The following is a 72089-nucleotide window of genomic DNA, read 5'->3' as shown; positions in this document are numbered from 1 at the left end:
TACTATTACCAGCAGAACAATGGCCACTACCTGCGGGCCTACGACCACATCCAGGAACAGAACACACCTCCAACAGTCGACTATCCCTCTCAGAGACCTCTGCAGCATATCCAGGAGTGACATGCACACACAGACACACACACACACGTGCAAGATGGAATAAATGTGAATGTAAAACCACTGCCCGTATGACTGCAGTGCTGTGTACTGTAAATGATAGAAGCAGCTGTCATGGTTCTGAGGGGTAGAGATGGGGAAGACCCTGTTGTTTTCACTCGCACACCTATGTGTCGTAGTCTTTGTGTCTGTGACTGTGGAGGAATGTGTGTGTATGTGTGTGTGTGTGTTTGTGTGTTTTTTTTTTCTTCTTCACTCTACAAGTATTATTGTGACAGTGTGAAGGATGCGGTTTGAGGGTGGGGGGATGAGGGGAGCGGAGGGCGACTGAGACAGGAAGTACTAGCACAGGTGCACAGGAAGAATGGCCCCTAAGACAAACACTGATATGTAAAAAGGGACAAAACACACCATGAATGAATAGTTGCTGTAATTGTATTTATTGTATTGTACCGGATACTTAACTTTCACTTAGATGAGCAAGTGAACAGTCAACAGTGTCATTCGTCATCTATTATAGACAACAATTCTGGGTTTTTTAAAAACAAACCAAAAAAAAAAAAAACGGAGAAACTGATGTTATCACTGGTCTGGTGGTGTCGTAGAGGAAGCTGTTATCATACATCGCTTACCTCGGGGCTGCTACACGTATTGCAGGGCACACTTCTACTAAATCTGTTTTCTACTAAATCTGATCAGCCTAAATGTATCTGATTCCTTTTAATTATATCAAACTGATCAAACCAAAAATAACAAAGCGGCGGTTTGCAGGCGATGATCGAGATGATTGATTTTGCTTGCAGTCCATCGTATGTACAGTTTTGAGTATTGATGGTGATTTTAAGCCAGTACAGGTTTGTCTTTATATGTATTTAGTGGTTGTTGGCACTGTAAATAAAAACTGTGTATTAGGCTTTAAGTGGAAACATTTTCTTTCTTAACTTTTATTTTCTAATGTACAGAAAAATGCAAATCATAGAATACAACAGTGTTTTCCAGCCTGGCGCTTGGGACCTCATGTAAGAATATCTTTAAAGTCACCAGATGATTACGGAGATAGTACAAATATATATATTTTTTTGCTACATGAAATTATCTTTGATTCTGCTTTTTTCTTGCTTTGTCTTATAAAATACTGTACAGCTTTATGTTTTCAAGTTTCTGAAAATTATTTAAATGAAACATCACTTTTTAGAATAAGTTCTCGATAACTTTGCCAGCTGGCAGCCAGATTTTGTAATCTTGACAACTGCAGTTAAGAGAATGAAGAGTTAGTCAGTTCTGTGAGCTAGTTTATAAATACGGGACCGGCTCTACATGGTGTCGGTTTGCGGTTTTGGTGAGAGTTAAACAAAAAGATGTCACAAACTCAACTTGCGTTTTCTAATTACGCATTTACGCAGCGTTATATTTCATTTGTTTTATGACAAATTGTGACTGTCCTGAGTGAAAACAAACATTTAAATGTGATATAAATGTATTTGATGGCCCAATTCAAACAGGATCAAAAAATTGATTTGTCTCTTGCCATTCACGACCATAAATGGTTCGAGAGAAGGGGCGCAACATTGCCTCCCTACGAGGAACTACTGGCAGCCACGGCCTTGTTTCGGGTGTAATGACCAGCAAGTAATGGGGCTGTTTATTTGAAAACAACAGTGGTAGCTCCTAGAGAGGATAGCATAGATGCTGCCATAGTATGGGCTATATCAGAACTGGAGAATATAGTTCTTTGAAAAAAGGAGCAAAGAATGGTGATGAAGGCTTTTGTCATTGGAGAAGATATATTTGCTCTTCTTCTGATTGGTGTCATTAAGCCTTGACCTGACTTAACTGAAGAGGGCTGACGGGAAAAGTCACACTCATTCCGTAACTTGCGAGGAATCAGTAGCTGTTCCTCTTCACCTGAAACTAGTGGCCTCACAAATGAGAAGAAAAACTACCTGCAGCATTTGGCCAGCGAGGAGATTTTTGGTTCCCATGCCAGAAGAGCTGCTGAAGGTTCACACACTGGATGTAACATTCGCACGAAAACTGTCCTAGAGGACCTGAAAACCCACTTAGGAATGTGTTTTTATCATAATACATCCAAATCTGATCAGTCAGAAAAAATTCCTTGTGCTGGTTAGCTGTTAATGGCTGTTAATGATGCAGTACGAGGGATGAAGGTTTTGTTATGTTTTTCATCTGTGGTCCAGAGTTTCGATCTGTGCGTTTACTTCCTTCACACCTAAACCACATCACTTTCACAATGGCTTCAAAAAAGTCTGACCAAAATCTCAGACAGGAATGTTTTTCTGTTTCTCTGACTGCGCGTGTGTGTGTGTGAACCAAAAATCCTTTTCCCCTCCCTCAAACATCTCGTCAGTCCCAATAATTATGTGCGGGGCGAAATTTTGTTTCACATTATATCACAGTCAGACATTTGACTCATTCAAATGTAAATTAAATCATGAAAACGTTACCAGCTCCATTTACAGTGTGCTATTTTGGTGAGAAGTGTGTGTGTGTGTGTGTGTGTGTGTGTGTGTGTATGTCTGTGTGTGTGTGTGTGTGTGTGTGTGTGTGTGGTAAAGGGCCATGTGTGTGGGTGGGTACAGGCTATGTGTCACACTGTTGCACTATTACTGTTATCAGGAATTGACATTTGTGGACTCAGGATAAAGCATGTGACTCCCCCACCTACAGCATCAGTGACTCAAACACAGACACGCACACCCATTTCACATCACTTGTTAGTTACAGTTACAGTAAAACATTCAGAAGAAGGTACAGAGGAAATCTCAATGTAAGTGTGAAATACTGAACACAATTTGTAATTGTACAATAAAGCAGAATAATGCCAAGGACTGGAGATCAAAAAGAGATTGATTAATATAAAATCACCTTGTAGGTAAATGATTTATTTTGAAATAAAGCTGTCAGTCTTCAATCACTCCTGTCTGCTGTGCTGTTTCATCTTTGAACTCTTTTTTGATTTTCAGTCGAAGGGAGGGAGAATGAGAGACTCATATTGGTAAGAAAAGGACAAAAAAAGGGGGGAAAAAAAGAAAAGCGCATTCACACATTTGCCATGGTGTTTCCCCCTCTGCAGGAAGCCACATCATTTGTAGTCAGGCTTCAGTTTTTCCGCCCCATGTGAGCCGTTACTCCAGGCGACGTCGCCTTAGCCCTTCACTCGAAATCTTTGGACCGGATAGTTTACTCAGCCGATGCCCCGAAGGTCACACAGAACAACTTTTTTTTCTGAGAAATGAAACTAACACTTTTTTTCTTTAAAAGAAAGTGATGTTGGTTCCGTTTTGACTCAGCGACTATGATTAATCAGACCAACCATCAGGCCAAAATGGATCAACCATTATCATGATACTGTGTCAGTCTTTATGCTTATTTATTCCTCCTAAAAAAACAAGAAGATCATTATCATAAAGATCATTATACGCTGATCCTGTTCTTGCCTGTTCTTTGATTCGATTACATCGATCACACTTACTATAAAACTCACTTAGACTTTTGAGCTGACATTCTCTGATGCTACAGTTTGTGTCATAAGCAGTATGATTTAATCACATATTAATGTATCACCACCATACACGCCGAGTCTCTGTGGCAAGAAACAAATGAGGGTTGAATCACAAGAACACAGAAGCAATATTCTGCTGACATCTGCTGGTTAAACAAAAAGAAAGCTGTGGCTCTCGAGGACGAATCTGATCTGAAGAACAAAAAGTTAGAAAAAGAAGAACAACATTTCCCTGCTTTTACTTTTGTTCACGATACCAAAGATTTACTTCTTCTTCCTTTTTTTTTCTCTTTTGAAATACTTGTCCTTTTAAATAGTTGTACCTGTTCAGACCTCTGTAAATTATTTAACAATTGGAAACGATAACAATGGCTCAGAGTTCATAGAAATATGAAATATATGTAGAAAAAAAATATTTGATTTATGTGTAATTTGTATTATCTTTTGTAAATTAATTCAAGGTAACGGTACGTTTCATTTGGTTGCATGTTGATATAGCTTTAGGGAGAGAGTCACAGACTGTGGAAGTTACATTACATTACTTTTAATACAACGCATTACCTTGTCCGTGAACATGCCTGCCTGAGTCCCGTAGATCCATTTCCATCGGCAAAGGCTGTTTCACAGTGAAGAAAACAACTCCCATGATCCCATGCTGCTTACGTGTTTTGTTTTGTTTTGACTGAAGTAAAACTACAAAAATCCTAGCATCAAAATATACGTAAAGTACCAAAAGTAAAAGCAATCATCATCATCTAAGAACAAATGTACAATATTAGTGAACAGAAATTATGAATGCATTATACATGCCACTTTAATGTTGCAGCAGAATAGAGCAGAACAGAGCTAATATTAATTACTTTATATACTGACGGGTAGCTTAATCATTTAATAGTTGATTTACTTGTATTTATTAGTCTGAATCTGCAAAGTAACTAGTAACTTATGAAGTACAAAATACAATAATTGGCTAAAAGTATAAAGGAGCATACCACCATTTGTCAAACATCATTCTTAGTCTTGGAGTGAAAAGCAAGTCCGTATCAAGACGAGACAACCAACAAGTATCAAAAATAACCCTTTTCTGCACACTGTATAGACATTGCATTCTTGCAATCACTCAACTCAACTTACAGATTGGAGTGCCGGGTCTGATCTCCTTCCTTTTTTAAACCCTCCTCCCTGAGAACATACCTGTGGTAACTCTACACTAGACTCAGAGTTCCCGACCCCATAATGTTTAGGGTCAGACCCCTGCCAGGGAGTTGATGACAGTCCTGTTTAACCCTGTCGACTCTGGCTGATCCCACTGTTTACGAAGGTGATGACCTCATTCTCCTTTTTTTTTGTTTTTTTTACAAAGTTTGACCCTCAAAAAGTCTCGACAAATCTACCAGTCACCACTCACAGGCCTGCACCGTTAATGCTGCGTAGCAACTCATGGGAGCACCGTTGACGAATGATCATGTCAAGACTTTTTCTAATAAAAACACACACATTTCATCCTGTTATTAGAATGCAAGACATTATCACTTCATTATTATCACAATAGCTTACCTCACTGACCCGCACGAGGCATGAGAGTTCCTCTCCATCGCCAGTAAATAAAAATGTCATTGGCACAATTAACCGTCGTGAATTGTTTTCAGATGTCTGTGTTTATCTGAGGCTCTTCAGATAACAATGCACTTGACCCGGTACGTTGTGATGGCAGGAAAGCAATAACAGTTGTCGGATAAGGAGACGCAAAGTAATGGAAAACAATCGGATGACCTGGGACACGAGTGTAAACAGATAAGGCTCGATAAGCCGAACAATATGGTGGTCTGCCTGGCACCAATGTGATGGGTCGGGCTGCCTGTTTAGTTTGGCGGGCAACTAGCAGAAGTTTTGGAGATAGGGGATGTTGTGAAATCATTAGACAAAGTAGGAAATGATGCATTTTTGCCATAATCTAGATTTCCTCCAGAGAGACACAACAAACGGAGAATCATTTCTACCAAACCAACAGGAAGGAAAATATGACTGCGATGCAGTAAATGTAAATGACCAGCAGGGAGTGATGTGACCTTGGCTGGTTGCTGCACTTTAAGAAGTGGATTGAGTGGAGTGAGTTCTTGTCATGTTCACACATTTGGGGGGTCAGACTGCAGTAATCGGTGCATTCACAGACCCCTTTGATCCCTCTTAATGGCCCAGAGACGTGACTCCCTGTAACACCCCTGCTTTAACATGCGAGCACGCATCCACACGTGCAGAAATTCACATACACACATGCACACACAGACACAAACACAATTTTATAACTTATTTCCCTCCTCTTAACATAATCAAATCCTGCATTTTTATGTTTTATGTTGTGGGACTTCCCTTCACCAGTTTTTCAGATAAACTTGTGACACGCGGAACCAGCGCTGACAGAGAGACGGAGGCGGTCAGAGTGACAGCTCGTGGGCTGAGTTGCGTGAGAGTGACTCGGGCTGTTCTCAGACTCTGTGTGGTCTGGGTGTGTGGTCTGCAGCTGACGGGCAGGGAGGAGGACAGGAGAGCCCTGTGAGTGCATGAGTGTGAGTGCATGTGTGTGTTTGTGTGTGTGTGTGTGTGCTCATGTGTTTACTTTATCCAGAGTCAGGTCCAGGCTCTCTGAAGCCATGTCCTGACTAGAAAGCTCTGCCTTCCGCCACTCAACAGCCCCGGTTCTGGAAGATAAACACACACTGCCACCACTTCTGACATGGCTCATCTAAGGGATCATTCTTATCCATGTGTACTTACAGGACCTGAGAGACCTTCAGGTCTGAGGGTCTTAGGCGAGTGTGTAATTTCTGAAACTACAGCCTTGTAAAGTCATTTTCCTAACAGTGGTAGATTAGACATGACACAGTTCTTTAATCTTGTTAGACATTTTGCACTAAACACAGTTCTGATGCATTTTTGTCTTTTTTAATTCATATTCTTGAGCCCGGCGGATACTGGACTTTTGGGGCGATACAATTATCTCTCCAATGTCGTTTGTTAAACTCGTCTCACAAAGATGTGTGTATAATGTAGGCAGGATATTTAGAAGTTTACCAGTTAAAAGACATTGGTGCACTGACACAGGGAATTTAACAATTATACTTTATTTCAAGCATCTTTTTCTGCATTATCAAAGTCTTTCTATTGAAGCATAGTGGAAAAAAAAAACTGATACCAAAATACCTGTGATTGGCCAGCCTAATTTACTCATAATTTCTTATCTTGACATCTTATTCTGCACATTTTTTTTTTCTTCTGCTAATTCATAGATTTCCAGCAGTATTGATGTGAATTCCGGCTCTTTGTAGGGATCCAGATGTTGATTTGACTCAGTTTAGCTCAGCATAAAGGACCGGCGATTTCAGCTCCCACAAAGCTCTTAATTTAGTGCCACTCCTGGTTTTTACAATTCAGTCAAATGTATCAAAATTTGGACCTATGATGGGTATGTATACTCAATATATCTGTTGACTTATTCAATATAATCATACAAAACCTTTCCAGAGTACCACCATTCCACATTATGTTTGGTATAAATACTTTAACCTCCAGAGACCCAGAAGAAATAGAAGTTTTGATATTTAGATTTTTTTTTTCAGATAATAAAGTGCATTGTGGTAGAAAGAAAGACATCAAAAGAATAACAAATAAAAAAATGTTATTTATAGATCTTTTATCAGGTCTTATTTGATCACACAATCTAATGATGTAATTTTGCATTCATTTTCCTGTGGATTGCTGTTAACATTTCTTTATCATTTCATGAACATTAAAACAGGTTTGATGTAGGAAACATATCAGAACACAAAGCATCATTTTAACAAACACCTCATGTGCTGCCTTCTGATTGAGCTGCATTCTGCACACTTGACAGTCACTTAAAGCTGTTGGATGTTAATGTAATGTAAAAACTGCAAACGCTATATTATGTTTATTGAACATTTTATTAATATCGAACTGTGTTTTATAGGATGACAGCAAACAAAAGTCTCACCATGCCTGGGTTGTAATTTTACCAGAGTCAGACATTTCTGGACGTTATTTAAAAAAATAAAAAATAGTAATCATTCTGTCTTGTATTAATTTATTTAAAAAACAAACAAACAAACAAAGTTTTTTGACAGACACATCATGTTTATCACGGCATTAAGAGAATGACATTCAGCATTACACCTCACTTATTAGTTGAATATATGATGTCTCAACTTTTGAATCTGTGAGCAGTGGATGACCAGAAAAGTTTTTTCATTAATGCCCTGCATGACATGAATAAACGATGGTTCTCTGCACCATGAAAAGTGTGATCAAATACTTGTGAAATACTTAATGGTTATAGGATTTCTGATGCTCTAAAAGGGAAAAGCTCGGTTTTACAGTCAATTCATTATTTTTTATTGAGCCTCAAATATTTGTCCCATGTTGGAGGTTGAATCAGTTTTTTTATCTTTTGTTTTTTGCAAATATTGGCGTGGAGTCTATTACATGTAAGTTGTTTGTTTGTGAATTTACCATTCAAGTTTGATTTTATGATATTGTTTTGTAGTGTCTTGTTCCTTTTGATTTAGTCTGCAGATTAGACCCAAATTAAAACAATAAAGTCAACAGAGATAATTCAAAGGTCTTACCTTAATATCATTAAATGCAGATTCACAGCAAAGAAAATCAGACTTCAAACATTCAACCTTCACCACGCTCCCCTCCTGCACACACACACACACACACACACACACACACACACACACACACACACACACACACACACACACACACACACACACACACTCTTAACCACTGGACTTCTCTCCCTCTCCCACAGCGATCTCAGGGGAAGGCTATGTAATGCAGCACTGCTGAGAACGCGCCATGAAAATATAAATACAACCTCGCTGCATTTCAACCATGTAAATAAACAGGGCCACCCAAATTTCCAATTAGAGCTGGTGTGGAAGGCAGGAAATGGGGTAGACAAGAGGAGACCACACCCCCTTTCTCTGTTCTCCATTCCCGCAAAGAGTCCGGGTCCGGATCCAGGTCCAGGTCCAGGTCCAGGTCAGGAATAGCAGTAGAGAAAGGGATCACAGCACTGAGCTGCAAACATAAGGCTGTTTTTGCACCACCTCCTCCTGCTCCACTGTGCTCCTCCTCCCATTGTTACCTCTCAAGGATGGGTCTCACACAAGCTTCCAGTTTCAGATATGGGCATGGAACGAATGCCTGGGATTTGATACTTGGACCTATGATATCACTATGATCTTGGTAATAATACATACAAAAGATATGTTTTTTTTTTTTTTGTGGTTCTCCACCTCCCCAACATTTAATTTACTTCACTCTGAGAAACCAAGCCTTACACCAGCTTGCCTTATCAGTCCAATCAAGGTTATCAGGTGATTCCTATCCAGCTGAAATGAAGCATTCTCGCTGTATTCCCCGTCTTCTTGGAACAGCTAGGCACCTTTATTACGCAGCTTAGCCCTGAGACCACCCAGGAGCCGGGGTCCAGTTGTGCGAAGCAGAGGCAGGGTCCTTGTTGTGATAAGAAAGACAAGCCTTCTCTGAGTGGAGATGGTGCTTTGATAAGAGTTGCGAGGTTTGCCTGATAGCTGCCTGATCAAAGTCCGATAGGCTCGCCTGGCATCCGCCGGGTCGAGCTCATGTGCCTGATGGTCGATCAGTGCGTCAGCTGCGGTCAGTCAGCAAACATCATGGGGCTTATTAGTGAACATAAACATACAACTTAGTGTAATTGCCCCAGAGAGTCAAAGAGCTGTGTCATTAAAGTCACTTTCACTCCAGATATGACTATAACTCATCCGGAGAGGGCAGAGCTCATTAAGATTGAGTCTGAGAGAAGAGTCTGAGGTATGATCTGCCCTCACTGTAAATATGTATGTATGGACAAAATTTGTCCTCGGATGGCACCATCACCGATACCCCGAAAACTTTGTCTTTAGAGCAAATCTTCCTCCGTCCATCATCCATTGTTCAATGTTTATGTCTGATTGGTCTGTGACTGCAGTGTCCTCTCCCCCCACAGGCTCCCAAACAGCCATACAGGAAACAGACAGTGTAAACATTAGGGCTCGGGAGATCCTCGCTTGCCTTGTCTCTGAGCTGCAGAACCTCAGCGTAAACACCCAGAGACACTGGCTACTCATTTGGAGAAAGTTTGTAAAACTATCAGCTATCACTTAAGTAGAATTTTGACTTTTTGTGGGCTGGAGACCATGTGTTCCCTCTTTTACCTTATAATCAAATATGACACATTTCACTGACATGGAAATGTTTAACAGGCAATTATGTAAGCTGAGCCAGAACAAGACCGACTCCCCATTAGCTCCTGGTATTACAACGGGATACGTTTTCAAGATAGTGAACGTTCTGATCTGTCCTTCGCGTTTTGCACCTGGTATTTTTAACACATTCATGTTATCCTCGCTGAAATCGGATCTCTTCCCTCCAGTGCAAAACCTGAGCATGAGTAATTGAGGTTAGGGCAAATCAGGCCCAGACTCCCTTAGAAATCAGTCTAGCACATTGTTGTGTTCGTGGAAACTTTAAAAACACATGAAAAGCTGTTTTCTTTCCCCTCCTTGTGAATTATTGCGCTATGAATTTGAACAGATAGATATCTTTATCAATGTTATGTTGTGAAATGATGTAAGGTCATTGCACAGGTTGCGTTTACACCTACCAGATTGAAACACAATGTCAGCATCCAGATGTGGTCTGGCAGATCCAGTCAACATGCTCAGCATGCTAACAGGCTCAAGGTGACAATGCTTTCTGAAGTTATGTTAAATGTTCACCATGTTCACCATTTTATTTTAGGTTATTCCAGCGCTTACATTTTCTTATTAGCTCTGTAAACATCCGTTTGATCGTGAACCAATGTATCCAGTGAGCTGTTGAAATACTGCACTCAAGGCCACATCTCTGCTCCTACCATAGCTAAAAAGCTAAATAAGATGAGGATAATCGCATGAACGTTAAAACAAACAGAACAGCGGTTCTCATAGATTGGGGAAATTGTCTGTGTATTTATTGTGGGCTAAAACGCACACGTTTCAGCAAGGAGCCATCATTGGCATCAGTGCTGATGATCTTAGCAGGAATTAGCAATCTTAGCAAAGAAATTATTTTTCCAAAAACGATAGCAGTGATCTTGGCCAAAATGAACAAGTTTCAGCTAAAATCCATTCTAGAAATACGTGTTTGTTTTTGCCCACAATAAATAAAAAGACTACATCTGTGAGCGCTAGTGTGCTAATTGTTTTGATCCTCGCTAACCGACACAGTGTGAAAGATTCGGAGGTGTGCGTGCCGCTCCTTTTCACATGAGAAGTTAGCCATGGAGTTAATTAAGAATCAGAAAACTGTGAATCATCTCTGAATGCACGAAGTAAACCACAGTTCAGAGCTTCCATGACTCATGCAGCAGGCAAAGCCCGGAGACCTACAGTCCATTAGGCCTCTCACTTGCTATGTTCCACAGTTCAGGATTCACACTGCCAGACTGGATCTGGAAGATGTGAAAACACAATAACGCTGCATTAATTCTTAAGTGCGCCGCCGCAATTACATTCTTCGAGGTGTAAAAATGAAAACGAACATATTGCGAACTTTACACTAATATTGACCTTCCATTAAGTGAGACTTAAAGCTTTCTGTCCTGCTTAAATGTTAAGACCTCTGCGAGCCCTCTGGGGAATGTATTTTTAACAGCAGCGTGGTGGTTTTAACAACCTCGGTTAGAACAACACGCCGCAGACCGGTATAGCAGGGAAACACCCCGGCGCTGGATTAAATGGCCTGCGGAACATCAGTGGGAACAACATCAAGGTGTTTTTGCCAAGAGAATATTCATTTGCTGTGTGATAATAAAGATTAGCGACAAGCTGGTCTGTCAATAGAAAATGAATGGAGCTCTTGTGTGCTACAGCTTTGATATTATTTCAGTCAATCTAGTCCAAGTTATGACTTTGTCTCTCAGAGCATGTTGGAAATATGCAGTCTACTGTTGTCGTGACCATAGAAGGCAATCATTTAATTTAATATATTTTAACTGAGTGTTACGTTTTCTAAATATGAAAAACTTATTTTATTTTTATTTTTTCAAACTTTCAGTTTATACATCAACTTTAGCACTGAACACATTTTAAATTCTATGTGGTTTGAAAATAGAAATGAATCACAATTTCTGCCACCATTTTTCTGTAAATGCTGCTTTAATTGTTTTTTTTTTTATTCAGATCTATTCTCAAAGTATATGTAAATAGTCTTTGTAAATAATGTAAATAATAACTTCTCATTTTTTGTTGTATTATGTTTGGAGATGGAGGGAAAATTGCAATCGTAACTACATTTATCTCAAGAAAATAAATTACCGACAAAACACTTTAAGGCAATTAAAACAAAATTGTTCCGACACTATTTGGTGTGTCATCTTTTTTTTTATTTGTGGTCTGATTTTGTGATACCATCTGTATATGTATATGTGTGTGTGTGTGTGTGTGTGTGTGTGTGTGTGTGTTTCTTATTGTTTTAGACAACTAGTTTCCACTGGAAATGCGCCAAACTTGCAGTATGGTACAATCTAACTCAAAGCAATACACACTAAATTTCTTGATGTGAACCCAAATGCATTTTCTTTTCCTTTTTTAAAAAAAAAAAAAAATATCTAGCTTGGAGGCCAAACACAAAGAGTATGTTTTTTTTTTTTAAATAACTATGAAAAGTCCATTACAGCTTCCGCATTATCCAGGTGATTTCTAAATGTAACTTGCTGTAGATGTTCTTAATGCTGATTAATGTTCTGATATTTTACGACTCATTTTACTTGTAATTCGTTCTTTGTCTTTGCTTTAATTGTTCTGTTTGTTTTTATGTTTGTAACCGTCCGTGCTGCTGCCTGTCTTGACCAGAACTCCCTTAAAAAAAGAGATGTTTCATCTCAGTAATAGTTCAATGCTGATTTAATACAAGTTAAACAGAAAAATAAATACATGTACAACATTCTGTATAGAAATCTGACTTTATTAATGTAAAAATGCTCCTTAGATTTTATTTCTGCCATGCCATTATCCCCCCTATTTTTTGCACACTGATGTTTTGAAATCGTCCATCAGTGATCAAGTACTGTAGTATGAATCTTTAATGTACATTAAACTGTAATATATTACTCCACTCGGTTTGACACTTTTAGTAACATGAATACAAATTTCTGTACTATTTTACATATCAGATTTCAGGACTTCTCACCAACACATGCTGTAAGCCAACATTGGACAAACACACTGGTTTGGTTTGAATAAAAGCAATAAGAAAGTGATTTTCAGTCGATACTTTGCTTTGCTTTCAGGTTTATTATTATAAAAACTACTTCACAAAAAACACATATTTGAACATCAGTAGTTCTGCTACATATTACATATTAGTCAGCTGTCATTTAAATAATATTGCAGTGTGAGGAGTATTATTTTAAAACTTAATCACTGGAATCACTTCAGAGTGTTTGACAACAGTTAAGTGTGTGTTCTGCTTTATTTTTCCAAGTCGGTTTACACATTATGTAGATTCAGCGGGTCACTGGATCTGTCCGGCTGAGGCTCATGGGGTCATCCTGTCTCTTCTGCCCAGCAGGGGGCATGGTTGAACTCACCTCTGTGACCATTTTTTAAAATGACATTTGGCTTACTGTATGCTCATTACTGTAGCATACTAAAAAGGGTGATTGTAGATTAGCAGATGCATGATACAACAATAAATCAGACTGGTCACATTACATATGATATGTCAATAAAAGCTAATGGATCCCAGAAGAGCGCATGAATGTTATCATTGGCAGTTGATTAGGAATTTGAATGAGCTGCCCTCTGTACACTGAACCACCCACTTGATGTTCGGTGTGTGTGCGTGCTGTGGCATTTTGGACAGCATCAGACCTTTGATCCTCCCACTGTCTGCCTCTCTGTGGCACAAACAAAGCTTATCTCTTCGTAGTGCCACATTGCTGCTCCTTCCTTAAGCACTCTCATGGGATTTCTCTTCACGGGAGCTCATTTGCATCGCCTGCACAATCAGATGTGACCTTGCGAGCTCATTTACAACGTTTGCCCATTTCCCAAATACTCACCCGACACTCAATCATTATTCAAATGCTTTACGAAGGATTCTCTTTCAGGAAGTAATAAACATTTGTCAAGTGGTTGTTAATCAGGCTTTGTTTAAGTCAGCCCCGCCTGATGCAAATTAAATTACGGCTGGGCCCAGCAGGATTTCATAAGCATAAAACACTCGAGCAAATGTGCATAGAGACATTATGATATAAACTACTATAGGATAATGTACAGTGCACTGATTCTGGAGAAATACGCTGCTGTTGAATGTGTAAATATCATTTTTCAGTGCTGTAAGCTGTAAAAAAAAATCAGTTTACCTTCACGTGATATGGATCGAGAAATCTCAGACAAAGTGACTTGAAAACCTCCTGAAATGAGGTCAACACCATCGTGAGACTGGACACTAACCAGCGACGAGTGAGAAACACTTTGTTTTAACAAGCGTGTGACGCCTCTGCCTGACTCTGGATTTTAATTAATAACACAAACTCGAGTTTAGAAAGATAAATATCTTGAAATGAGTTCAATTTAAACAGTTCAGGAGTGCCAGTAGTTTCAACTCTCCGTGGTGCTTATTGTAAACATTATGTCATGCGGAAGTATATCTTTACAGGCACTTAGCTGTTCCTGTAATCGACCAGCTGACTATAACAAAACAATTGCAGCGCAAACACAATTATTCCTATAAGAGGGGTTTTTGAGGGGAGTGCCGTTTATCCAAATCGGCTGTCTCATAATAGCGGGCGAATTATCTTGGACAGATTGTAAAATTTGTGATTTTGTGCTATACCAATGAAAAATAAATAAAACAATTTGACTTGACTACTGCATCTTTTCACCACATTATTTTTATAAAGCACTAATGCTGCATTTAACTTAATATAAAACCTTTACGTTGCGTGTCAAAGCTGCACCCTCTCAGGTGAATATACCACTAATTGGTCATTAAATGGTCTTAAATTAATGTCTTGCCAACGCAAAAATATGACAAATGCCTTCCTGATCTTATAAGTCGTTAGACCCAGTGAAGACCTATCACCGGCCCTGCTCCCCTTCTTCTTCACCTGCTGATTTCAGTTTATCAGGTGCACACATGTGATGAATAACCTCATCTACTGTTGGGTGTCAGTAGTTTTGGCCCTATTACAGGCATTTCTCTTCATACATGTTCAGTATGTAACTCTAGCTACACCCCTTTGGATGAGTTCAGTGCAAAAAGAATCATTTTCTGAGGTTGTCTTCCAATCCTAGATGTTTCTCTGTTAAAGGGGATGTTTTCCTTCTTGTGTGATTTTTTTCGCTCTTTGAGATTGTCGTTGTCGTGCATACATGTTCAATTTTCGAGCTAAGATGGTAAGAAGAAAAAATCAATTGATAAGTAGGGTAAGTTGATTTTTTTTGTGCTTATTTAACCTATTATTTTACTTTCGTTTCATTTATACGCAGGTTTGCTCTCTCTGCCTCTCTTCATTCTCTCTCTGACTGTTCTTTATAACTTGATCCTACAAACAATAGCTTGTTTGTAGAGAGATTACTGGCTGATTGTTGGTAATTTATCATGCAGCCAACGCAGCCATGTGGGGACAATGGAGCAGTCCTGGGTTAAACCAGGAAACATGGATTATATTAGTCACATTATCAAAGTCATTGTTTGAAAGAGTAGGAGTGTCACTTTGGCACTAAATACCTTGTTGCAATGTTGTTACATCGATAGCTTAGATGTCTGCTCATTGCCTTTTTAATCAAATGACTGTGGTTTAGGTATTACATAGTACATTTTAGTCTGGCATGGTGTCACTTGTTCAGGTGGTGAATTCCTCGTCTGAGAGCGCGACTCTTTATTTGTGAGCCCCAACTGTAGAGGGCCCTGTAGTTGGAGGTGGAGACCACTGCTGTGCCTCTGTAGTATAGCGTGACTGGGCAGAACACAGCTGTCAAGAGGTGTGGAAAGGCCTCTCTGCTGCTCTCAGCTGTGAAAACAGTTAACAAGAAGCCTATCTCACACACATGAACACCCGCACAAACAAACGCAGACACAGAGAGATTTGTTGATGTATGATACCTTGTGACCGATGAATAAATCTTGATTATGTCAATATAATAATATATAATATATCAATATTCTCGAAAGGCCTTTGTGCATTGTAAAAAGAGAAATTACTGTAGATTAAAGTTCAGTCTGACTAAGTCTTTTAATACAGTAGGTCGACGTCCGGAGCTGATAATTTTCTTTATCAGTTGGCCACATAAACATTTATTCACATTGTTGTAAATATCACACCAGCTCAACAGTAGCTATATGGCATAAACCTTGTTAGAATAGGTTAAACCACAGTGCTGAGGCAGTGAGTTGATCAAATACAGTAGTCACATGTATAGCATAATATGGCAGTTCACAGGTAAAGCACCCAAAAATAGTTCGAAGTGCTGCAGCTGAAATTCAAATGTAGTATAATATGATACAATTTTATAGACTGATTTCACAGCAACAACACAACAAACAATCTGCGCTTTCTAATCTACGGTACACATTATCTTTGCTGATACGGGTCGTCTCCAGCCTCTTAAAAAGAAGGTGACATATTTCACATAATGAAAGAGGTGTAACTGGGAAAGGCCGTCATTTGGGCTGTAAAGCGGAAATTGTTTCACCATTTATTGTTCAGGGCAGTACACTTGCTCCGCAATTACTTAATAGTATCAAATAAACTCTGCTTAAAGTTTAACTAAGGCACAGTCTGTAAGACAAGTCATTTGAACAGGTAAGAAAAGGCTCCCTGACAGGGAAAGGAAGAAGGAGAGAAAAAACAGGTATCATTTAATGTCATCTTATGTCTTGTTACAGAGCAAGGGTAATCCAAATCTTGAGATGCTCATCCAATATGCTGGCACACTTTTGATGCACATTTAAAAATATGAGACCTCCTGCAGAGCAAGGATTTGAATTTGAATAAATATCATTTATGTCATGTCACTTCTTGATTTTTGGACACTTGTAGACTGCAGAACACTAAACATTGACATATTATCTCATTATATAAGTGATATCCAGAATGTGTTTGCAAATATTTTTCTAGAACTTAAAATTACTAAAAGGAAATTCCTGAGTGTCACAAACACTGTATAAGGAGGTTGGAGGTTATGTTTGGATGGGTAATCCACAGGACTTTCACCCAGGAGACAGCGTTTGCATCGTGTGAAGCCATTAGTCCCTGGTGATTGTTACAAAGAAGTGGTTATTTTAAGTGAAACCATGATGTTTATTTTTTGGTGCTGAAACTGTCTTTGGTGCCTTAATTGGGAGAGTGTAATCCAATATTGCATATTTATAATTGCTGACTTGACCATGAAATGAGACTGTGTTGTTTTTATGCAGGTAAACAGATAACATATAGCCTTTTTTTGAGAACGGCTGTCTGGTGCTAATGGCAATAAGGGTTATAAAAGCAGTGAGGCTAAACTGAAACTGTTTAGTTTACAAAATCAAGACAATGAGCTGAAAGACGCTCAAACGCTCCATATTTGAGTGGGATTGCAGTTGGACAAAAGGCTAAATCCTCTGTGGGTTTGACACTATTTTTGCCAACAGGATAGATCAGAGTATTGTAAGTTTTAGTTTCAGTCTTAAAGTATTTTTAGACCTGGATTTTCCCCAAAAAGGATCTAAGTCATTAACAAGTGGATGTACTGTGACGGTGTGCCATTACTCGCCTACATTGCAGCCCGTTTTGAAGTTACTTGACCGCTTCAAAAAACTGCTGTGCCCATTAATCATTCAGACCCAACGACATGGGAAAAAAGGGTCCGGCCTAAAAAAACATACCGGAGTTCCATTCAACATGAATTCTCTGTTAATAGTTGAGTTTATTCACAGAATCCATCAGGATTATTTTCTAATGAGACAGAGTCCTTGTTTTTTTTGGTCTCTGATAGCTCATACTACATGGGACCAGTCCCCACATGAACACATTGGTACCTTCCTGTATCAGAACAGTTGTGCTCCCGATCATGGGGCGGAGTCAGACACAGGTTTGTTTATGTCCTTAAGCCCACATCGCGTGCCAGACGGGAGTCACACATGTCAACACAGATCCCAAAGCATAGAATTCGCTTCCATAGAGACATTAGTCATTACTGTTTACTATGGGCACTGTCATTACTTTGTGTCTTAGTCATCAGTTAGCTTATTAAGTAAGCTTCAAAATTCCCCAAAAGAATAACACAGAGGAATGTCAGTGCTGTTTGTTAGTGTGTGCTTCGCTGCTTCTCCTGTGATTGTTTAGATATGGGCCTCACCCCAACTGACAGCTTTCATTCAACTAATGCTGCTTTTACCATGGAACTAACTCAGTTGCCACCAAAAGCTTATCTGTATCCAGGTGTGAGACAGGTTTAGTGTTCTTATCTGACATGCAAACTTCATGTGAGACATTTAAAATCCTCCAAAATACACACAGAAAGATTTTATGGGGCACTTATTTCCCCTTTTTCTCAGGTTATAAATGAAGATAAAACTGGCAACAATGACACGCTAAATACAGCTTTGCATGTTTCAAAGGTGGGTTTACAGGTGTCAACCTTTTGCCAAAAATCATAATGAGAAGGTGTTCATGACTACAGATAACTTAACATCTTTTCAGTTCGAGTAAGTGCTGTTGCCAAGCAGCATGTGTATCGACGCTGCGCTGGTGAAAAACAGCAGTAAAACATAATTTAGTGCTCATGGACAGCAATGATTAAAGTTTCCAAAGAGAGATTATTACATAGACAGAGACGCTGTACAATTACAAGCGTCATTCTTAAACTGAAAGAAAAAAAAACACTGAGAACTTTTCCCCTACTGTTCAAAGGCTAAGCATCAACTTGTACAAATCTCTGAGTGTGTGTGTATGTGTGTGTGTCTGTGTGTCTGTGTGTGTGTGTGTAATCACAGCAAATTGTGGTCCAGTTGTAGCAGGACCTACCACAGAGCGAAGCAAGCTTAAATACTTTGCCAGGTGTTCATATGTTGCAATAATGACACCCCACTATCTAACCCCCCTGATTGACATCATTTTCATGCAGTCACGATGCTTTATTGGTGTGTAGTTGAGATCAAAATTAAGTTGGGTGTAGTCCGACCAATTACCATTAAACACCTCTGTAATAATATAATAATGACTTCTGAGTACTCACGAGTCGCAACATCAACATGTTGACAGCTGTTCCCGATGCTAGATGGTTCCTCTTTCGTTGGAAGTCAAACTGACATCTTATGACAATAAGATGCAAGTTGTGATAAACTAAAATTATCCTCAAAAGACATATTCCCTCTAACTGAGAGCTCCGTTTACTCATGTGGCCTAACCACCCATTCAAAAACATTCTTAAGAAGTTGTTTTTATCTCCTCCGTTCTTGCAATTGTAATCTAATGACCATATTTGTATTTAGGGCTAGGTTAGGGTTAGGTAAAGTTAGGCAATTAGTCAAGTCTTAAAACACTCGTGGTCGAATAAAACAACAAAGCTGGTTTTACTTTGTAATCAACCCTGTTGTTCATCCTGGCCGCTAAGAGATCCGTTCCTTGCATGCTTCCAGTTAAAGGGATGATGGCACCAATCTGTTTGTCGTTGTGGTCAAAAGCGTAATCTTTTAAGATATTTGATGCTTATTTTTCCGAGTATATTTCTGGTGCTGTGACGTATTGTGTCAGGATAGTGATTGTTAAGGTGCTACAACAAAGGACAACCTGTTGTTACATGATAGCAGCGAAAAACAACGTCTGTTCGTCACAATGCGCCCTATGTTCCTGCCTTCTTTAGTCGGAACACGTTAACCTTTACCATTATATCTGCATGGCTTGCTTACTAAAGGGGAACCACCGAGGAGGATTTACAAAACTGTTTTTCTAAAGTGGGCATGATGTGTCATGATGAATCATGTTGTGTTTAAGGCTTTCTCAATGGACTTCACGACCTGACACATGCTCGTTGGTTTTTCCCCAACACATACGTCAACAAATCAGAACTGACACACTTTAAGTATATTAACGTCAACATATTTTGCAGGACGATGTAAAGACAGAAATCCTTTAGAATCTGAGGTTTTTCACCCACTTTCACTTTAGTTATTTGCACCTGCACTGTGATGAATTTCAGCAATTCCAGCACTCTTATGCTCTAGCTGTCTTGAAAGTTGATGTGTTCATATTGACTCTTTTTAAGTGTTAGAGGGATCAACAATTACGTCCTTTCTGTGTGACAAAATCGACTTTGTGTTTACGTATCAAACCTGTGAGCCTTAAAAAAAAAGAATGAATCTTAAAAAGTCGTGTCCAACTGAGAAAAACAGACAAAATGCCAGTCTCCCATGTCTCTTTCCACATTTACAATGGCATTGTGTTACGGCTCTACTATGGCTGGACTATTTTCGTGCCCTTTTACCTCATCGTTTGTTGTTTTGTTGGTAGTGGGTTGTTTGATGCTGAATGTGGATCAGATTACAAAGGCTTTGTTTTGATCTCGCTCCATAACACGGCGCGCTTGGAATGACAAGAGGTCAATGGACGGGAAATGCTTTCATCGTGCCTGACTCTTTGACTCTGGCCCTCCATTGTGTTTGCGGGCCAAGTTCACGCTTCTTAATGGAGTTCCCAGGTCATCATTAGGTACCAAAGCACTGTATCATTTTGAGAGACATCTACCTATCACTGTTTGTTGAAGTAAGTCACAGGTATACCGATTAATGTGTTTTTAAATGTTGATAATAATAAGGGTGATAATAAGTGTATCTATTATAAAGGCAGACCTGGAGTGTAAATTTTACTTAATTATTTCTGTTAATATAAAATATGAAGATATTACAATGAGTTCTTGCATCACAAAACGGCTTCCTTTCAACGTTGCTGACCCGTTCTGATTCTCTTCTTCTCTCATGTCACAGTCTGGGTTAACGGTAAGAGACGGACCGCTGACCCCCAACGGATGGACGTCCCTGTCCTTTAAAGAGACTGAAATAGACATTACAGTTCACCCAAGTTTCTCCTTCGACCTCGCCATAACCCACCTTTCCTCCTCAGACCTGACAAACACTGGGTGTTGTAAAGAAAACATCCTTTCACGAGTTGTCCCACTGCCAGCTTCCTGACAAAAGGTATACCCAGTCTCGTGTCTCAGAACCTGAATTTCCCTGTTTAGCAACAACAGCCGGTGACTCATCGCAGGCGACACACTGGGAATAACACATTTGACCAAACAATAGTGTTTCACGTTTTTTGGGATGCAGTTGTGTCTGTAAAACACATTTACTTTCTTAAGACTCAAGATTTCCCAAGAGTTTTTTTTTTGCACAAGTTTAGATTTTAGTTTAACATAAAGTCAGTGGCACTTTCAAGATTATCCAATTGATAGAGACTTGATGTACCGTCAATACTTGCAGAGCTAGGTTGTTAACTTCTGTAGCTAGCATGCTAGCTGCTATTCATCGAGCCAGCCAGTAGCCTATACTAGCGATTGTCTCTCACTACAAATTTGAAAAATATCAACTTATCAATGCAAATCTATCGGCAACGGACAAGGTTTCGGTATGGGAAGCTTTCTGGTTATTATAATATTACCTACTACATGACTAATCAGTGACAGGGGTGTCACAGATCACGCACGCGAGATGTAACACGGAAATGATACCGTTTCAACAATCCAAGCAGTTCTTGTGCAGATGATTGGATGCACTAGGATGCTCGGCAGCAAGGATTACTTCTGTCCGTGGTTGCCCTTGCTGAAACACATTGCAAGAAACTGTCTGTGACTCAACCAGATATTTAGCCTGCTTGATATCCAGCATGCACTGACAACACTTCAGCATCTGGTCAGTGAGCTAAAGTCTTTGAACATTTCAAATATGCCAATCTTTCTTTTACGGGAGCGAGTGCCAATCTGTCTATGATCACAGGCTTTTTGTCGGCAATATCCAGAAACTGTCGGTGGGTGAAAGATCAGGGCTAAAATCGTGTACCCTGAACTTTGCTTAATCAGACCATAAACAATGACATGTACACTGAAGAGGATGTCTTGGCCTGTATATCCATTATCAGGATATCTGCTGGCCTGGCCGAAATAACAGAGGTTAATCCTTCACCAGATGATAACCGATGGGTTCCGGGATTCAACGAGAAAGATCTGGACAGATTTCCTTTCTGTTCCCGAGTGAGTCCACTGATTCCACTGAACTGAACTTATTTGCTGGCAAATGTTACCATTAATAATGTGACCAAGCCTTCGGATTTGACAGGTCTTTGATTCAAGGTAACAATGTGGTGAGTGAACGCTTCAGTAGTGCTTTTGAGAATATCATGCAAATTAGTCACTCTCAGTAGGGGAGCCAGCACAAGCCTTTGTTGTGAAACCTCGCTTCTCCAGAACCACCGCAGCCCCGAGGAGATCTGACAAGGTCACAAGAGACTTCACATTTGTATTTACACTAGTTGGATTCCAGCTCACCAGATTCTCGGTGCAATTCAAATTATTCTGTCATCTGGTTTGAGCCATACCCACATGAATCATGCACAGACTTGGCTCATTTTCAGTCTTGCATGTTCACCAGTCATAATCAGGAATGTTTATATAGACAACTGATTTGTTTCTTTATCTGATGTTGCTGATCAGACAGATGAGCAATGATTCATGAAATGGGGTGGAGCCGAGTCTCTCACGCACCTTTACTGGCTTGGGCTGATCGGACGATTGTGCAAATTTGTCCTTGAAGATTTTTTTTTTTTTTTTTAATAGCCGTATTGCCCAAATGGCACAATTAAAGCCCTGACCTGAATTTGCTGTCGTATGCAACTTCTACTCAGCTGGAGGAAACAAAACAACTACAAAAAACACAAGCTGTTGCCATAGCCTCAGCCATAACACAGATGAAACTGAGGGAATTAATAATCAAGAGTCATAACTATATATACAGCATAGGGTGAAACCTGCTTTTAAAGGGAACGATCACTGCTGAAGAGTTCAAACACATTGCAAGCAGCTTACATCTCTCTCAAAACCTGGGAAGATTACAAGAGGGGAGATCACATTTCAAGCACAGTTTACATTCTCCTCATTGTAGACATACCACACACGGAGACACGTAAGTGCTCCGCTGAAGTGTGAAAATGGCCACGGCTCGGAAAGAATTCATTTCTTGGTAAACAGAGACATGTGGTCCTCAAAGATCAATCATATCCTGCTCTGCGGAAGTCATTAGTTAAATCAGTTATTCCTCATTACCTTAGAATAGTTAAGGCGGTTAACAAAGCCATTTTTTTATTCACCGCCTTCTCACCAGAAACAAAACAACAGCATTAATTGATTATTTAAGGTTGGCAAAATGACCTTTGTCATTTGTTTTGTTGAGTTGCGTACTTGACATTAATCAAACCCAGATTAATCCAAGTTTCATTTGGTCGCTGGGATAGAGTCAGAGGGTGAGGAAGGAAGTTGTGAATGAGACTGAATGTAACGTGAATTAAACATCACAAGATAAACCCACACTTTGGGAGTCATTGTGACATATTCCGTCCTTTAGTCATGAGAATGTGTTGTGTTTCTTTTGGATCATGCTACCACAGGGTGTGAAGGCGCTGCATTGACAATTTTAAAATACGTCGCCTAACATGAGTGACTTCTCTTCTGTCTGGCAGCTCCTACTACGCACATTAATGCTAAAAATGGGAGAGACATCTGGACCGACGACATTCTTTTTAATGACATCTACAAAGACATCTGGCTAACGCCTGGCAGACAAACATGACTTTGCAAAAGGAAGGAAAAGGTGTGGGAAGATTCTTTCATCGAAGGCTGTGTAAAGAAGCTGGTTGAAGTCTAAACAATATTAAGAAGTCTGCTCAGGTGACACGTGAGGGAAACTTGACACGATCACTTCGATTCCTCTCTCTTTCTCTGTTATGTTCATATAAACCTGTGAATCATTACTCTCTTGCAAATTCAATACAATGCAAAGTTCAAATAACTTGTAAAGGCTCACTATGACAACATTTTCATGTGAATCTTTTTGTGACTTCTATAGCAAACCCAGGTACGTGGAGACTCTTGTTGTGCACTAAAGCGTGAGCCTTTTTCCCAGAAGACTTTTTGATGCGTCAAAGGTGAAAAAATTATAATATTATTATTATTGACTGAATTCCATTTAGTAGCATTAGTTTGAAGACACCAGTATGCTTGTCTATTAGCTGTGTAGCTTCGGAAACCCCCACCTGCACTTTTCCGACGTCATATTAGAAGGAGCTGTGTTGTGTGTACAGAAAGAAACTCAATGAATTCCTTTCAGGAGAGACTATCTGAAAGTGAACGCAGTTATCCCTCATACTTAACGATTATTATGTCTCCACCCTCTCTACAACAGCTGGCATTGCACCCTTTAACAGTTATAAACAGTCTTGTTTTCCGACGCGTTCGGTTGTGACAATACCTCGTACGAACCTGTACTTTTCTAGCATAACCCGACCATTAGGGTCCTGTAATATCTTTGCTGGCTCACTGTCAAGATGTCATGGTGATGTAAGTGTTATTAGTGATGCCTGTGCTTTTACTATTACAAGTCAAAATGTCTGTTGTGTAAAAGGCCTATGTATATAATAATATAATTATATATAATCGGTCCATGATGTTTAATTACTAAAGTAATACTGAATGAGCATGAGGAATCATATGACACAGCTTGTATACCACACTGGCAGTTTTGCAAACATCATCATTTGTCAAAATTAAGATATTTTTCCTAAACAGTTGAAACTTGGGTATAAAGACAGCAATGGTGCTGTCAATCATTGTCTCTCGCTGTGGACATAGCTGCACCTTAGCACCGGATTTGTGCAGTAAAACAATAATTCTTGTGCTATAAAGAAATCCTGGGAAAGTCTAGAAAACAACATGGTGACAATAAACCACATTGCATCATGTGTTTCTGACATGACAACTCATTGTGGCTCTCAGTTATGACATATTTTGGCGAGGCAGTGCTAACATTTTATGAAAATAAAAGTCAAACTTGTAAAAACAATAAAATGCACTTCATATCAAGGCAACAACGCAACACCGACACCCATATTTTATTGTTTTATATGCAATGACACAAATTATGATTGTCTACAATTGTGTATAAACCTGCACCTGGAAATTAAGATCATAAAATGCTGAACTTGAGTCACCGTGTGCCGGTTTACTGCGGCTGATGTAGGTCAGCAATATTTATACCCATTTCCAATCTCAATGGAAATGCCAAGTTAAGATGGCTCTGCCAAAATAGAGTGTTCTTTGCATTGTTTGATTGATTGCATTCATCCCTGTGGTTATGACTCAACAATGTATGACTCAAATGCTGGTTCACTTTGATCGGCTCGTACAAAAAATGTAAACCGCAAGTGTTTGTGTGCTGCAGTTTCCACTGACAATCACTTTTCCAGAGGGATGATTTTCAGATTTGGAAAAATAAGTTGTTCATTTAGGAGCAAAAAAAACCCACTGCAATCAAGCTAACAGCTCTGAGGCTTACTTTAGGCACCAGTGCTTTGAGCTAAATGTTAATATCAGCACGCTCCAATACTTACAATGTTAACATGCTGATGTCCTGCAGGCATAATCTTTACAACAGTCAATTAGCATGCCAACAACACTAAAAGAAAGTGAGGCTTATGTCAATGTCATGTCATGTAAAAACAAAGTCAAGAGATAGCTTACAATCCATACCGAGGAGGATGTGAATGTCTGAACCAAATGTCATCGCAATCCTTCCAATAATCGCTTACCATTTCAATTACAAGCACACATGTCAGCTCCATGGTGGCATTAGGGACTCATCATCTCTGGAACCAAGAAAACTTCAGTTATCCAATCACTGTTGAGATGCTGGTGGCTTAACATAAACAATTGGGGTAGCATCGAAGTCTCTGAGGTTCATCCTCTTGTAGTGTTTTATGAATTAATGGCAAACTATGTGATGGCTATCAAGACATTTCACTGAAAAAACATTAACCTCATGTTGGTTATATAGATAAAAGCTCACTCATCCTCTGGGAACAGCAAATGTCCCTACAATATATTAATAACGAACCACTTCTGTTGTTATTTTTTCCAGCAGTTGTTGAAATAGGGTCCGATTTGTAAGATAGCTGATTGTTGAGTCTCATTCCCAATTTGTCAAGTACTGATAATATGGGTTGGTGGCTGGCCCTGCCTACCAACCAACACAAAGTCTCAATATCTGAAGACTTGGCAAACCCAAAGTTTCAGCTTTTTGGGGGGGAGACTCTTCTATCTATTTCACAAATTGGACTTTTAATCTGGATTAAAATGGTGGACCACGAGAATGACCAGCATCGCCATCCCTGGAGCCGTGCAGCTTGCATGAAAAATTATGGCTGATGTTGCAACTTCAGTCTGTCAGACATTGAACAGAGCGCTGACCTGATGTAGCTCTGCGGTGGGGCTGAAGGAACGGGGACGTGTGGACTACAGCTGAGTTGAACTGTTTGGATGGCAGGTAGCAGCAGGCCAATTCACCTTCAGGAGAGTTTATGTGTATCCAAACTGTCATAAAAGATCCATTGCTGCTGCCAGCATGTGCGCAATCAAACTCTTGTAAGACAGCACGAGGACTTGGTACACATGCCGACGGCAATGTGTGCCCCCTCGCTGCTTCATACACACACTCATCAAACATGCTCTAAACATTCCCCATTCACAGACGTTATGGGTAAACTCACAGCAGGCTTGGAGCGTTGTGCTGAGCTGAGGAGAACAGATCCAGAACAGGTCTGGAAGCGTGTGGCTTGGAAATAAATATCATTAAACTCAGCTGTCAAATTGCATTTGGCTCTGCTGAGCACGCCGCCATCCATAAGAGCTTGGCCGTCCTCCACGCAAGTGCTGTTTTTTTTCTCTCTTTCTTCCCTCTTAAACACACACACACATGCATAGGCTAAAACCACTACTCGCAGAGAAACAGACACAAACACATGTAGGGACAAATACACACATACACACACACACACACACACACACACACACTCAGACCACCTGGGAGATCTGTTTATGGAATCCGACAGAGACCACACGGGAAACAGACGTTGCTTTTATTTCGCCTTTAAGCACAAAAGATCTAAATAGCCTCATTCATTTACATCCAAAATGTCGTTTTTGTCATTGGGGAACGAGGATTAAAAAGTTATGCTGTGATCACAGACAAAAGACGTGCTGTTGTAAACAATCACAAACACATAATGGAGTGGGGTTACCGGTCTGTAGCTTAAAGCACAACAGTTCATATTTTTAAACTTTTTTTTATAGAGAAGGGGCAACTCAATTAGAAAAGACAACCCTGGCAACAAAAGCAACACATGTGTAATGTGGCAACCAAACACTAAAAATAAATGAGATGATAAAGATCATGATTACCCTGGTTCCACAGCACATTAAATCTTCTTGACAAGATGGCATTTGCCCTCTGATTGACTCCTATCTGAGTAGGTGTAAATAAGGTGTGTGCTGGTAAAACCTGCGTAGGTTTCGTGCAAAGCCAACGCTTTACAAGCGCTCACCTAAAGGGAGTTCCTCCGCCCATTTGCACGCAGGTCCCTTTTGTTGTCTGTCTTTTTTTCCCCCCCGTCTTCTTTTCTCTCATTTGAAAATAACCCAAACAGGTCCTGTAGACGTAGTAACGGAGATATTATCTGAGCATACTTCACCTGAAGGGGATCCCATCATGCAGATTTTTTTCTCCTGAATGCACGAACGAGGCCCGGAGGCCTGAAGGCAGTAAAACAAGTTGAGCATGGTTGGGGCAAGCAAAGCCCTGTGAACAGCATTTACTAACAGGTTGCTTTAAATATTAATTTGTCCTGGTTAATACATGCAAATTGTCTGGACATTTTCATTCGTAAACTCTAAATAGATATCAGGTCATGTTGGAATTTTTCACAACTCTTATGATTTAACATGATTTTAGAATATTTGAATCCAAGTGTTGTGTCACTATAAGCTTGAGCTTGTTGTCATAAGACCACTAAAGTATGCAATTGTGTAAAACTTGAGTGTGAAAGACAGTGACTTCAAATAAAGCAGGATTAAAACGTCGATCGTATCAGAACTCCCATCAAGATCCCACATGTCGATGTACGAATGAGATGTTTAGGCACAGCGCAGCGGAGCGTGGCCTCACGCAACTGTTGTTCTTGCAGACTTGTTTGTAACAAGGAGACAAATTTGCACTCACGCCAATACCCCTTTCACACTGGACACGAAAAAAAATCAAAACATCAACATCTGGCTTTTGTCTTAAGTGGGAAAGGGTACAGTCAGCATCCATTTCATGATCAAATGACTCTGCAGTAGTCGTGGGTGTTTATCGGCTCCAGTGATGGAAACATTACACTTGTGCTGCTATGTTAATTTTCGTCATTTTTTTCTGACATGACACCCTCACGCGCATTGAAGTGAAGGACATGGGCATCTAAATACTTTTCATTCATATGCATTCAAGCATCTTTAGTAGGCGTTGGGTTTGAAAGAGAGACTGACGTAAAAAGATATAAAAACTTAACCAACCGTGACATTGTCACTGGCTCACTGCTGCTTTATACTGTTCCCTGTTTCCCAGCAGTTAACGACATCAAATGTGACACAATAACAGAAAGGCAATGAAATTTGCAATGGAAAAGAGTCATTTTTAGTAGTCTTTCCATGTTAAAAACCATACATGTTTGCACAAATTTTGGTGTAAAATGATAAAAAATGCATTTTAGCTACTGTTATACAAATAAAACTGGAAATTCCTCTGCTACCATTCGGAGATAATGGACAAGTGAAACAAACACATGTTATCAGAACCTAAATTTTGAGCCAGAGGCATCACAGTTATTACTCAGATGCATTTAGTGGCGTTTAAATATACATCACTGCTACTTGTGATCCTGTAATGGTTAGAGATTATTATAGTATGAGTCTGTATGTTTTGCTTTGGTGTCACTTTGGTGTCACATTGCCAACGCTACTCTCATAAGCATATTTATTTGGAGGGGTTTTCAATATGTTATGTCGTGTAGTAATATTGTTCTAAAAAATAATAAATGTGGAGCTAATCTAAGAAGCATGCTTTGGTTTCCCCAAAAATAAAACTAGGGTGACGTGCAGGAAAACAAAGCATCACAGAATGAAATGCATCAACATCTGCGATCCTGGTGTGCACGCACGTTGCAAAAGCGTCTTTACCAATTGAGGACAAATGCATGGATCATGTAGAATTGTATAAATCGCAGCAATGGCGGCCACAGATAAAAGAAATCCAACTGCGCAGGTCTGTTTATTTCCAGTCATTATGAAAATGTCATAATGTTTACACCGTCTGATTTACATTTTGTTCCCTCGGGTAGCTGCGGTGTCAGATGAAATATATTACCAGCTTTGTATAAGTCACCATCATTATAGAGGGAAATAAGGGCAACTTGTTCCGCTGTTTCAGATGTTTGAGAGTGGTTCAACATCCTGCCGAATCGCCGTTACTGCTGACATGGCAGCGTCAACGTCTGACCAGTAACATGCAAACAGGGGAGAACAAACAGAAGAGCGAGAGCAGCCACTGATGTCTTCAACAGCACAGCGTGTGAAGCAAACCAACGACAAAGAGAGGCAGTTTAATTTGGATGAACATTCATAAATACTGTCTGTCAGTTTCCATGAGGTGCTGACTCAGTGTATAGATCAGTCCGGTTACCTTCGTATTTTGTTTCTAAACTTCAGTCTTTTGTCCTGTAGCCGTGCTTTAACCGCTGCGGTCGCATATGGCTTCAGCCTCCTTTCTGAACCTTCGTATTTCATGTGATTGAATCTGACAGAATTTGCCTGTTGTGATGGAAACATCAGTTATGCACATGAGAGGAGGGAGGAGAAAAAAGAGAGGAGAAGAGAAAAGAGAGCATGCCTTTGTTCGTTTGCGTCTTTGAATTGTTTTAGTTTTAATTGTGTGGTGCTGCCATCTGAAGCTTTGGGCACGAAGAGAGATGACAAGAAAAAGTCTGTTGGACACACTGAGGTTATCTGCAAGTGATGGTGAACCGGATGGCGACTGTGCATGGGCACAGAGCAGTGGATGATAAAATCAAAATCAATCAGCAATGTGATTCAATTTGTTTTGGTGACATTACAGTCATTTATAAGGGTTCAAACATGTAGACTATACATGTTTACTGATCAAGTATTTGAAAGATAGTAATATAATTGAGTTTTGTGCAATACTGTAAAGTTTCTTAGTATAAACTTCCCCTTTTGTTGAACTTCCTCCTCTTGATTTACAGAAATAACAGAATCTCTTTTAGTAAATTGTTGTATTTCTTTCAAGAGCAGAATCATCAGATTCCATGGCTTAAAATCGTGTCTTCTCGAATTGCTCAGAAGCGCAGATTTGTATACATAAAAGTGATGAGGTTGTAAGAACTCCACTGAAATCAAGTTATCACACAGATTTCACTTTATGTCTCTCCCCGGGAGACTCTGTAAACTGTGAGGTCGGGGCAGATGATGAATGCACAGCAGCTGTTGAATCGGTCATGTGTTGTTGCACAAGATTAAAATTGCAAAACTGGACGTTGTAAAACACATCTTTGGCGATCGTCACCTGGTAAGTCTCTCAAATGCCTTCCGTACGTACTCAGACCAGAATATTTATCTGGCCTCTCTCTCTACCATTGTGTGATCATGTTAACTGTTTAGTAGCGCTGCTGCTCGTCAGTAACAGCTTATGAAACTCTGTTCGCCTACGCGCTAGGCCTCAACACAGACTTCGGTACCCAGAACCCCCGGAGAGAATAAATAGAGAAATGATCGGCTCCCTTTTCTTGGAGCTTTCACTGTCATCACTCACACTGTTATGACGTCAAAAGCCCCGTTCAGTGTGGAAACTGTTTCCCCCTACGTCCCTATCTCGGCCCCACCCTGGGTGCTGCGCTGTTTACCCCCCCTTCCCCTCCTTTTCGTCTAAACACGAGACAGGAGTTAAGTGGTGCACTCACGCAGATGGCCCGCATGATGTACACATCTCTGCTTTCACACCAGACCAGTCTCCAGTACCTGGCCTTTCAAACCCAGAGTGGCTGTAACGGTATTAACTGAAACGGTTGCTGATGCAAATGTGAAAACAAAACAGGAACCACATCAGTCGGTTTTCAAACTTATCCATCTGTGTAATTATCTGTTACTCACCACTCCCCTGTCTAGTTAGATGGTCTGCCTCTGACTGTTACCTCCTGACAGCAGCTGGCCCCTTCAACAACGCCCGGGACCCCAACCGACACCAACTCAAACCTCCCTCCTCAGTTGCTGCATATTTCTTTCTGAAAAAAAAATATATCTACTTTTCTTCTTTTTTCTATTCAGAATGTTTTGTCACCATGTGGCGTCTTAAGTTGTTCGGCTTCATGCTGTCAGAACACAATATTTTCAGACACACAACACACTGTGGTTTTTCTTGATTACCCACCACCAAGGGCGTGATATGCCTCCTCGTGTTTTCTTTGTTTATGGTAGTTGTCACGTTTGGTGTAGATTCATCATCAGCTTTATATGTTCATGGAGAGTCCCGTCACCAGCTTGTCCATGCTTTGCTAGTGGTGCACGTTACACGTTGGAATCAGTCTTTATGCTTTGTACTGTAAACTGCACATTCTTACACAAAGTGGCGCAGCTCTTTCATTTAAGTAACAATCATATGTTATGTATTTATAACATGTTTTCAGATTTTGTTTTAAATTTAAATCATGCTTTTTTCACTTACTATTTTAATTGTTACACACCCAAAACACTAAGGGAAATGTGAAATTGGCAGTAGTAGCAGTAGTAGATTGGCAATATAAAAGGTGCCACACAGGCCTAACAGTTTATTCAAATGTAGAGAGGCTGAGTGGGCATAACTAGGCGCAATACTAGGACATATGTAAAAAAAAGATCATTCAGCATTGAAAAATATGAAAATACAGACAGGATATGCAAAAACAATAGCTGAACAACTCAGATAAGGTGAAAACTATTCATGACGCATGAAGCCGAATGAAGAATCACACAAAGTTGTTGTTTGATGAGTGAGAAATTAAAAAGTTAATCAAGATAAAATTCCATCTTATCCCGTGCTCATCTACAGACAGAAGATATGACTGTGTCGTATCAGAAGAATCTCTCTTTGTTTCGAGTCGTTCACAAGAACACAAGTTCAACAGGAAACAAAGAGATCACATTTCAATCCTCCACCTGTGGATAACCCCTTGAAACCACTTGAAATCTTAATTGCTTCTTTGATACATTTCTTTTTTTTTTCTCCTCCCAGTTGTTTGGCAGCTCATTTACTTTATCTCTGAAGTGACAAGACCAAAATAAAAATGTTCCAAAACAGCAACAGGCAGGGGCCTGCTTTCATTCCTGCATCTCCTATTAGGAGGCGCGAGGGAACTTGAACTTTGTTTACTGTCGTCTTTAAATTTGCAACTCACAGGTGACCTTTTTTTTTTAAGCTTATCGAAGGGCGAAGAAGTACGTACTCACAGGTGGATGGATGGAGTGTGTGCATTTAGAGGGGCGTGACCAGATATACCCGAAGAAACAGACTTATGGTGACTAACAACACATGTTTGTGCAAAAAAAGCCACAATGCTCCAGTTAAACACCAAGACGCCGGTTACACGACTTCAAAACAGAGCTGCAGAATACTATAATTAGTGGCTGATGAAATATTTTGAGGCGGGATGTATTGTACGACGACAATCAACACACACGGCTGCCATAAATAGTGTGGGGTAATGCCTGGAATCAACCTGGAGGCTCTGTTTCTATTTTGATCCCGTGAACACCATCCCCGGCTCTGCGGGCCACGAGGTGATCCTTAGCGAACGCTCTCGGCAAACGTAGTCTTTTGCAAAACATCTGAACGTCTCAAATCGTCTGACTGCCTCGCACGCAAAGAAGCGTTTTGTTTGCATAGAGAGGTGGAGAGAAGAGAGGGAGACGGAGAAGCCTTGGGCGGGAGTTATGCAAACTAAAGCCCTTCAGGTTGACATCTTCACAGGGTTATTTTTAGACGTCTTGAGGAATTCACTGCAACAGTTTACATTACTGAAATACTTTGCAGCCTTTGAATACAATATACATACTCATGAATACGGCTTGTAAAAAGATGTTGCATGAATTGAAATAAACATGTATGAATCTAATGCAAAAGTGAAAAAAAAAATAGAGACATAAAGATCTTATAATGTTTATGATTATTATTGCGAAAAAAACTAAAACAATGCTTAGCCAGCTTGCAGCGAGCAGCTGGTTCCGGGGGTGCAGCTCTATTTACACTCCGCTCTGTTTTAACGGCACTGAGTCAAAATGAGACACTCGACAAACTATGCAGTCAACAAATGAATCACAAGAACAGCGTGTTTTGTTTGATTCAGTACAAAGACACGCGCTGTTGGACTTATTATTGTGTTTTTGAGTCATTTTGAAGTAACCGGGCATGTGCGTTACAGTATGATGCCCTTTCCTGCAGCATCTCTTTGCAGATTAAAACACTTACTACACCTTTTACTTTACAGTGTCATACAACCAAGTCTTATGGGATAAAAACTGTGCAGTTATCTTAACGTAATGAGTGAAGGGATTTTCCTGTTTCTCTACACGGTGTTCACTCATTTATTTACACAGCTTAAAAATATGTCCCACCTTGCACACTTAAAAAGTGATGCTATGTGAGTGGTTTAAAACGTTTAGTTACGGGTTTCCTTTAGTGTTAGAAGGCAACCACATCTGCTGTTGTATGAACAGTAGAATACCGTAAATTCACGCTGTAAGATATGTGAAACACGCCCAGAATGCAATGCATATTACGGCTGTTTTATACAGCCACAGCTTTGTTCTTTACACCTGTAGTCAACTAAGAATATTTACTTTCTTCTTCATGCCCTCCAACGAATGAGAGGAAAACTTATTTTCCTCTACAAAAAAACAACTACACAGAGGGAACTTATTAGAAGTCAGGCGCTTGTGACTGTGTGTCTTTCGTGAATAACTCAACAATGAAGTCCAGTCACCTTCCAGTTCAGTTTAACTGTAGCTCGAAGGTTTTAAAACAAAACCCTATGGAAGAAAGTGATTGTCAGCAACCGATATGTAATGTGCTACATGTACTGAGTTCTCGTGAAACTACTGTATGTGTGTGGACAGGCATCAGTTATGATATACTATAATTATAAATCTGTGCATCATGTTATTATGTTGGCATCAGTTCTTTGAATGTGGATGAACGGAACACAGTGCCAAAAGTCACTGAACTGCATTGGCAATAATCACAGTCTCAGTCAGTGATGGCTTACAGCGTTAATCCGTCAATATCAACAAATGATAGTGAGAGCTGTAGTGATGTTATATTGTATCCAGTTACACATTTGCATCAGAAGTCTTATAATCAGCATCAGTGTCAGAGTTTGATCGATGGATTGTTTCCCTGCTCCAACATTTTTCATCCGGTACTTTTTTTCGTGGCTTACATGTGTGTTCCGCGTGTGTGTTTAAAAAAAAAAGAAAAAAGGATTTAATGAAAAATGAAAGCTCTTATCTGATCGAGTGTCTGCAGAAAGGCACCGCGCTTCACTGTAATCTAACGAGCTCATAAATCTCACAACGCTTATGTTGACAGAGTCAGAGAAAAGGGGGAGAGACAGTAAGAGCAGGAGGCAGCAGTTGAGATGATTTACGGTAATGAGTCATTGACTGAGCAAAATTTAACCGTATAGACACATATACACATTTGTATCCAACACTCGTGACCTATATTTTTAAACTATTTTTGTGAGTTTAAGTCAAGTTACTCAAACAAGTTAATCTACTTTTCTTTGTTGTCGAGCAAACTAAATGAAATTGTTACACAACATTACACTTACATATAATTAACGATCAATGAATTATTTGCTGACACCTTAAGCCCTTATCAAGGGCAAATTTTGGGTCACCAGGTTTTCGCAAAGCAAACCTGTTGAACACATCTAAATCGATGGGTGTACGGGAGAGGACCAAGACAAAACTCCTGCATACTGTCCACCTAACTTGCAATCAGGAAAAATGTAATAACACAGTTTTGATCCGACCTTTAACCAGGGTTACCAGGTTAACCCTGGTTATAAAGGAGACCTGTTGTGCTTTCTTATTCCCCCCCCTTTCCTTCAGTGTGTTTTATATGTTTTTGTAGATGTAAAAGATCTTGAAAATTAAAAAGGTCAAAGTTCAACAGAAGCTACTCTCTCCCACAGAAAACACTGTTCCTCAAACGCCTCGACTTTGTGACATCACTCTACGTCACCATGTCACACATTTGCATAGCTGACACCTAGCGGCTAGTTTGGCACAGTAAAATTTGATTTAGCACTGCTGCTCTGCTGTTGGTAGGGGTGCTGAGTCAGGCATGTGTGAGCTGACCAATCGGAGGAGGGGGGCCTTAAAGAGACAGGTGCTAAAACAGTTCTGAGTATCAAGTTGACGTCCAAGTGTTAAAAAAAACTTTCAAAAAGAGATTTTAGCCAACATTTGGTGTTCAAATGGTCTAATTAGTAGTAAGTAAATATATGAAGGCATTAGCATTTTCATAAGAGGCGCCTGAATAGAAAGTGGTTCCTTTCTTTGGCAGTATATGAAGCACACATCCCACCCTGGATCCACCTGTAAAGCTATGACAGATAAGGTTTTTTATTAAGTAGATCCTGATGCACAAAGACACTCGATAGCCTCACAAGCTGCTACACGCAGTCACCAGAGTGAACACATGGTATTTGAGCTCCTGCCATTGTGTGGTTCGCTTACAGGAATCCTACCTTTCAAAATAGTGACTTCACCCTGGATTGGGTGTCGCAGACAAAACAAACAGATTATTACCTGAAAATCAAAACAGTCACACCAGCACAAACATGTGTAACCTGGCAGGCAGGGACAGCCTGACAAGCACGGCGCGCATAAACAAACGTTAAACCAACTTATCTGCTGCTATGTATGATGTCAACACTGGTTTCCAGGTGGTGTGCGAGGATATTTTTCCGCTCGTCTGTTTGGTGACAGCGTTGCAGCACAACCGATAAAAGCAGTGATTTGCTCTGGTAATTTGCAGGAAATAAGACTATCAATTATGCGAGTGTGGGTTGCCGAGTTCAACGTGACTGCCGGATGAACCTGAGTGGGAAGAGGAAGCATCCGGGAGCCAGAACGAGAATCAAACACTTAAAGAGTTCATCCTCTGTTCACCTGTTGGCCTTTTGTTGCCGTGATCACTCTTGTTTCCTTGGATTCACATCACAGGTGACATCCCTTGTGTGACATCCAAAAGCTCAAGGCGTCTCATTCAGGGAAGATAATAAATCACAGTCAGGGATTTTGTTGGGTGAATCCACTCTCTTGGCACTGTCACAGGAAGGACCAGACGCATTATTTGTTTTAAGAGAGAGTAACACAATAACAATGGTTTCTATGTGGGCTGGTGAGTTGGCAGATACATCTGAGGAGCGTGCCTGAGCACAGTGCTTTGATGTCAAGAGATCTAGAGGCACGTGAATGAGGACGGAGAGCATCTTTTCACACGGAGTTGAGTACATATTGCACTTCGTCGTGGAAAAAAGATGATAATGTCAATCCCATTATGAAAGGATAGCTCTGGCTGCCTGAGCTACACCTGCAGGCACCACGCCTTTCAAAATACAAAGGAATCATGCGCCACCTGCTTGTCTCAGGTGAAATAGTCCCGAGGTGTCTGCCAGCTCACATTACACAGGTGAGACACTAATAGAGCTTACACGTAATGGTGTTGTCGGTGAGAATCACCTCTTATTTAGCTAAATACCATTTCAGTGTCTTGTGTTGAAACCTTTATTATAACCACAGTTTTTTATTGCAGACAATCACGCACGCACTGTGAAGATTTCTCCCGATGCGCCAAATCTTTTCAAACCATCTAACTCCGCCCTCTTGGGTTGGTCCTGAGGTGAGCCGGCTATAAATTCCTGCTCACACACATCTGTAGGTGAGACGGGCTTCAGTTCTCGGACAGGTATGACAGCGAGAAATTGCGTCATTGGATTCAAGTGAGGCGCAGAAGGTCCGGACTTTACGCACAATCAAAGAGGAGACTTCGGCAGAGAGGATGAAGCTGGAGGTGCTTTGTGGAAGCCACTTTGACATGAAGCACTTGGAGATGTCCAGTGATGCAGAGGGGAGCGTGCGCTCTCCTCTTTCCGCTGAGGAGGAGCTGGGGTCGGATGGGGACTGCGTGGCGCACAGCCCTCCACCTGTCACTCCATGCGCCGGCGCCAAACCCAAGCCGTACACACGGAGACCCAAACCCCCTTTCTCCTACATCGCTCTCATCGCCATGGCCATCCGGGACTCCCCCTCTGGACGCCTGACTCTGGCGGAGATAAACGACTATCTGATGCAGAAGTTCGCGTTCTTCAGAGGCAGCTACACCGGCTGGAGAAACTCGGTCCGGCACAACTTGTCTCTGAATGACTGTTTTCTCAAAGTGCTCCGGGATCCGTCCAGACCTTGGGGAAAGGACAACTATTGGATGCTCAATCCTCAGAGCGAGTACACCTTCGCTGATGGAGTGTTCCGGCGCAGGAGAAAGCGGATTGACAGAAAGTTCAGCAGGGAGCCAGAGCGCGCGGAGGAGCCGCAGGCTGCGCCCTCCACCAGGACTGATCCATGTGTCAAGTTTACGAGCTCATTCGCTATAGACAGCATCCTCAGCACGCCGTTCAAGAGGGACTCACATGAGGAGCACCCGGCAGCCCACCCCGCCTGCACCTGGCTGCGCTACACTGAACTCATGATGCCTCATTCACACACACCTGCGTCATTCTCATACATAACGCCACCGTGCATTATGGACTCCCGTGCTGCTGCATACGACGCTGGGCTGCTCTCGCACACAGTCAGGCGGTATCACACATGAACTCGGACTCTTTCTTTTCTTTTCTTTTTTTTTTTTGAATTGATGGCTAAAGATCATCAATGCGCACTGATGATGGACGTTATTCTGGTGGCGAGGCGTTACACTCTGTTTTTTTTTTTTTTTTTTTTTTTTGTACCTCTTCCTTTTAAAAGCATCATCAGATTTGATATTTGATACAGAGTTGTTTGTTGTAAATGTTACTGGACTGACCAACGTGTTGAAAATATAAAATATGCACTTTGACTGTTGACTCTGACTTGGTTTTTTGTGCTTCTTTTGTTATTTTTGCAAAATGTGCTCTGACGCGAAATAAAAACTAACTAGTGACTGTTTGTGTTTCCTGTGATTGTTAAATATTGTATCTTGTAACACCTGTTTGACACATTTTCACCTGTTGGGTGCCAGTGTCTTAGTCTTAATCGGGGCGTGCGTTCATGTGACTCCACCTTGCACTATTCTTGGAGAGCTCTGCTGGGGATTGGTTGTAAAAGAAGAAAATGTCCTGGTTTATACACAAGCCTCTTTGTATATCTAAAATATCAATGCTAGGTAGCCTTTTCGTCCATATTTCGAAAAAGATGAGAAAAAGGTGAGATACGTTTCCTTCCTACAGACACGGAGGCGCTTCTAGAATAAAATATCCTGCCCCAGTAAAGTAAACTGGAGTAAATACCACAAATAAACAAATAAAAATGATTCCAATCTATTATTAATTTCCTTTTTCTCTCTCTTTTTGTTGTATTAAATGATGCACAAATAAATCGCCTCATAAGTATTTACTTCCCAGTCTTCATTAAAACTCGCTGCCCGGATAAGGGCATCCAGTATTTATGTTTTCTGTCTGGCGCTGCAAATAGCTGTCGCCTCAGTCACCACACATGCGCAGGAAGGGGCTTCACACAAATGGTGCATCCTGAGCGAAGTCAACTCCGATCCACAATAGGAAGAAATGTCTTCCAAGTGGGCCCATTCTTCTGAGGCTAAGAAAGTAAATTTCCTTTAAGGCAGCTGCGCATCCTGGACGCAGCGGGGGTCGTAGGTTTGATGTCGGAGATATTCCGGGTAGATTGTGTCGCCACATTGCTGGTGTGTGTGAGAAATAATTTCACGTCCTGGTTGTGGCGACTAGCCCTGTAATGTCATGCGTAAAACTCAACAAAAGCGCACACGAAATTGGTTATTTACAGGAGTTGCGCAAAATATAGTGGAATATTTCTAATACGTGAATAGTTTTTTTTTTTTTTTTTTGGATTTTATTTAGAGTTTCTCATCAATTCTTCTCTCCGTGGATGTAATCCAGGCTTCCAGGAGGTAAACTGACACTTGCGCGCTGTGTGTGGTAACTGCACTGGCACGCTCTGATGGAAAAAGCATGCTTCCTCTCAACCCCCCGAACAGATCCCCCAAACAAATGAGCACCGCAGGGCTCCTTCTCCCTGTACACCTTCACAAAATAACACCGCATCCTCGCTGTCAGCAGGTACAAGTGTTCCAAACTTGTTCCAAACTGTGCTGCTTTATTCATCGTCGTACATAAAGTGATCAAATTCTCGTCTGACAAAACGCATTCAGAGGTGTTTTGGAAAGTGAGTCGTGGGAGGAGATTTGTCTTACTCCGCTGCGCGGCGTCCGGCTTCTAGTCTGGATCGTGGCCAGATGGGGAGGGAGTAGTTCCTGGCGATTTCTTGGAGGGATTTTTTTTGGGGGGGGGGGGGGGGGGGATCGAGGGGCAGAGAGAGATTTAAGAATTGATAGGTGGTCGGGTTGTGTTTGGCCGGCTGGATATGCGCAGGCAATGTCGAGGAGCTTTATCTCCCCTCTCTAATGGGATTATTGCCAGCGATGGACAGGGAGAGGAAGGAGGAACAGCGGCTGGCGTTTCTTGATTTTCACGGTTACAAACGCGCAGAGCACCTCAAAGGGACACTGACCTTTTAATCGTCGCATTAGGGAGCCTTTAATAGCGTTTAAACATCGGAAAAGTTAGTCGCCCCGGGAAGATATAGAGAGCCAAAACAGAGCGAGAGCAGCCATGACGACCGAGAGCGCCAAGCAACATTTGGATCCATCTAATCCTCTGCGCTCCAGCCCCGCGGCCGGCGCTGTGAACGCAGCTCTGCTGAGCGCACAGCCGGTGATGGAGAGCGCGCAGAACGCATCAACCAAATGGAAGAAGGGGAACTCCGGCTTGAGGCGCCCCGAGAAGCCTCCCTACTCATACATCGCCCTCATTGTGATGGCAATACAAAGCTCACCGAGCAAGAGGCTCACCTTGAGTGAGATCTATCAGTTCCTCCAGGCCCGCTTCCCTTTCTTCAGAGGATCCTACCAGGGATGGAAGAACTCCGTCAGACACAACCTGTCTCTGAACGAGTGCTTTATCAAGCTGCCTAAAGGTCTCGGCAGACCTGGCAAGGGCCACTACTGGACCATCGACCCGAGCAGTGAGTTCATGTTCGAGGAGGGCTCTTTTCGTCGCAGACCCCGCGGGTTCCGTAGGAAATGCCAAGCTTTGAAACCTATGTACAGGATGATGAACGGTATCGGGTTTGGCGCGTCCATGCTGCAGCAAAACTTTGACTTCCAGTCACCTCCGGGCTCACTGGCGTGTCACAACGGCTACAACATAGACTTGATGGGTAACACAGTGCCAGGGGGCTACGAGGGACTAGGAGGGGGACACCACGTCCCACACATGTCTTCAGGCACCGGGTCGTCCTACATGTCCGCCTGTCAGGTGGCCTCTAACGCGGACTACTGCCCGGACAGCAGCAGCAGCCCCCTGCAGTCCTCCCCGGCCATGGTAGGCACTTTGGACTGTCAGTCTGCGTATGCAAATGCAGCCTCGCACTGGAGTTCACCTGGCGTGTCTTCATACATCAAACAGCAGTCTCTGGCATCGAGCAGTCCCACCTCTTCTGCTCTGCACACGGGGATGTCGCCTTACTCTCTGGATCAGAGCTACATGCACCATAACGCGCGAGACTCATCGGAGATTTCAGGTAGAGCCTCGCTGTGAAAAACAAAAGCAAAAACAACATTTGTATGTGATGTGAATTATTAGATTTTCGGTTTGCACCACGAGTCGTACATTCATTGGTTTACATTAGCCTAAGCTGTGGGGATTAGTTTCCAATCACTGCTCTTTGCGTAAAATCCGAATCCAATCTTTCAGGCGCGAGTACAAACTGCAAAATATATCTATGACATGACATTTTCATGATTTCTTTTAAACAGAAAATACACCTGCGAATCCGTTTTTGACGACGATATTAATCAGCCTGAGCCTGAGTGTGCTGAAGTAATTAGGCAAAAGACAGAAACAAAATAAAAGTTCAAACTAATGTGCATGAAAGATAATTACGAATCATGCATCGTTAAATTGTGCGCAGTTTGCACAAGTACATCTGAGTGTAGAACTTTAGCTTCTTAACATTGGATTGCATTTTCACTGCAGCTTTTTTTCGAGGCCCGCGTGCTGAAAAACGTGCTCAGATGAAACGACAAAATGAAAGAAGGGATGGAAACGTCGCTGAACACAAACATACTCACTAATGGACACACGGTTGTTTTTCTTTTTAGTTCAGTTTCATGTAGGCCTCGAACTTGACCCACATCAGCAACTTTGATCAGGATTTACAGTAAAGAAAGAGTTGTCTTCTTCTTTGCTTCTTGTGTTTCTGTTCTGAGTGTTTCATCTTTTGACGCTTGGAGTAAATTCTCCTGATGGATAATTTCACATTTGACAGCTGGAGGTGTTACTAATGTTGAATAAACGAATTTTTATGATAATAAAAGCACATTATGGGTGAGCTGTGAAAAATCCGTTTGGCTCCACTGACTCACAGGCTTTATTTAGATGATTTAAGCTCATCAGGTGGGAAATCCTCCGAACAGGGGGCCGCATGTTCACACTTAATATCAGCCATTATCGATAAATGCTTAATTTGCAGTTAATCAAAATTTAGTGAAGTTATTTTAGGGTTTAAACAAATGAAAATGCTTTATAAACCACTGATGAACAATTATGTAAAGGGTTATGAACATCATCTGCAACTTTACAACGGCCATGCAAACAGTGTTTATAGATGAACTACACAGCATTTATTAACCATTTACAGCGTATTCTAAACAGCAGCTGCAATTTTTTATATGAAGTGTATTAAATGATTAATACAAAGTTTATAAAGGATTGTATTAACTGTAAATGTAAAATTTATTAATGAGTGTCCTTATAAAGTGTTCACAAATGCAATTCATCAGCGTTTGCAGCTGCAGACTTGATGGATCAGTGAAAATAAAACATAAACAAAATGAAAACAAAACAAAACAAAAACCTTTCTTGATGTTTTGAAAACATTTAGGGGCGCAAACATTTTTAAAAATAAATACATATCCAACAAGTATCACTGCATTATTGCCAAAATAAAACGATAAAACCCCAGCCTAAATGACTTTCCTCAACCGGCTCCAATAAATCTATTAGGCTATAACTGAGTGACTGTAAACTGATAATAGATCAATATGTATATACATATAACATATTATTAGTTCATTATTTTTAATTTATTTTATAAAGCTTAGATAGGCTACAACAAAAACACCAGACAGTTTTATACCAAACTGGACTCAATTATCAGATATCAACCACAACATTTCAAGATACAGGAAATGGTTTATTGACCTGTGTGTGTGTGTGTGTGTGTGTGTGTGTGTGTGTGTGTGTGTGTGTGTGTGCGCGCGTGTGTGTATGCCTGCGTGCGCGCTCCCAGTGGGTCTGTCTCGATACTCCGGCCACTCAGCTCCGGTGTGCGACCGGAAGGACTTCGTGTTGAACCTGAACGGGATCTCCTCTCTTCATCCCAGCAGCAGCGGGTCTTACTACCATCAGCTTCATCACCATCACCAGAGCGTCTACCAGGACGTGAAACCGTGCGTCATGTGACCAAACACACCAAAAGACACTACCCCACCGCCTTAAACTTTTTCTTTCTGCTAAATTCAAATCCAACCCTCAGGTGGATTTTTTATTTTTTTTTCAACAGAATCTTGTGACTTTTGGTGTTTTGAAGGACAGACTTCAACGAGCACACGCGGATGAGCAATAGCAACATTTAACTAAACGTACACATACCTGAATTAATCTGTATTCATGCACTTCAGTTTTATTTTTCCTTAAATTGTTGAAATTGTTGCAGATTTTCTGCAGTAAGCCGATAAAGAGATTTTTATTTTTAAGGTGTTTTATGCGTTTAGGGAACAAATGTTTCTCATGAAAATGTTGTGTTTTTTTTAATATAAATGTCAGCACTGCACCTCTCCTCTCGTCCTTCCTTTTGCTTTTAATTCTTCACCATCATCATCATCATCTTATTGTTATTACTTGGCCATATCACAGACGATCACACACGGTCTTATTAATTATGAAGTGTATTTCACAGTGCAGTTTGTCTGTAAGTATTTAATTTCACGAACCCGCTTGGTTGGAATCATCACCTCTTTGATTTGAGACCAAAAGAAAAAACATTTGATGTAAAAAAAGAAATAAAAAATCTCTCCTTTAAAAAAAAAAAAAGACAAAAAAAAATAAAAATAAAAGATGAGCCGGTGTCGTTGCTCTGCGCGCTACCAGGGAAATTGAATTAAAATTATTTCTGCTGTGCTTTCTTTAACAGACATCTTGTCTTATTTTCAAGCCGATGCTCTGAACGTATGTACTTTAACAACATTTTTTTTCTATTTTTTTTTTAACATTAGTAATGCGTTTTGCTGAAATTCCAAGGCTTTTAGAAGAGAGCTGTCCTGTGTGGCTGCTCATGTGCGCAGGATAATCCAAATTTAATTTGTAACGTGTGATATAGAGCCTAATATATCATTGTAATGTCGTGTATTGGCTGTTATCAAATTAATCACTCAATTGAAGGAAAGGAGACAAAGGGCGCGTCAACTTGCTCAGTCCTGTTGGTTTGCGCGTGACTGCACCGCCCCCTTGTGGTTATTGGAGATAAAAGAAAAAAAGAGCTTCAAATTATATTTTTGAGTTATGGAAAACTAATTATTCAGAGTCACCTGAGACAGTGCAGACAAAGCTGATATTTGCACAAGTTATCAACTGATATATTAGTTCGAGTGAAATGCAGCCGTCCCTCTGATTTGGCCCCGTACAGTGAGTTTACCTCCTGACACACAACGACTAAACACTCCATGAATCCAGTCCTGACTTCTCACAAACTCTGGAATATTGATCAAAAGAGTTCTAAATAATAAGTCCATTAAACACATTTTAATGTTCAGCAAATCACATTTTGAGGTGTCAGTTTTGAGGCGTTTGAAGCATTAATATGATCATTTAATAAGTCCAACAGACAAATGAGTCAAGTGGAGATTTCTGCAGTAATGTGATGATGATGATTCATTTTGTTATACCTTCGTGCACTAATACCAGGCCCGTAGCACTAAACGAATAAACCATCTTGACGTTTGACAAAAGTAGCCATCTTGTAAGTATTAAAATTAAACAACCATTCCATTATTCTGTAATCATCCCTTAACCCCCAAAAATGTCTGCATGTTGAACAGATGTTTCAGTCAGAGCAGGAGTTCTTAACTCGTCATAATGAGGACAAAACAGAAGAAAATGTGATTCATTCTCATCTTCTCCTAATTCACACAACCTGTTGTCCTCCTGGATAGTTTTGTAAATCTGCCAAATTCAAGGGCCGGAGGAGGGAGTCCTGTTCTCGGCCCTGCAACCAAACGCCTCTGACTCCTTCATAAGTTTGCTGTAACATTTAGTTCACTGAATGCTTGATTTGAATATATGTCCGTAACTTTGGCTTTAACAAGATATCATCGAGCCATGGCTCTTCAAATCTAGCCTCTAATTATGCTCATGTTGGAAAATAAATTGTCACAGTACATATGTTGTAACTCAGCGTCCCCACAGATAAGCTCCTCTTCTCGTTGACACAGTTCTCTGACACATAAAGAAAACGATTCTACAATCTTATACTTCAACATTTACGGCTACTTGAACTAAGAATCCAGCCCAAATCACCCTGAACAGCCAAAGATGGAGCAAACTCATGAACACCTTAGACACAACTTGCTGCCATTATAGAGGCACATGTTTGTATTATATTGGTACTATATATAGGATGTAAAAAAATGATGTCAGTGCTTACAGTGGAGACTGCAGGACACTGCTACACATATTAGAAAGATAAAACCTTTAGAGTGAGTCAGCCTGCCTGGTTGTTACTTTAAAAATGCTTTAATGTCTCTGCTTTCCATGGTGCTGAATGACTACATCTTATGATCCATGGTTTATATATAAAGATATATATTAAAAAAATATATCACAAATTAGTCAGTCAAACTGAATAGAACCACAGAGAAGCTGTAGTTTGCAGGCTTAAAACTGTCACACAGACTGTACAGACAGCCTTCAGAGCTTTTAGTTGGCTGCCTTTTCCTGTACTGGGAGGTAAGTTCAAATAAGTTCAACTGGAAACAATCACTGTCATTACTTTAATTACATTTCTTCTTTTGCAGCTGATGAGCCATTACCCTCAAGCCCCTGACACATGTTGAGATACAAACCATTACACCGCCTCTTCAGCCATTTAGTAATTATTTTGGCAGAAATGGCTGCTGTGCCTTGCGCACGTACAAATTTGACCTTTAGTGATGAACTTGCCTCATACACATTTTTGCTGTTTTGCAACAAACTTCATTTATGTAGAAAAACAAAAAGCAAAAGAATAATCTACTCAAAATGTTTTGTGTTTCTTTCTTATATGTTTTAGGTTCTTAGTGTATTTGTCTGTTATGACCAAAACTGCCACAACTAATGAGTTTTTACTCTTTGTACCTACTTTGTCCTGCAGGAATACAACCTTTAGTTTGCATGTTTTTGATAGAAATTCTTCTTAGAGATTATTTCTAATGCTGATGGACAGACACAGCCTTATGGAACTGATGATCCGGCTGAAAGAGGAATCTTTCTAATAGGGAAAAGGAAAACAACACTTTAAACACTCCGCACTGGCTGTTTGAAATTGCATCACTCAGATGAAAGTAATCTAATAAGACAGAGGCGCACAGTCTAGTTAATGTCATCGGCATTATTGTCGGAACTGGATGTGTGTAGTTTTTCTCTGTGTGAGAGATGATGCAGCTCAAAAATCCCGATGTCTGCTGAAATAATGAAGATAGATGAGTTCTGTGTTTAGCCCCAGACTGAAACCTTTTCTTTTTTATTCTGAAAAAACAAAAACAAAAAATTCAACCAAGAAATAAATAATGTGATGCAGGAGGGAGTGTTTCTAACTGCCAGACGGCTGCCACATGTTTAGTACCAAAAAATGAGTGTATTCAATACTGTAGTATCCCATCAAGTTCACTGTAAATACTCATTTCTAGATCTCAACATGTGTCTTCATAGCATTTAATTAACATGGGAATGGAAAAAAAACAACTTTAAATACTCAAATAACTGATGTTGCCAACCAACAACTCCCACCATCCATCAGTGTGTTGTGCAACAGATAACATCATCATCGTCATCATCATCATCATCATCATCATCATCATCATCATCATCATCATCATCATTGCTGTCTTGGTGCCCTTTGTGACTAAGTGGAGGAAGCAGAGGATGATGGTGAAAGCTTGCGGTACCATACATCGCCTGTTTGGCACAATTTACCAGTTTCATCTAAGATTTCCCTGAAAAGAGCGACAAAACCCTCCAATGAATAAGTCCAGGCTCCTTAAAGGTATGGTTTACAAGACCGCAGGTGTTCAGGAAGCTTGTTCCAAATGTTGGTAAACTATAAACAGCCTAAAAAGTCTGAAAACAGAAATGCATATGTTGTGTATCTCTATAAAACTGGGAAAGCTCTCCAACTCACTGACATCATGAACGGCAGGTTACAGAGTCCAGTGAATGCGACACTTTATCCAGTGGTGAAAAGTAATCAAGTACCTTTACCCAAATACTGTACTTTAGTGCTCCCTAAGTAAGAGGGAGCACTAAAGTACAGTATTTGGAGAGAAAATTCAAACTCAGAAATGTAATATTGACATTTTTAATGAGGTAATAATACAAACTCAGAAATATTGATTTGCTCCATGACTGAATAAACAAACTGTTCTCAGAGGGAAACTGTTTGCCACATATAAACAAAGTCGAAACACATTATATAATTGTGTTTATTCAGTCATAAAAATGAAGAGAGTTTGTTTAATTTGTTTGTTTGGGCATAACATGTCTTTCTCTTCTGATTAAACTACAACTACTAGAGAACTCTGTGGAAAACTGTCGCCTAAGTTTTTACACCAGGTGAAACTAAAACAGGTCTGGTTGTGCAGACTTAGATGCATAAACAAATGTAGTATTTATTTTACATTAGAAGGCCTCACTCAACGTCATTAGTTCACAGTTATCATTTCTTTTCAGGAGTCCAAGTTGTACGAAATAACCATCTTTATACATGAAATAAGTATCCTAACTATCCTTTAATTTACATACCCCAACAATCAACCTCCCATTAAAGTCTTGTGAAGAGTTAATACAGAACTTCAACTTGCTGATAGTCGCTTCGTCTCAGCATTTGAGCACAAATAAAACAGGGTTTTTTTCCCCCAAATTTTCTCCCAGTTATTAAAATGTGATTGGGTCAAGACCGAATTCAATGATATTACAATCATACATGTTTTTTTTTAAACTGTGGGAAAAAAAAAAGTCTCTGTAAAGTTTTTACTCTTGTTTAACAATGCATGCTGGGAAGTCTGCTATTCCCCCTCCCTTCCCTTGTATGAAATTAACAAACTAAGTAATATGTGCTTAACATTTTATCTGATTAGTGCAAACAGCTAATTTGATTGTGCGATGGCAGGGAGGTGTCACAAATTATGAAAGAAATTAATAAATGAGCGCTCAAAAGTTTAATTAGTATTTAAGTTTTATTATTTTACTTTTTACTCCAGTAATTTGATAGCTTTAGTTACTAGTTATGTTGCAGATGCAGATTTATTAAAAAAACATCAACAAATGAATAATAATTTTTTGAAATAGGTTAAGATGATCCACAAGCTACAGCAGTATTTAAATGAATTATCTCCACATAAACCAGCTGCAACATTAAAGTGACACATAAAGACATCAATAATTATGAACAAATATTATATACATTATATACATTATATGCATATACATACATATATGTATATATTATATATTATATATATAATTAATATATCATGTTGATTATCCTGAAATGTGCCATTCTGCATGATGAGCGTTTCATCTGTTGGTACTTTAAAGTGTATTTTAAAGTCTTTTGTACTTTTACTCAAGTAAAATGGTTCTATTACTTGTAACAGAGTATTTTTTTAGTGTTGTACTTTCATCTAAGTAAATGATCTGAGCATGTCTCTCACCTCTGATGTCATCATTATCTATATCAAATATAGGGTATTGAAGTTAAGTGAAAAGCGAGGTGTTTTAAACTATTACTGATACTGTTATGACAAATGTGTTACACTGATGTATCCTGAATTAAAAGCCAAATATTTACTGGGAATCCAAAATCTCATCAATGCCTCTTCAGTGGTAATGAAACCGAAACACATTAATTATATTCTTGACCTCACTCCAAAGTTTCCCTCTTGAAATGAAACCTTGGCTGTAAACACAGCAGAGTTTCAGGCTGACAGTGTGTTCGGTCTACGTCTGCAGAGTGTCAAGGATCTGTCCGTCCTCTGACCTCGTGCTAAGTAGCACATCTATCATTCAAGGTCATGGTTTTCCCTTATCTGATAACTGTGGCCTCCCTCCCTGTAATTAATGACCTCTGGTGCTGCCAGGCTGACTGGAGAGCAGGGAGGGAGGAGGGTGCGCTTCTTATTCCAGACTGTAGTACTGACACCGGCCGTGAGGTGGCAGTAGAGTGTCATTAATGTTCTGCAACATCTTTGCCTGCTGAAGGCCTCTGTAGACACACACACACACACACACACACACACACTTACTGTATTTTAGTATGATCTATGTCCACATAATTAAAAGGATTAAGAAGAACAGGCCCCAAATTTACAGGAGTCTTTTCATGATATTCACCCAATATTCAGACCAGGAAAGGAAGGATTGAATTGAGTGAGATTTGAGCTTTTGAAAATGAAAGAAGAAGAAGATGATGATGAAGAAGAAGACATACTTTATTAATCCCTGTTTTTGGGACAGAAAATGATCCTTCATTCAGGTAAAAAAAAAAAGAGATCTTATTGTTATTATGTTGATAATCAGTCTCGAACAGATGTTCTCATGCTGCAGCTCTTTGTTGGTGGTTTCTTGGATGTTCAGGACCAATTCAGATAACAATCTAGTGAAAAATGTGCAATTACAATACATAGAAACGCAAAAACGATGAGATGGAGGAAAAACTTAAAGTCAGTTTGAATTGATTTATAAACGTCCAGAAATCACAACGAAAAACTAGAGTTACAGTACTTTGGTCCAGTTAATTTCACACACAGTTTACAGTCTCACACACATTTTCTCAAGAAAATCCATGAACTGTGAGGAGGCGAGTCGCTCTGGCTCGGTGACATAAACCTCACCTTCAGCTTAGCGACTGCATCTCCTCATATCAGTTATCTTGTATTTCTCCATGTGTCTCCAGAAGTGAAGGAGACAGGGTGAACCTTAAAGCAGTGACTAGAGGAGGTAACTCAAAGAAAATCGTTGTAGGTGAAATGGAGAAAACACTAGAGGGAGCCAAAATCACAGTTATCATGAATCTATCTATCTATCTATCTATCTATCTATCTATCTATCTATCTATCTATCTATCTAATGTTAAAATATCAACATGTCAATATCTTTACTTTACAATATCTTGACACTTCTGGTTCAGTAAATTGCTCTCTGCGTTGCTTTATTTCTAAATAATGTCTTTAATATTTTTTTTTGTGTTCCCTTTGTTTGATTATTCATTATGGTCTCGCGCTTTTTGTTATACTCGGTTTTGTTATATACATTTAAAAAAAAAAACTGTTTTGCAATGTGTAAAGATGAAGTGGTGGAAATGTATAACAATGAAAACCGACATAAAACGACTTCATATTGTTGGAACAAAATCACCATAAAACCACACTGATTCCAACAATAACGCATTTCAATTACATCGACATTTCTAACAGCCGTCAGATGTTTATTTTGACGTCCATTCATCTATTTTATTTTCTACTGTGCTCCCAGTGTTAGATAACGACGGGCGGAGGAGGCCTGGGTGGGCAGGCCGGTGCACTAAGTAAAAAAGCCCGTCATGAATTGAGTAAACAGCCCGGGGCGCTGGAAAAAGTTCATGCCCGGGTCCATGTAAGGAGAAACCGGCGGGGCACCGGGGCCACTGCACGGACATTTAATTAAGACGACCTGCGGAGGATTACGTCCATATTGCGACTGTAACTTTGCCTCGCAATGGCCATTTTTAACGATTTCATGCACTGTCGCCTTTTTGACAGCGAGGCGATGGAGAGAGAGAGAGAGAGAGAGAGAGAGAGAGAGAGAGAGAGGCCTTTTCAGGGGTCGGATTGTTTTTAACTTCTATCTTTGGTCGAGATCTTCTTTTCTTTCTTTTTTTTTTTTTTATGTGTCAGGCCCTTCCAAAATATGTTTCACGGCCATGAGAACTTCCCCAACAGTCTGCCGTGAACTCCTGGGACAATTAGAGATAGATGGAGGTAGAGGCCCGGAATGGTTTTGTTTATTCGGTTATATTCCCCCCCCCCAAGAAAAAAGAAAAAAAAAAGAGGGGCCTCTAACATCACATCACATCAAATCACATCACAACAGGTATTTAAATGTGACTGAGGTGTCACGGTCATCCCGTTTGGTCCCCCCCCCCCCCTTTTTTTTTCTCTTTTCTTGAATAAACTCTCACACCTCTGGGCCCAAACTGTCTTTTAATTCCCGCTGTAATGAGATCTCACTCCAGCCTCCCACTGCCAACTTTGATGTGCTGCTTGGTGTCGAAAGCCTTTTGACCAAGAAAAGATGCGCTTTTTTAAAAAGACGTGAACGACGCCATTTGGTTTATTAACGCTCGACTCATTTGTAATTTAAAGGGGAAAAAAAAGGAATTATGTTGTCTTGATATTAGGAGCTGCGGATAATTAAATCCACTGCAGGTCGTGCGTAAAATGTGTGTGTCTTTTTTTAAGGGATAAATTTAAAGCTGTGAGATCCACATGGATGTGTAGATGTTTAACTTTGACATTTTAGGGAAAACTCTTCTTTTTTTCTGTGTATTTCAGACGCCCCACAGCTCTGATGCTCTTTTTTGTGTGTGTGCCGGCGATTGTGTACATGCGAGCTGCTCCGTCACGTCTGAAGTTTTGGCTGCAGTGGGCTGGGAGTTACCGACACCTCCTCTAGCCTTTTCTTTTTTTTTTATATTCTAAAAGCCCCGAGTGTGGCCGGGAGCTTTTTTCTGCTCCCCTCCGCGCGGCCCGACTCCCCATTGGACGACTTGGTGCACTCGGTGGGAGGAGCCCCACTGGCAGCAAAAAGGAGGAAAGAATTTAACTGCGCAAAAGTCCTGTGTGGTTACGGATGTCCAAAGTTCAGAACTTTTTCAATGTGCGTTTCATAGAGACACAGAGATGGGGACGGCTTAAAACACTGCTGTGAGATCCAGCACACCGCACTGTTGCTCAGACTTTTCTCTCCTTTTCTTTTCTTTCTTTCTTTTTCTTTTTTTTTTTGTTTAAATATATTACAGCTTGTGCCTTAAGAGGAGGGAGAAGTGGAGCTGCGTCTTTTGGAGCTTTTTAAAAATTTTGTAACCGGATCAAAGTGAAGACATGCAGGCTCGCTACTCCGTCTCCAGTCCCAACTCTCTGGGCGTCGTGCCGTACATCAGCAGCGACCCGAGCTACTACCGGGCCGCTGCCGGTGGGGGATACACCGGGATGCCGGCGCCTATGAACATGTACTCTCACGCGGCTCACGACCAGTACCCCGCCAGCATGGCCCGGGCGTATGGACCGTACACCCCTCAACCCCAGCCCAAGGATATGGTCAAACCCCCCTACAGCTACATCGCGCTCATCACCATGGCTATCCAAAACTCGCCTGACAAGAAGGTGACCCTGAATGGGATTTACCAGTTTATCATGGAGAGGTTTCCCTTTTACCGAGACAACAAGCAGGGCTGGCAGAACAGCATCAGGCACAATCTGTCCCTCAACGAGTGTTTTGTCAAGGTGCCCCGCGACGATAAGAAGCCCGGCAAAGGCAGCTACTGGACCCTGGACCCGGACTCTTATAACATGTTCGAAAACGGGAGCTTCCTGCGGAGGAGGCGGCGGTTCAAGAAGAAGGACGTGCTGAAGGAGAAAGAAGAGCGGCTGCAAAAGGACGTGCCGCCGAGGCAGCAGGGCCGGGACCAGGAGCAGCCGGTGCAGGGCTCCAAGCCCGTGAGGATCCAGGATATAAAGACTGAGAACGGGTCCGTCACGCCACCGCAGGCCGACTCGCCCTCTCTGAGCGCCGTGCCCAAAATCGAGAGCCCGGACAGCAGCAGCATGTCCAGCGGGAGCCCCCACAGCATCCCCTCCAACAGGTCCATAGGCATGGACAGCTCCGAGCACCACCAGCACCAGCACGGCCAGGCCTCGACGCAGGGCTTCAGCGTGGACAACATCATGACCTCCCTCCGGGGGTCTCCACAAGGGGCCACCGAGCTCACCTCCGGCCTCAGCGCCTCCGCCAGGACAGGTATAACACCGTCTTTGTCCCTTAACTATTCTCCGAGCCAGACGTCCGTCTATAGCTCGCCCTGTAACCAAAACTCCACTACCTCCAACGCAACCTATCATTGTAACATGCAAGCCATGAGCTTGTACGCTGGGGACAGGTCGAGCCACTTGGCGCCGAGCACCACCGTGGACGAAACGTTGCCAGATTACTCAGTCACGACCACCTCATCCTCCCTGACCCACGGGAACCTAAACTCTGGGCAGGAGGGCCACCATCCCCACCAAGGGAGGCTGACCTCATGGTACCTCAACCAGGCCGGAGACCTGGGCCACCTGGGCGCGACGTACCCAGCGCAGCAGCAGAACTTCCACTCAGTCCGAGAGATGTTTGAATCCCAGAGAATTGGCTTGAATAACTCGCCGGTGAATGGGAATAACAGCTGTCAGATGTCATTCCCACCGAGCCAGTCCATCTATCGCACTTCGGGAGCTTTCGTATATGACTGCAGCAAGTTCTGACCGTAAAAAAAGAGAGAAAATAAGAGAACAAAACAAACAGGCTCGATATTTTCCTCACCGTGTCTGAACTCTTATCAGTAAAAAAAAGAAAAAGAAACAACCCAACGTGCTCCCCGCCCAGCACCACATGGACTAATGTGAGACAGAACACACAAATCAGAAAAGACTTGATCTTGGTTTTTTCTAAAGAAAACAGTGTTACTGCAAAATAACACGTAAGTCTCTCTTTTTCGCTTCTGTGGCTTTTTATGTGATATGTTAAAAGATATGTCAGTTTTCATGGACGTGTAAATTGCATATAGTAATTTATTTCTAAAGAAAAAGAAAACTAAAAAAAAAAAACATCAATGTAGCCGGATTGTATGGACCAAACACCAAAAAAGAGAAGTGTTTCTAAAAATTGAATTGCCTTAATTGTCCAAAAAATTAATTGTTCCATTATAAAAAAAAAAAAGAAGTAAGAAACAGGAACGTGTATATCGCCTCACTATTTCAGAGATTCTTCCTTTTTTTTGTTGAAAAGTATTTTGAAGGATTTTGTTTGTTTGTTTAATAAATGTGTCATTTTATGTGAGTTTAAAGTTGCGCCTCGTTTCTTACAAACTTGAGCAGTGGTTTATTTTTCTTTTTTTACACGGCCTCGTTTTTTTTTTTTCTAAATCTGATTTAAATCTGATTTATTTCATTCATCACAGCGTGTTTAAAATAAATGAAGGACTGTTTTGACTGCGGAGATTTAAGGTCTTTAAGTATTTCTCCTAACATATATTCCTATGAAATGAAGCCCTAGAAGAATATATTTAACCTCAAGGAAATCAAAATTAAAAAAATGATGAGGCGAAAAAAAAGCAAAGTTGCGTTCAAAGACAAAAAACAACAATAAAAACGCCTGTTAGTGTTTAATTCCCATCTTTTTTTTTTTAAACATGTCACCCCCTGTTCATATACTTATTAATCACATCAGAGATGCTGAAGGCTGTTAACAGAGATGATCAGAGGTTGATGCTGACCTGAGGCCTGTAAGATGGGAAACACAGCCCTGCACACGAGCCCCAACTTTGTTTTGGATTGCGTTGTGTGTTTACTGGCGCATACCAGCGCTTACTTAATATCATACCACACATGCCAAAGATAGTCCCGTTGTCACTTCAGTCCTGATGTCTGAATTTCTCACCAGTCTGACGTGAAACCGAGAGAAGAAGAAGAAGAAGAAGCAGCTATGGGTCCGCCACGCTTTTTAATTTTTTAATTTTATTTATTACACCAGAACGCATCTCTCTTTTTTTTTTCCTTTTTCTTTTCAGTGTGTGGATATTTAACAGCAGGAACGAGCTGGTATTAAATTGGTTTTATGTACTCCAAATGTCAGATTGATGTTTTATTGTAATCCTGGTTGGCAGATTTTCTCAGAAAGCGCTTGAAAAGGGGTTGTTTTCCCTCACTGACGTTAATGAATGGGAATCAGTCTCTTTTAATCACGCTCAGTGGAAACTCGTAAATTATTCCCTAACAGGCATTTATTCCCATTTTTTCCCCCTTTTACACATAAACATGAAATCATCGTGATTCAAACACAACGCACATACGCTGTCCTCTCACCTCCCGCCGACAACGAGGGTTTTTATTTATTTATTTGTATTTTATGAAAAATCAATTTCCTAATTTTATTTATTGATTTGAATTGGGGGATTTCTCAAATATTTATCAAACGTGGAGAGATATTTATTTTAAATGTCTCTGGTATTTACAGCATTTCGAAAAAAATTAAATAGTTTTTTGCTCGGATAAACTTGTGCGTGACGAGTGCGTAAAAAAATGCGCAAGGCTACAGTTAGCAAAGGCAACGCCAATAATAACAATAATAATAATAATAATAATAATAATAATAATAATAATAATATAATAACAACACAAATAATAACAACACAAATAATAACAATAACAATGTGAGGACAAAGATAATTCTAGCTTTATTAACATACTGACCTAAATAAAGACAATCTAATTTAATGAAATAGAATAACAAGTACACGTATTATCTGTTCCTGGATCGGATTCCAAACAATATTAATACCCGTTGATATACATAAAACACATCTGTAAATTGCGTAATTCAAATTCCAAAGTGAGCTGCTTGATTTTCTTGCGAAATTCTTTTACTAAGTGACTTTTTTGAGAACATTTCAGAGACTTTCCAGCCAAATGTTCCTCTCTTAGCAGGACCAGAGGGGGGCTGTGACACACGCCGACACACTCCACACCCGAGTGGCCCGATCTAAGTACAGTATTTAGAGTGTGAAAGGTGGGTTAGGTGGCTTTTATTCCTCACATATTTCCCCCCGGCAGCTTCAGGCCCTCTAGACCCAACGAGACGACAACACATCCAAACACAAGGCGAGTGAGTGGCTGCAGGCCATGTGCATACTTCAGACTATACAGGCCCCATTGTAACGGCGTGCGTTCGTGAACAACTACAGCAAAGAACAAAAAGAAAAAGAACATATTTGAATTCAGCTTGCAGCCTCTCGTGCGTCTCTCTCCCACTTCCATAGGGGAAAAAAACCCTCTCCGATTGCACCAACTCTAATCAGGCTCATAAAAAGAAAAGTCCTCCGATACTTTCCCCGCGTATAGGCCCTAATAAACAAACGTCGTGTTAGCCCAAAGATTGATGGCGCCCCTCGCAGAATAGACCAGGTCAGGAAGGAATAAAATTCAATCAGAGCGCTGGAATCGTTTTTCATGAGACGGAAAAGGCAGAGAGGGAGACGGGGGTCAATGAGGAGGATGTCGGCCGCCCAAGCACCATCAACAATATAACAGGACATAGCAAAGAGAGAGAGAGAGGGAGAGAGAGAGAGAGAGAGAGAGGGAGAGAGAGAGAGAGAGAGAGAGAGACGCGCGCGCACACACACACACACACACACACACACACAGAGAGAGAGAGAGAGAAGTCGTCAGTAGTAAAAAATAAAAATAAGAAGCATTTCCTGAAAAAAAAAAGCTACACAAAACTTGCGCAGAGAAAAACAAAACATCTGAAATGGAAAACGTGTACTATTTTCACCCCCTGAAAATGAGCTGATAGTGCAATTAACATTGAGCCCAGTGGGGCACCGGGGGCCCTCATCCCCTCCCGAGGGGGCCCGGCAGCAAAATAAGTACAAATTTAATTTAACTTTCATTTCCCCTTTTTTCTGAGAAGAAGAAGAAGAAGAAGAAGAAGAACAAACAGACATTAACTACTTCTGCGTTTACAGTAACGTCCCCACCCACAGTAGTTCAGATACAGTAGTGCAAGTAAAACAACAACAACAACATCCAGGTGATCAGACAGGAGGGGAGGGGGGGGGGGGGGGGCTCCTAACGGCGGCTTCACTCGGGGACCCCTGTTTCAGCTTGTGCGACGCTTCACTCCACTTTCTCCTGAAACGTTCCGCTACATTCCTGAAAATGCACAACTTCCCTCGCTGCTTTGGGTCAGATGGCGAAGACAAAAGCGTCTGTGTTGGCCAAGCTTTTCATATTTAACAAATCAAAAACTGCGTCTTAGAGTTGTTACCTCACTGGTTTGAAAAGCAGGAAGCAATTCACTTTGATCCTTTGTTGTTGTTTTTTTTTCTTGCTTCTGACACATTATATAACCAGCGTGTTTGACAATCAAAAAACAATTTAATCGTCGTTTATTCTGACTTTGTATTCGTTTCGCTCGAGCGCCAGGCGTGTCAGCCAGCCTTGTGTGTGTGTGTGTGTGTGTGTGTGTGTGTGTGTGGAGGTCAGGTCAAAGTTCAACAAATGCCACTTGTGAATTAAAAAAAAATAAAAAATTCAGAAAACAGAAAAAATATCAACACAAAACCAGACAAATGTAAAAATAACCTCATTACTGTTATATGTTCCGTAAACACCGAGAGCGAACCCCCGTGATGTGTCGGAGGTGACAGTCAGTCAGAGCACGACCACAAATCATATGTTAAACTCAAATGCTGTGACAGTGTTATTATTACCTCGGCAAGGCGTGAATAGCAAATGGGTGTTAACCTTAGTTACATTTGAATTATTGATATGTTTGTCCTTTACGCGTTGAAGCAATTACGCAGTCGGAGTAGACAGGAATGCACATTTTTATTTTTGAACTCTGGTGCTTTCACAGGAATAACTCAACAGCACTGTGAGTTGAAATGTTTGCATTTTCTTTATCAGTACAAGAGTCGATTATTATTCAATTTAACTGTGTGGTGCCATATATGCGTAAAGACGCACGCCAGAAAGAAATCTACCTGTAAACTCGTAACGCACATTACACTCACGTCTCCCTGCAGACTGTGTGTGTGCACCTGTGTGTCTGACTGACCAGCTCAGCTCCACTATGGAAAAACGCTGTGTTTCATTCAGCCCTCGGCTCCACTGCACTACAAGGCCCGAGCTCCAAAGCGCGCCATATGTTTCTAATTAGGAGTCCATAGACGCAAATTCTGTCTGCGCTGCGGCCAAACGAGTGAAAGGTTGGAGGTCCAACACTTGTCTCCCATAAGGAAAAAATAACCGCTGCGTGCAGCCTCTCGTCCTGCGCGCCTCATTTTTAAGACGGATGATAATTTTTCGATGAGATGATTCTCTCGGGTTTGTCAAAACAGGGCAGAGCGATGAGGTGTAAACAAGGCTTCTGGATTAAAGAATGAGCCTGGAAATCTTACAGCATCTTCGCGTCAAATATAAAAAAAAAAAGAGCGAGAGAGAGAGAAAAAAAGGAGTGAACTCAGGCAGGAGCGCAGGAGCGCTGGGCCGGCGGGATAATGGGGTACTGTGAATTCAGACCGACGGGAAACGGCCGACCTGCGAGTAACCCGACAGCCCTGGCGAGATACCTCCAACACGAACAGTGTTGCCTTCAAGTTACACAAAACCTGCTTCTCTGCTGCTCCGGCCTGCGGTTTCTAATTATAGCACCCTTTTTTACGCACCAGGCGCACTTGAATGTCCCAATTATATACAGCGTGACATACAGTCATTTGTTGTCATGTGCAATTTGGTTTTATGAATGTAGTTTGAAAAGGTCCCATACGAGCTTCTTTTTTTTTTCCTTTCAAAGAATAAAGCTTCATTCTGTCGTAGAAAATTACATTCTTGTATTTATATTCTTTATTACTTTAATGCACATTTCATTCCCAAACTATAACAAATAATTTAAAAAAAGCGGTTTCACTAAATAAACCTACTAATGTGTTAAACGAATGATGCTTTTATCAGGATGTTTTTTTTTTCAACGTTTGCAAAAACAAATGGCGTCTTGAGCTCAAAGTCAAATAAACATTATAATTAAGTGGCGCAGAATCGAATAAAACAGTCAAATAGAACAATACAAAATACATCAGTGCATTGATTTCTGTCCTGCCTCGTTTGAATATTAATAATCACATCAAATACACAATACACGCAAATAACGCACATTAAAACGTCATTATAACACATTTATAGCTTAATAAGGGGCTTATGCGCAGAAAGAATATCCAGTCCAGTTGCTTCCTGATGGGGAGGGAGCAAACTTGAACTCTGTAACTTGTGACATGAGAGAGCCACTTCAAAGCTGTCCAGCTCCTGCTATTTGAGCCACAGTAGCAGTTGTCTGTGTCCTTTCGCGGGTCTCATCTCGTTTTATGGTGCAAGGCGGCCACTGGGCTATGAAAACATCAACAGACTGCTGCAAGACTGAGGCAAGAAGGGACTGTCCCCCTCTGTTATTGAGAGGGCTTAAAAAATAAATAAATAAAAAAGAATTCAGCAACAGTCAGAAAGATAAGAAATAAGTATAAATATAATTTTTTTTAATGTCATAAAAATAAATACAGGAATTGTCTTGTTTTTTTTTACTACCAGTGCAGGCTGAAATGTAAGTTTATTTATTATTAAATCATCATCAGCACATATAATATAGATTCTATGCAATGTTTGAGATAGAGGACGCAATTAGATCTATGATTAAAGGTGCGGTATGTCACTTTTTTTAGCCACAGTTTTGGTCACACACTCCTACATTCTTGAGCTGTGGCACGGCAGTGCTTCATGCTCTATTTGCTCTCACCCCACCGTTACACAAAATACAAATCTGTTTACAAATCTTTATGTAAAAGCACGTCAAAAACTCATGTTGGCATTTGCAAAATGTTTAATCCTTGTATGGAGAGCTCTGTGTTTACAGGCTCATCACAAAAAACTTGCGAAATGCGCCTTTACATAGACACAAATTAGCACTTTCATATTTCAATAATGATAATAATAAAAATGCACATTTTTTTTTTTTTTTTGAAAATGTGCAAACATGGCAGCAGCTCCTCAGTTTTCACCGGACTCTCAGGTGATCCTCACTGAGGGTGTCATCTGCGCCAAAAGAGGAGGAGACAGTGCTGCAAGTGACCCGTCTCAAGTCTGAGTCCCTTTTAGTCTCCCGGGAGGAGAAAGGAAGAGTGTCACACCGACCAGAGGCAGAGACAGTGATGAATTGGGCTGCAGTGTAAATGTCATCTTTCCTTAAAATAGAAGAAGGAAAAAAAAGAGTGTCTTCACACAGGAGAGGGTCAGTGAGGAGAACACACTTGAAATGTGATTTTAATAGGGGGAGTCGGTGTGTGCGTGAGTGTGTGTGTGTGTGTGTGTGTGGAAGTGAAGACGTCTGAACTCGAAATGAATCCCACTGAAAATTAATCCCTGAGTTGGGGGTTTGTGATGTGTGTGTCTAACCCTTCCTCCTGATTTATTATCCGCTCTGTTTCGTCACATCTTTCCTCCCCTGCTTTTATTTTGAAGTTCAGAAAGAAGGCAGTGTTGACAACAGCTCTGAGCTCTCTGGGACGTCGAGACTGGACTGATCCAACATACTGCAGCTGATTTATGAGAAACAGATACATCTGCTGTTTTTTTTTTCTCTTCTTCATAGTCATCAGTAATGATTTTCTTTATTTTATTATTACTGACCCTGTCAGTCCTACAAAAAGGGGTCAGTGGGTCACGACGTTATCTGATCAAAAAGTGCTGAAAATTCAGAACTGCTGCAAATCTGTCAACAACAACACATCCAATTAGAGGAAACGAGGTGTCCTTCTTTCCCCTTCTCTAAATCTTTACAGTCTTTCCGCTCTTTCTAACGCTGGTGACAGATTTGGTATATAAGTGATGTTTGGATGAATGGGGTGTAAATACGAGACTGAATCAACCACATCCGATCAATTAAGTGGCCACTGTGCCAGCAAATTCCACAGAATATGACAAGCGTGCATTTCCCTGATTTACATCATGAAGCATGTCATTGGAGTTATAACTTTCTTTCAAGCTTAAAACATAATCATGCGTCAAAAACATGTCTTAATATTACTCAGCACTTATTCATCAATTTCCCTGCGGTATGAAAACAGTGTGACTGATTCATTTTGCCACGGTTGCCGTTCTTATTCATAAAACTGTGTTTCGTAAGACTGTAAGTGAGTGCAAGTTAACACAACAATGTGTGCGTGTGTGTGTGTGTGCAACCTGTGTGTGAGGGAGTAACCAAAGCATAGCTGTGTTCGAGTGACAGTCCTGCACTCAGGCCCTGTTTCCCATAGACTGTGTTCAGCCCGCCAAGCTGAAACTATTAAAGGAAGCGACAAATGTTTTGATAATCGACTAATCGGTTTGAGGAATTTTTGTGAGGAAAAAAACTGTCAAAAATGTGGGCTTCTTAAACGTGGTTCTTTCTGGTTTCTTTATTCCTCTATGACAGTAAGCTGAATGTCTTTGGGTGGCGGACAAAACAACGGTAAACCCCAAATAATCCAGTAATCGAGAAAATAATCAACGGATTAATCTACACTAGCTGCAGGAATCAGAAAGACAGCAAGCAGTGATTAACTGAAACCCTGACCAACACACACCACACAAACACACGCATGCACACGCACACGCACATGCACACACACACACATACACACACACACACACACACACACACACACATATAACATGCTCTGATGGCGAATTACTCTGCAGAACGGGGTGTGAGGTGAAACACAGGCGAGGAAAAACAAACTGGTTATAAGGAAAACGCTGACCTAAGGCACGGCTAATGTACATTTTCACAGTTTCTGAGCAGATGCGAGTTTCCTGTGACCTGAAACAGCATCAACATACTGTACAGTGCGAGGTTCTTTAAAGAAACAGCTCACCCCAGAAATGAAAATTCAGTCATCAGCCTCATGCGGACGGAAAGTCAGAGGAAGTTTTCTTTGTCCACAAAACATTTCTGGAGCTTCGAAGCAAAACAAAGTGGCAGCGTTCATCTAAACACCAGAAGTCGATGGGGACTTGCAATCCCCCCCTCCAAAAAAACCCCAAAAACAAACAAACATACAAAAGAAAGAAAAACCAAGATCATTGCTATTCACAGACTCGATGAACAACCAAGTTCTTGTATGCACTTCAGATGCGGTGAGTGCTAACTCTTTTAGCTTAGCAGCTTCAGCACAGCAAAGATTTCGACTTGAAGGTGGTTTTCAATAAAGTTGTTTATTTAAGTTTTGAGTTCCGATCTGCTTCAGTTGTTCAGGAGAACGCTGCGAGGCTGTTTCCCTGTGATGTCCCACAAATGTTTTTTTGGCATGAGGCTGAGTAGATAATGACTGAATTTACATTTTTTTCCGTGAAGTGTTCCTTTAAATGACTAAAATATATGAGGTGAAACAAAAACAAATTCTCCAAAATACGGTGTGAAATAATTGTGGTGCATGTAACATGATATCTCCACGTACAAACAAATGTCCAACATATGAGAAGCACAACACGGCCCTTTGCAGTGATCCAAAATGGATCTCAAATGTCAGCTGTCTGAGCTTGTGTCAATGGACAATCTACCCTCTGACCTCCGAGGGGAAAACCATTCCTCCCAACGGCCTTTTTCAGGGACCCATTGTTTACTCTTCAGCCAGTTAACTAATTTTCTTCAAGTCGCCCTTTCTCCATTTTCATGCTCAGTTGCGTTGTAAAGAGCGGTCCAAGGAGGGTCTGCGGAAGGGCACAAAGGAGGGACGAAAGAATTTAAAACAACATGAGAGAGTAGAAATTGATCGGTAGACACAAAGAGGGAGAGAATTAGTGAAGGAAAATATGAGCGAGGTGGGGATGAGGGATTGCGCTGGGCAATATATGGATATTATATTGTTATTGTGATATGAGCCTATCGTCTTAAGAGTTTGGATATTGAGATATGATGTGGAATGAGTGTGTTGTTTCTGAAGGTGGCACTGCAGTAAAGTGATGCCTTTAACCACAACATTACTGATGATTATTTATATATATATACATATATATTATTTTTATTATATATATTTATAAGTTATATATTATATTGTCAAAGTACCAATAGTCGTTGTTGCAATTACATCATTGAGGTATTTGCTAAAAAAGTATTGTTATATTTGATTTTGTCGTTGAGGAGATTTCAAAATATTGAGATTTCCCAAATCTCCCAGCCATAGCTCCAATCATTTTGTACTGTAGTTTTAAAAATCTTTGGATTCTGTTGTACTTTGACTAAATATACATTTTTTAAAAGCTGAAGAATTAATGCTAGTTGATCATTTATGCTCTCTACAGTCTGTGTTGTGTTTATCAAAGCTAAACAAATTCTGCAACCTTTGACAAACAAAAAAATTAGACTAAACCTCAGAAAAAAAAACTGACTTGAAACTGAAAAAATAGGATATGTATGAGTGCACACTTTATATAATTCACATACTGGTTTGAACAAACACTAAGATAAGTCGAGACTTTAACACTCAAGACTAAATTCATCTCATATCTTGTGTGTATTTCCGTGAGGTGTGCAGGTGTGAGGTCTTCTCCGTCTGGCGAGAGGCAGCCAGATGGTGTTTGTGTGTGATGGCGAGCAGCAGCGATACAGCGGTGGTTCCTTTCACAGATCAGCACTCATATCTCTGTTCCATCTCCAGGCTCTCGGCTCATATAAACATCCCCAGTCCGTGGCCCTCTGATGTTTTTGCCATTGTGTTTACAGTGAGAAGTCAGGCAAATACGTGAACTTTAAGACAAAGAGAACAGGGGATGAACAATGGGCCCGAACGGCTGAGCGCTTGAGTTAGCCGTGGTGAAGAATTATAAATGTTTAAAAAATAAAACAAATTAAAAAAACAGGTTTTCTTGCTAAGTTTAGCAGGAAAATTTAACTTTTTCCCCCCCCAACCAATCCAAAGGCATTGACATTCACTCCGCTTTCTCCTGCATATTATGTTCCCTTTGTCTCGCCTCTAGTCATAAACAGATCTTCTAATGGGATTTAAGAAACAGCATTTAATCCTGTGGAGGGTTTTCATGTCCACTGTGCACCCCTTGCTCTGCACACCATACTCCACACGCAGTAGGAAACAAGCTCAGTTACACTGATTCAGCATGGACATGGGCGGACCTCGACCCAGAAAAAAAAAAAAAAAAAAGGAAAGAAGAAGAAGTCACGTTTCAGCGCTCAGTGCCTGTGGCAACCGAGAATGAAAAGTTCAAGAAAAGTGGAATGCAACGCACACATGCACGCACACGTAAATGCTTACTCACAATTCATAGTCGTTCGGCCAAAAGGTGAAATTGTCTTTGCAGTGGAGCAAATGAGGAGTAGCTTTTACTATTGAAAATGGAGCTTGTCTGAAATTAATCTCACTACAAAAAACAAAAAAAAACAAAAAGAAAAAACACAATCATGCACATTTCCAAACCATACCCCATGCAAAGCCATGACTCCAACATCAAAGCGTTCTCAAAGCGAATGCGCCCCCCCCCTCCCCTCCTTCTCCTTGGTCCTTTTCAACTGTAGAAAGAAGAAAAATCCCCTGAACATCAAAGAGGGAGACAGAGAAAGTAATTTAGCCTTATCTTAATTGAGCTGCAATTGTAATAATGATCTTACACATTGGGACCGAGAAGGAGAGAAGGAGCTGTGGGCTGCAGGACGACAGGCTTGCCTTTCCCCCGCTCTGTGCTCCGCTGCTCTGCTCTGCTCTCCTCTGCTCTGCTCTGCTTGTCTAATCTCAGCTCCAGACATGTCATTGGCTCATGATTTATGATGACCTAATGTTTTGTTTACTTCATGCTCATAACAGGCGGGCAGATTGCATAGGGCATGGCATATGGGGAGACATGAAAGCACTGGGACTGCTGTGCAAGGGCCGCCGTCCCCGGCAGTTCGCAAGAAATAAACAGCCACCTGGCACAAGTGCCTCCTTCGAAAATTGAGGGCCAGAGCTGCCGGCCACTCCGAAGTTTACAGAAAATCCCAGGCTGTGTGTATCATCCGCTGTCGCGAGACAGCCATCAATCTGTAATGCGGAGGTTACGCACTTGATTTAACCTCTGGAAAAAACACAGTGACCCCTCTGTTCGTGCACTTTCCCAATAATGGACTCACCAATGCCATGCAAGAGGGCAAACACATGGAGGCTGACAGCTGCTTGACAGTAAGGTCAAGAGTCCAGTTGAGTCAGTCCACTTTTAGGCGTCTGGGATTCGGCTTCTGTTGGTGGTTTGCTGGTATTTCTTGCGAAGCAACTGAGAGGGACTCAGCTGTCCTGGATGATGCATGCAGAAAGTTCTGTGACCTCTTTAGGAAAAATAAACACAATCTTTGCTTTGTGTGAGTGGTTTTTAAATGCACCCTGTGGAGCCCTCACATTGGAGAAAAGTTGTAGTGAGTGGGTCCGTGTTTGGTTTTCATTGGATCTACACTCGGTGACAAACATGTGCATAACCAATTCAACATACTCTTAAAACTTTAGAAGGAAATACAGTGCGTATCACTAAGACCTGACAAGATTGTTAAAGGGTACATAGTGAACATGTTTACAGGTCTTGGGGAGTACTAATGCATATGTGAAAAAAGAAGTGTAAAGCCTTTTTTGGCTCCAGAGGAAGCTGCACGTAATCTGCTAAATTGCCTCCAGTGATGTCACTCAGTGGCTAAGTTGCATTATGGGTCATGTAGGCGCAAACTTTTAAAAATCAGTCCATTGTTTTAACACCGCTGTCCTACAACACTGTTAAACTCATGATCGACAGTGATCAAATTGATACAGCAGAACCAGAGATATCACCTTCTTTATTCCATGCATACTTATACCTTTTCATAACCTAGTGCCTACAATACCCATAATGCAACTTAGCCAGTGACAGTGAGTGACGTCACTCATGGCAGTTTATTACATTATTACATGCAACTTCCTCTGGAGCCTCAAAAGGATTCATAATACTTTTTTTCAAAGATGCAGAAGTACTCCTCTAGACCTGTAAATGCACTTTGTGTATATTTGGTGGAGTGACCCTTTAGGTCTCAATGAAACACAATTTATGTTATTTTGATGATGCACACAGAATGTAAACACGACTTTAGAAAGCTTCACAGGGCACCTTTCAATGTGATGTGTTATTCTGTTTTCCTTTACTAGTGAGGAGTATGTCGCCATATTTCCAAGTTTTCATGATATATTGACTCTTAAAGCGTGTGAATCTGATCTGGACTACATAAAGTCGACTCAAACAGCAGGGGCCACGTTGGGCCCTTATCTCCCCTGGCTTGTGGGGGTTTCACCTTTCTGATGCGGGCAGTACAAACTGATGGCTCCACATGTTTGCTTCTGGCTTCAATACAGTTCACGGCTCACCATGATGTCTTTGTATTCAAGCAGTGAACACAATATGTTGTTCCTCTCAACACAATATTTACCTTTTTCTAAGCGATAATGTGGTACATCAGTTAAGAGTCCTTTATACTAAAATATGCACAGTTCCTTGGAAAAAGCTTTATTACTTGGATCCCCACTTCCACCGGTCATTGACAGATTTATTAAATCTGCCCACGTCCACTTAGTCATTCTCTCTCCTGCTGACCAATAATACTGCCATGCTGGGAGCCGAATGGGCCTGAGGTCAACCTCTTCATGACTAAGGCGTCTTCTATGTGCATTACAGGACTTATTAACTTACCCGAATATTAAAAGAGTTGAAAGGTTTGTAGATATCAACGGAATGTGTTTGGGTTACAAATATGTCAACATGGAAGGTGAAAAATGTGTTTATGAATATTTTTAATCAAATAGGAAAGTTTGAAGAGCACCCACAGTCTGTAAAGTTTGAGTAAACAACAGAAAATGTTAGTAAAACTGTTCTGCTTTGACAATATTGCTTTAAATATTCATTTTGCAGCACATGTCAGGATCTATTATGATACACTTTGCGGAGTATATTAGTGCAGAAACAGGAGAGAAGCAACACAAGAATAAGATAAGGGATACTACGGTTCAAATACATCAACAAAATCTCACCCCGTCTATTTAATTTGATGTGTTTCGGTTGTTTATAACACTGCCCAGAGGTCGTGCCCACAACTCCCAGAGATGGAGATGTCAATTGTGTAAATATTTTTCTCCTTCCCCGTCTGGCCATTCAAAATCCAATTTGAAAATCCCATCAGATAGGCATTTCCTCCTTCTGCACCAGCAACCAGAGCAGGCGACTGCTACATTCTTATCTTATCAGTGGCAACAATCTTGCATCTCGTCGTGCCCAAACAGGGAGAAACGGAATCAGAAAGTGGGGATTTAGCTCCCACCTCTGCCGCAAATAATCCGCATAATGAAACAAACACGCAGCTTCTTCTGTCATCGGCTCAGATTGGAAATTGGCTTTTTGTCAAGCCGGAGCGCATAAAGGAAAAACCCTCTTCTTGCTCTTAATACTCCCCCGGCTTTCCCTTCTCTTTCCTCTCTCCTGGCACGGTGACATGCATGATAAGAGCAGCGAAGCAAACTGCAAGCTCCGTCTGCGTCTGTACAGGAAGCACAAGGGAATCAGTGGTGTTGTCAATCAGCGACAGCTCCACTGTCGTCAGAAAGCTAGAACAATGGCCACAGACTCCCCAGGCATTGGGAATATGTGGTTGGCCTGCACTCTCACTTGTTCTAACGGAGGAGATAAAGTTAAGAGGGAAATGAGTAAAAGTAATCCAGAAATTGCATTTACTTAGAAGCTTGTGGTCACACAGGCGCATTTAGATCCACCTCCTTGCTTTCTGACTCAGTCGAGTTTAGAGGTCTTTAGGATAGGAGTCATGAAAGTCATTTTGAAAGCTCACTCAATGAGTCAAGCTGCAATCAATCCTTTCATACCTGGGTGACTGTTCACCAAATGACACTCGAAGTGTGGATGAAAACACTGCAGTCAATATAAATGTTACTCTTCATTCATCTAATTGTCAAGCAAACAGTTGCCTTAGCCATCTACAAGGGAATGTGGGAATAAAACTGGGAATGGGAATATCTGGAAAGACACCCACAGCGGACAAAGCCTCTTAGTCTTCTTCTTCTCTCGGCCTGGATGAATTAAATGTTCGCTGTGTCAGAATAAACTAGGGGCTAATAGCTGCTCTTGCATGTCAGCAGTTTACTAAACAAAACAGTGTCAGATTTTTCATTATATCTGTTTCTTGAGACTGAAAAAATGATAGCTGTAGCTGGCTGATTTTGTTGTTGCTAGCTAGCTAATTAAGCTAACATGAGATCCATGTGTTGATTGAAAGTGATGACTTTTCAATGTTAACAGCAGGCTTGTTTTAAAATGAGAGGGCCTTAGATATGTGTCACCAAATTCAATATAAAACAGGATACAGCTGCTAACGTTAGCATACAAAGGTTTTCAGGACTAGCTTCCTCACAATGGGGAACTTGGATAGCCGTGTTACCTGTAACCCTTCTAATTAATGTAGTAAGTCTAATGTAGTAAGTTAATGAGATCAGTGGAGTAAAATGTGTCCCTTAGCCTTGGAAGCAACTCCCTACTACCTACTGCTTTAGTAGCCTAGCTAGACTACACAGGTCAGACATGCTAACACTTGATGCTAATGTTGGAACAGATCAACACACCGGTTTATCAATTCCTTACACTTTTGATCTTAAGTTTTTGGTTCTGGAAAAGTGATAAATACAAAATCCTCCAAACTCTTTAAATACCAAGTATTAGCGCTCCATGCACACTTTTCAGACAGAGGAACAAAACAAAAGTTTGACTGACCTGCCTTCTTCTGCAAAGCTACAATCAATCCACGGTCATTCACTGTTCTTGATAAAGGTCAGTTCCCACATTGAGACCTCACAAAGATCTCACATTCGAATTTTTTTTTGTTTTGCGTCGAATGCACATTTTGGCACAATATGGCTTTTTTTTTTTTTACATGGCAGGAAATCTAACCCCAATCACACAATTGCAAAGTAAAGGCTAAATACACTATGAAAACAAACAAAGCATAGAGACTTGCTAATTTAATGCCATGGTGTACATTATTGCGGAGGAAACGTTTCTCACTGCCAACATAAACACATTCCGGCCTTGCATCGCGCATACTGGGAATGAAATATAATCAATAATTCAGTAACTAGTGTAAATAATGGCCCTTAGAGCAGCTGTAATGATGATAGATCTCATTGCTTCTGTACAGAAATGTGTTCAGTCTTCTGAAACCTAAAAATGGGGAAACGCGTGAGTAACGGGTGGCTAAAATCCCCCTCCACCCCCATCACCCGAAGAATTTCAACATCAATGGAAATTATGGAACACACAATTACTACCGCTCTGACACACACACACACACATACACACACACACACACACACACACACACACACACAGCCATCTGTCTGGCACAGGACACAGCGAGTGCATCCTTCAGCTGACACTTACTGGAGGGGAAGTCGGGCCTTGAGGCTGTTGTATGACATCAGCACAGCAAAAGCGACACCATTTATCAGCGACCACCGAACATGGAGACATTCATAACATCCTGACAGGAAAATCTTGTGGAAAATAAGCACTTGGGCTTTGATAACAACTTGGCTCCTTCTTTTTCGCTCCTCATTTGGACGGTATCCTGTTCTCATCTACTATTCTTTTATACATGACCTTCATTCATCTATCATGCATTGAACCTGGCATCATATAAATCTCTCTGTTGAGATTCTTTTGTGATGTTTATTAAGCTACAAAAGAAAAGCTGTTTGTCACCAGGAGTTGGGTCAAAATAAGGAATTCAACTGTTTGATAGTGGTCGTATATCATCTTCCAGGGAAAGGCTGTTATCAGTGTGATATTCATAATATGGAAGACTCACAAAAGAAGAAAGCGGAGATGACCAAATCTTTCCAGAACACACTCATTTGGGTCTAAAGGTTAGTCAGTCCTTTCCCGTTCGAGTCCCTAGCAGCTCTTTGTAAATGACCTGCTCTCACTTTTGGTCTCCCTTTTTGTGCCGCGCTGAGAGTGGAGCCTTTGTCATATGTCAGAGGAGCATGGACAGCAGCCAAGCCTGTCCGTGGGTCTTCCTATTTTGACACCCTAAAGCACCTGCCCTCACTGAAGCATGGCAGGGAACGTCACAGAGAGAACAATAGAGAAAGGGCCTCTTTCCAGCCACTCCTCACCGGCTGATCCAGCACTGACTGCCTGTCACTCAAATCCATTAAAGGTCAGTGTAGCTTGCTATACCCTCCAACCCCTCAGGAGGACACGCCCTAATGTTCCCCTGCCCGTTTTTACACTCACTTTTTCCTCTCCACCATCTCTCCTTCTCCCCTCAGAGGTCATAAGAGGGGGGATATCCCAGAAGGAAATGCCTGAGCTCTGAAGGAGGTGCCTGCGCTCTCAGTCTTTTTTCCCCCCATTGCTTTTACCGTGGTCCTGGGTGTTATCGCTCTTGTGTAATGGAGTGCTGGGTGCTGATAACAGGATGTCAGAAGAAATTACATGTGCTACGTTACTCCTTTTATGATTTTTCTTGGCAAAAACAGTCCCTTAAATTCCGTTGCTGACAGATAGACAGTCGAGGATATATTATACTACATTAACGGTACGTTATGTCAGAATCTTGAGTTAAAACATTTGAAACAAAAACTTGATTTTTGCTTATACACGCACCAGGATTGGATTTGTATTTGAATGGTTCGACATTAATTGACAGATAAAACGTAAAATTGAACTTTTGACCAACTACATACCACACTAATGTCTATATTGTAAATATGAGGCTATAACCAGCGGGCAGTTAACGTTACCTTAGAAATAAATCCAAAGTTTAAACACTTACCCGTCCTACAAGTGACTCTGACCCTCCCAGATTATCTAAGTTGATAATTATCTAATTTGTTTAATCCATAAAGGAAAAGCAACACATCTGCAACTGCAACACATCAATACATAAGACCAATTGTAAGTTGTGAGTTTGTTTTTTTTGTATGAATTTAACAAAAAGGATATAATGTGTTAATTAGTGAGCGTTAGACGTGAAAGTTAGTGTTAGCGACAGCCAGGCTAGCTGCTTCCTCTTCAGTCTTTACTCTAACATTAGCTAACCGCCTGCTGGCTCTACCCTCAATATTAGAGTAGCTACAGGCATGTGAGTGGTCCCAAAAATGATAAGAGAAACAGTTTTGATGTTGTGTCAAAGACATTTAGTATTTTGTCACAAAGAAAGCCTATACAGTATGTTCCACAAACTCGCCTTTTTACTTTTATTAATATAATAAACAAACTTACCATTGCGAACTTGCATGGCTTCTCCTCTGCATTTAGGCACTGCTTCGATTGAGTTGGTAGAACCACTAGCTGCACTGCTACCTGAGCTAACAAGCTAATGGCAGCCACAGTTACCAGTTGCTGATATGCTGCCCCCCTACTTGTTTGGAGGACGAATTTGACAGGTGGCCTATTCTGTCATATTGTACCTTGAGGGTTTTTGTTAGTATTGAGATTTATCAATCACAACTGGCAAAAATGAAATATAAGATGGATTGCGGCTGCACAGGTAATTAATTTCAAAACATCCATTATTAATAGCTATCTAGATTTCATGAATATAGAAGACAATGAATCCAAAAGATAACATGTAAAAGGGAGGACACTTGTTTCCAACATGGCTCCTGGTGAGACTAACATATAACCCTATAGAACCCTATAAAACAATAAGCAACACAATCCGAAGGCAACTTTAATATAAAACCATCATGTGTTGCTTCGGATGATAGCACTTGCATACTTGTCAATCTGTTTTTTGTTCACCTTCATGAGAGTATCATTTTGAAACCATGAAAAGTACAGTTGTTCCGCTGTCTTTGTTTTGAATTTGTTTACATGACACAGGTGTCACCATGGGTGCATCTGTAGACTTAACTGCCTCACTTCAAACAGAAAACCTGCACATCAAGTCAGATAATAGTTCATAATACCATGCATCAAAGGTGATGATGGGTTAATTCACGGTGGCAGGTAACAGTTGGCAATAACTTCATGCAGAAGCGATAACTCACTAGCTTCCGGACTTACTAATTAGTGTCCAAATTGAAGGATTTATGGAATGTTATTTGGACTGTTGATACATTAAATCAAACCACCACTCCAGAAAGATGCCTGAAATAACCCCAAATATATAAAATGCTGCCAAAAATGACACAGAGAATTGCTACCTGAAGTATTTTTGCAGGTTGGGACGCTCTAAATCATACACCGAGCTGCAAATGGATGGTTTTCTTACCTTGGTTACCTGAAATCATTGCTCACATCCGCAAGACCACACCGAAGACAGAACGTAAACCGCAACGAGACAAACTGCACATAAGCACAGGCATGCACACCAGCAAGCCTGCACACTCAAGCACAAGTGTGTTGAGCCATATCAGCCCTGGCATTCCAGCCCCTAGCTTGGGTGCAAGAAATGATTTAGGTCTCTTCCTCTTGATAAATGCATACCTTGGCTGTAGTAAAATGAGGGGGTGCAGGGGAGGAAATATGAGGCACCTGAAGCTAAGGAGACAAGTCGCCTTGGTTATACTTCACGCAGCACCTCGTTCATCTCTGGCGTTGTGCAGACAGATAAATCTCTTTTTTTATGGCAACTCCGTCATCGAGCGCAGGAGATAGAGCGCCCGCTGCCCCGCTGATGAGGACTCACCCC

General features: G+C 40.8%; 4 protein-coding genes across 5 annotated transcripts in view; all 4 read left to right on the top strand.

Annotated features, from left to right (window-relative positions):
- Positions 1-3052, top strand: part of irf4a (interferon regulatory factor 4a) — a 10773-nt gene extending 7721 nt beyond the window's left edge. For both annotated transcript variants that reach the window (XM_030404025.1, XM_030404026.1), the window contains one exon: positions 1-3052. This exon is cut by the window's left edge and continues 30 nt beyond it. In XM_030404025.1, the coding sequence (XP_030259885.1) occupies positions 1-120 (120 nt within the window). In that variant the 3' untranslated portion in view covers positions 121-3052.
- A 33809-nt stretch (positions 3053-36861) lies between these two features.
- foxq1a (forkhead box Q1a) lies at positions 36862-38104 on the top strand. Its single transcript, XM_030402016.1, has one exon. The coding sequence runs from the start codon at positions 36968-36970 to the stop codon at positions 37775-37777; it is 810 nt and encodes a 269-aa protein (XP_030257876.1). The 5' UTR covers positions 36862-36967; the 3' UTR covers positions 37778-38104.
- A 1406-nt stretch (positions 38105-39510) lies between these two features.
- On the top strand, positions 39511-43092 carry foxf2a (forkhead box F2a). Its single transcript, XM_030401935.1, has 2 exons — positions 39511-40779; positions 42550-43092. The coding sequence occupies exons 1-2, from the start codon at positions 39810-39812 to the stop codon at positions 42720-42722; spliced, it is 1143 nt and encodes a 380-aa protein (XP_030257795.1). The 5' UTR covers positions 39511-39809; the 3' UTR covers positions 42723-43092.
- An 8273-nt stretch (positions 43093-51365) lies between these two features.
- Positions 51366-53646, top strand: foxc1a (forkhead box C1a). The gene has a single exon (XM_030401609.1). It carries the CDS (start codon positions 51650-51652, stop codon positions 53063-53065), a length of 1416 nt encoding a protein of 471 aa, XP_030257469.1. The 5' UTR covers positions 51366-51649; the 3' UTR covers positions 53066-53646.
- The last annotated feature ends 18443 nt before the right edge of the window (positions 53647-72089 follow it).

Source organism: Sparus aurata, chromosome 21 (genome assembly GCF_900880675.1).
Source record: "Sparus aurata chromosome 21, fSpaAur1.1, whole genome shotgun sequence".
Lineage (NCBI taxonomy): Eukaryota > Metazoa > Chordata > Actinopteri > Spariformes > Sparidae > Sparus > Sparus aurata.
Note: the sequence above shows the minus strand (reverse complement) of the source record. Positions and strands in the feature narration are given on the sequence as shown.

Excerpts from the sequence above, each read along its gene's own strand:
- foxc1a (XM_030401609.1), top strand. The coding sequence starts at position 51,650 with ATGCAGGCTCGCTACTCCGTCTCCAGTCCCAACTCTCTGGGCGTCGTG.
- foxf2a (XM_030401935.1), top strand. The coding sequence starts at position 39,810 with ATGACGACCGAGAGCGCCAAGCAACATTTGGATCCATCTAATCCTCTG. Across the intron at positions 40,780-42,549 it reads AGACTCATCGGAGATTTCAG|TGGGTCTGTCTCGATACTCC; the intron begins GTAGAGCCTCGC and ends GCGCGCTCCCAG.
- foxq1a (XM_030402016.1), top strand. The coding sequence starts at position 36,968 with ATGAAGCTGGAGGTGCTTTGTGGAAGCCACTTTGACATGAAGCACTTG.